Here is a 72,089-nt window from a genome sequence, read left to right as displayed (position 1 = left end):
GTACTTTTGAGTATATTGAAATTATAGGGTTTTGAAGTATGTATATAATATGTGGAATTTGGAATGAATGGTGTGACTGTATGATATGGTTGGAAATTTTGTAAACTGTGATTTGCATTATAATATGATTGTGATTTTTGAATGAGTTATAAAATTGGGAACATGATGCATTACGTGCCACGAGAGCAAAGCATGGTTACTTACATGCCACAAGAGCACAACCTGGTTATTTACGTGCCACAAGAGTACAACATGGTTAATTATGTGCCACAAGAGCACAACATGGTTACCTATGTGCCACAAGAGCACAACTTGAGCCACGACTCTATGTTAACGTGGATTACAAATACTTTATGTTATTAGAGCCACGACTAACGATACTCACATACGTATACATATATTGTGATGTGATCAGAATGTGTTGCATGTCTTATATATTGTAGTTTTACTAAATGTATTAGTTGCATGATTTAAGAAGTATTGAGTTTGGATGTGCCTAGATGTTCATATTATTCGGAGATTGGAATGTTATGTCTTGGTATAGCAGGCAGTTGTTATTTGTTCTTTAGTAAAGATGTGCTAGCATATTGGAGTCTCACTCTAGTGCTCGCATGATCACACTAACGCTCAAAGGCAATGAGTCTCAATGTATTCAACCGTAGTGTTACTGATAACTAGGAATGCAAATGTCCTTGTATAGCTAAGTTAAATGTCTTGTTTTAGTATTTCCAAAATGCATTAAGCCTCAATGTATTGGGAGGCAGGTGTTTCATTAACTTAAGGATGCTAGTGCTCTGTATAGATATGTCTCGAGCAGTAATGTACAGTTTGTTGGTATTTTTTATGCATGAGATGCTTGTGTTTCGATACAACAAACTAAATACCATTATTTAAGCCTAAGGGTTATGTGCATTCGAATGACCTTGCGTGTATGTAAACCTAAGCAAACAACCCACAAAGTAATATATTGTTGATGGGTTGATATGTAGAAGCTTCCAAGGTGGAATGATTGAAACTTCTATATATGTTCACAACTACATAATATGTTTTAAATATTTTCTATTAGTCGGTATTTGCTATATCAGCTATGTGGGTTTTTCAAACAAAAGTTTATAAAATTGATAGCTATTATAGTGCTCGTAAGACTATAAAGAAAAAGTTGGTTCTTTGCGAAAACTCAGTCAATTTAATATCACTGAGGTCTAAGTATTATGTACTGAGATGATGAACTCATTGTTTCACTTGTGCGGATGCAGCAACCTCCGCAACCGTACAGACTCTGATGCTATGACTGCAGGTACTCCTAAGCTAGATGATGACCTAGTGGCCTTATATTTTGGGTATTACGATTGAAGCCTATAGCGACAATCGTAATGTGTTGGACTACCGAGTTCTTTGTCTTTTGGTTATCTTTTACATATGGCTTGTGACGCATGTACTACGTATTTTTGTATAACCATTCTTTTGTAATTGTGGTATATGTTATAAGCCTTAAATATATAGACATAGGTTATTGGCTCTTTTGTATGGACCACAGACTACTCATAAATGTGCTTTCCGTTATGACTGATTGGTATTATGATATATTTTGCTATGTTAGATGTTACTTTGAATATCAAGTACAGGTTATGGAACGTGTACATTATGTTGGCTGAGCAACAAATAGTCGTGCCAATGTGAGGATTCATTTCATGCTTTATGCATGTTTTTTTAAAAAAAATAAATAAAAAAATTGGTCGTCACAGCAGATGGTATCAGAGTAGTTAGCTCTAGATTTGGTAAGGAAAAATGGAAAGCGGAAACTTAGGAGATGCTCTAGAGTATATGATTACAATGAGCCTTAAGAATTTAAAAGCTTTAACTCAGATAAGGAAAATGTTTAGGATTCTTGTGTGTGTGCATTGCATTGATATTGTGATGCATCTTGTCTTTCTTGTACAGTGTTGCTTATGTGGCATTTCCTTGTGCAGACAAGTATGCCACCTAGACGACCTAGAGTTGTACGCCGCATGAGGGATGTGGAATCAGTGCATGGTTGTGACGATGAAACGCCTCCACCTCCTCCACAATACATGCATGATTTTAGGCAGTTTGGGATGCCTTGTTTGCCGCTGCACCTAGGCCAGCTGAGCATGCTCCAGTGGTTGGATGTTCCTCCGTTCATTTCAGCAGGCATAATTCGTCTAATTTCTATAGGGAAGAGGGGCCAATTACAGCTGATGGTTGGCTTACCTCTCATGAGAATTTGACAGAGACATTGCACTATACCGATGCACAAAAGGTGGAGCATGCAAATATGAAGCTAAGAGGTGAGGCAAAGAACTAGTGGAAGTCCAGGAAATTACACCTCACTACAGAGTATGGGCAAGGTGTTTCTATTCCTTTGGAGCGCTTCAAAAGAGAGTTTAACGATCGTTTCTTCCCACGTGCACAGAGGCAGCAATGTACAAGAGATTTTCAAGATCTGAAACAGGGGTCCATGACAGTTAAGCAGTACTCGGCTGAATTCCAAAGGTTGTCAAGGTACACCTCAAACCTTAAACCAGATGAAGAATCAAAAGCTGAACGATTTCGTGATGGGTTAATTACGCGAATTCGTGAAATGATCATCCATGTCAGGGTGATTGACTACTCTGAGATGGTGCACATGACCACCATGACTGAAAAAGGGATTAAGGCTGTCCAAGTGTGTCACCATGGGGAGCGCTGATGTTGTTTGTGAAGAAGAATGATGAATCTATGCAGGTGTGTATAGACTACCGCAAGTTGAATAGGGTTACTATCAAAAATAAGTATCCCTTACCAAGGATTGATGATTTGTTCAATCAATTCAAGGGAGCTCCAGTATTCTTGAAGATAGACCCTCTTTCGGGGTGCCATCAGTTGAAAGTGAGAGAAGAAGATGTTCCAAGGATGCCGATTCGAATGAGGTATGGCCATTATGAATTTTTTATTATGCCTTTCGAGTTGACTAATTGTAATGTCCGGAGCATTATTTAATAATTAAAGTATAAAATTTAAGTAAATAATTAGTTAAGTTAATTTAGTGTTATTAAAAAATACAAGAGAATATTTTTAAAGTCTAAAGAAAATAAAATAGAAAAGAAATTAGAAATGAAAAATAAACATAAAAGAAATTAATTAATAAAATTAAATAAAGTAAAAAGAAAAGTGTGCCTTGTTTCAGAAAGGGCCATTCGACCTTCTATTTTTTTTTTCGAAGAGGCAGTATCCTTTGCATCTGTTTGTTCCAAAATATAATTTTTCTCATTTTCTCTGATCTACAAAAATCTAACCGTTCAAACTCAAATCCGACTTAGGTAATGTGATCTACGAAACCCGATCTACGTTTCTACCGATTGGTTTGAGGTATTTTCGCAAACTCTTGGTCTTTGAGATTTTAGATTAAATCTAAAGATATATGAGTTTGATTTTATGTGTACATAGGATTTGTTGTGAGAAGCTTGCTAAACACTCTCCAAGTGTTGGATTTACATTTGGTGGAATTTTTGGTATTTAATTTTAATTGAGTTTTTATGTGATTAACCCTTAGTAAAAGCTATTGGGTTAATAATATTGTGTTTGGGGTAGTGTTTTATAAATTATGATTTAAAGCTTAGAGATCCTAATTTGATAGGTTAAACTAATTTGGTGTTTTTAAATGATTAAAATCAAGATGAATAAATTATGCTAATAAGTTAGTAATTGTTGTAAAAAGATTAATGAACATAATATTAGAGGTAATGATATTGAGAAAATGTTAGTGATAAATTATTTAGAGATTAGTGAATATAATTTTAGGGCTAATATTATTTTAAGTGTTAGTGAAAATAATTGTATTCATGATGCAATCAAATAATTAACAAAAAGAAAAAGAAAAATGATATGGGCTATTTTGAGAAAGTCGTAATCTTCAATGGCTATTTCGAAGGAACAGTGACCTCCTAAGACACCAAAAAGATTCTCTATTTGTTAATATTCAGCATGATATTTTATTGATTAGGGTTACACTTATATAGAAGACGGCTAGCTCATAAGACATAACCATTAGGTCTAGCCGTCATTACATCATGCAGGAAACTAACTAGGAAGAAAATAAACTAATGGAAAATACATTTCTTATTAACTAAAACACTTAGGGAAATAATATATGGAGATTATACTCCTTATTCTCGGCCGACTCACTACAAAAATTTCAAGACAGTTTATTCTAGACGATTTTAAACCGTCCAAAAAAATGGGTCGGGAATTCGGATTCTGGACAGTTTGGGCCAAACCGTCTAGAATTTGTTATTTTTTTATAATATAATTATTATTTTAATATAATTTTTTTTTTTAGCGGTCATAGCTTCTATGTTCTGCCGAAAATCAGCTCCGGTTCTACAGGAAATCCATTGGAGAATCAGGTTTCTTCGGTTCTTCTTGGGTTTAACAGGTCATTGTTCTCCTTCGGGTTCCACCGGAAATCAACGGAAGATCCGGTCACTAGGTACATATCCCAGTTGTCAAAAAATTCTTCACAAATCAAATTCAAAAATTTCACAATCCGTGAATCATCACAATTCAAACACAAAAATCATCACAATCCGTGAATCATCACATGGAATACCCTTTTCAAAACCCCGTCTTTCAGCTGTGAATCATCACAATCCAAACCCAAAACAAACACAAAATGTAAATCAAGCCTAAGAATTTCACTTACCCAAAAAAACAAAAAACAAAGATCTGTCCGGTGGTTTGGAAGAGAGTGGTGACGAGGAGGCCAGAGGGGGGGAGAGAAAGAGAGAACCAACCAGAAATACACGTATTCCGGCTGGATCTCTCTCTATATACGGCTAGAGATCCGGCCTGGCGTGTGTTTCGACCAGGCGTGGGTTTCGGCTGGATCCGGCTGGAGATCCGACCTCAGCGACGTCACCGAATCTGTGTCCAGATTCGGTCGTCCCGTTCTCGTCGCACGTCTCAGTCGCCGGCGGGAGAGAGAAGAAGAAGAACACCGACTCCGTGTCCAGATCCGGTCGTCCCGTTCCCCTCGCACGTCTCAGTCGCCGGCGGGAGAGAGAGAGAGAGAGAGAGAGAGAGAGAGAGAGAGAGAGAGAGAGAGATGAGGTCAAGAGAGATCTTTTTTCTTTTGAAGGGAGAGAGATCTAGTTCTTTTTTTAAAAAAGAAGAAAACAGAAGAAAAAAAAATAAATAAAGAAAACAGAGGAAATAAAAAAATTCAGACGGTGGAATTTTTTTTTCCAGACGATTTAAGGAAAACCGTTTGGAAATTTCAGACGATTTTCAAAAAACCGTCAGTAAATTTTTTTTTATAGACGATTTTAAAAACCGTCTAAAATAAAACAGTCAATAAATAAGAGTTTTTTTGTAGTGACTTGGGCTTTAGGATTGCCACGTGTGCCGTCACATATATAAGCTCTAGAAATCTGAACGTATCAATTCATGCTACGGCGCTGTTGGTCATTCTGCTGACTTGGGCTTTAGGATTGCCACGTGTGCTGTCACATAAGCTCTGGAAATCTGAACGTATCAATTCATGCTATGGCGCGGACGATAATACAAAAAATGAAGCGCAACTCTTGACATATTTATGGCAGAGGAGGTTAGTAGGGATTTAGGTCAAATGCGACCATTCAAAGCATCAGGCTAGATGGTTTGCAGCCTGTTTTTATCAACAAAATCGGGCAATGGTAGGGGGAGGCATATAGACTAAAAGTGGGCTTGGCTACTTGATACGCTTCGTTCTCTATCATCATTTTTCTCTGAAAACCTCACAACCATAGCTCTTTTGGGCATAAGGAAGCTCTGTGCTTCCCTCCCCCTCTTCTCTCTTCTCTCCCTCTTATCCGTTACCAGTTTTTTTCGCCTCTTATGAGGTAATTAACCTCCTCACCTAATCATCTACTACATCAAAGGATTGGGAAGGGAAGCCTACAATCTGTCCCCCCTTTTTTGAATCTTCTGCCTCTTTTGAGTTGTCTATTCTGCTAAAGTTTTTTCTAGCAAACTTTATCTTTTTTCAGTACTTCTTTTTCTCAAAACAGCTGATACTGGTTTACTCCATCTTTCTCCACCGTGTTTTTGGTGATTTTTGGTTTGGTTGTTGGTTTGGTCTCTTTGGATCTAGATCTACGATCTTCCGTCAACTATTGCCAGACACGTGCCTTTTCAATGGGATCACCGGCTTCTTCTGTATCCACCGATGGCCGCCACGACCTTAGCCGACATCCACGTATTGGCGCGTGGCCTGCACACGCCAAGGAGTTTGTCTCCCTTTTCGGCGCATGATGGCCACGTTTTTCCTTCCATCCCTTCCCCATCCTGGTTTTAGGTGGTTTACGGTGATTTCTTGTGATTTTTGCTGGAGGAAGGCTTCCCCTCACTAGTGGCTCCCACTTCCCTCCATCATCCGGTTTTCTGTTGTTTTATTATCTGCTGTTTTTTTTTTTTTTTTTTTTTTTTTTTTTTTTTTTTATGTTATTTGGGTTTTTGTTTCTCTTTATGGAAATCTACTGTATTTGAATTTGTGTTGGTTACTCTCCTTACTGCAGTCCTATTTCTAGACTCTAATAGCGTTGTTACTATTCTAGCCATCTTTTGGTGGTTGTTGCAAGTTTCAAGTGGGAGTACAGTTGGGCTTGTCCTGATCTGTTTTCCTTTCACTTTTTTAACCGCCTTGAGCGGCCTCTTGAAAGGACCGGGTCATTTATTTGTCTCATTTCCTACTTTTTGTTTATAACTCTACGCTGTTTTAATTTGGTTTGGGTCTAATGTTAGGGAGCCCACCCCTTTTTCATTATTTGGATTAACCACTTTTTCTTTCGTTTGGATCAGAAATGGGACGGATCCTCCCTTAATTGTAACCCTTTCCCTTATTCAATTAGAAATATATATATATATATATATATATATGGAGAGAGAGAGAGAGAGAGAGAGTAAAAGTAGCAGCACACACATACTGGCCTGTAGGTCTTAGCATTACTATAAATCAATAGAATGCAAATTATGAATTCAAATACACTCCAAAACCTTAAAAAGATAATTTAACGATAATATTCTAACGTTAAATCATGACAATCATAATGTTATGAGAATTCATAACGGATTGGGTCACTCTTCTTTCAATAGGGAAAGAAGCTACAGGATCTAACTACTTATTGCTTCCTATTTTGCTGAAAAGAGATTAAAATTGTAGGATAATAGAGGATCCTAAGCTTCTGCCAAACACATGGTTTGAGGGATAAAAATTTGCATGCCTTTTTATTCACACATAAGAGATTACAAATAATTCCTACCCAATAACAAATTCTTGCATAAGAGATAGACTAAAACATAACAACCAAAACAAAGTATGGTAACAAAGACCATCTTTGGAATTAAAGATAAACTCCTTATTCCTTCAAAACTAACACCCATAGACTCTTTATTTAAGTGGTAATTTTGATATACTGAAAGATAAGACAGAATAGATGATACATAACTTCTCTTACTTCACCACGTCGTGTGCATCCCTTGAAATTCTTACTCCTGTAAACTCCTACATAGATATAACACAAAAAAGATGCTAAAAGTAGCCATCATCCACTCATAATATATAGGTGCAACACTTCTCCTATCAATTGGGAGAAGGTGCCGAAGCGGGAGAAGGTTCCACTATTATAATGAGCCTTTGGTTTCCAACCTGACAATGATTGGGAACACTACAAATGTACCATTTTATGCCTGGAGTTGCTAGGGTAATTACATCATTTCCACTAGTTAAGGGTTGAGTTCCAGCCGGTGCCACACATTTTTGGAAACTAGATCCATTGACTGCTAAAACATTGTGGACTCCCTTTGGATACTTGAAAACTGCACCAAGAAGATGATTCATCCATCATCAATTAATATATAAGACTAAAATGAAATATATTTAGCAGTTATTGTCTTCATAGACTATGGAGAATATTTTTGTAATTAAGTTGAAGACATAGCGGAGAGATACACAGAGTTAATTTACCTAGTTTGTCACCGACATGGAACTCCTTTCCGATGGCCCAATCTTGGTAATCAAAGTTAATGGTCCAACCCTTCTGATCACCAACCACGAATTCCTTGGCCAAAATTGAAGGGACAAGAATTGCTACGATGGCAAGGATGAAGAATTGGGAAGAGGCCATTACAATGATCAGAAGCTTTCTCTTTATGAGATTGATTCTGCATGTGATTGCATCGAAGACTACAACTTCTGCTTATTTATAACTTCAAAATCTTAACATATTTTGTCTATGGACAGCTTTGCCGAACGGCAGAATAATTTATCACTTTTATTTTTTCTAACCATGTCTAATCGAAGGATAAGATCCAGCTGGGGGCCGGTGGCTCAAACAGCTAGAGATGTTGGTAAATTGCTAGCTAATTCATTGAAGTTAACGTCTATTTTAATTTGTTATTTGTTTCGGCCTTTTCGCTAGTTCTCATGGTTTTCTGTTTTCCACTTCAGGTGAACCCTCTTCTTGGAATTTTTTTAAAAAAAATATTTAAAAAGTGTATAACGTAACAAAAAGGTGAAAAATGTTTTTCTATTTTTAGGAGTTTTGTGTAAAGATTGTTTGTTAATATTTTTTTTTTAAAAAAAAAAAAAAAATATAAAGACAAAAAAAAAAAATTTTAGCAAACTGAGCCAGTACTAGCTAGTATGCGTTTGTAACATAAATTTCCCATAACGTGTATAGTTTTTGACTTAGAATCCGATTGGCCTTGCGAAATCGTTTAGTTTTTGTACTTAATTAAAATTACAAATCCAAACAAACCCTTAATCCAACTAAGATGTTGATCAAGATATGTCGGTCTAGTCTTAAGCTGACCGGCCGGGCTTTCATTGTCAGAACTTTTTTCTCTTAAAATATCACTAGTGGTTCTACTTGGAGATTTATGATATATCATGCACTTTCATCCTTTTTTGATTGAGTATATCATCGTCCTGCTAGTTAGTGCTATATATTTTTAAACTTCTCTTAAATTTGTCTCGCTAATTCACTCTACATAGATCTATATCTTTTTGAGAATTTTACAGCTCAAATGTCTAATAATCAGATGATTTGTTTAAGGCTGCTGCTAGCTGTTTAGGACACTAACTTTAAAGAGTACTTGAGCATATTGTTAAAATTCAGAACACATTTCAGTGGCTCAGTTTTTAACATAGAGCTAAACGATTTTTCTAATCAATCAAGAAAGGCAATCAGTATTATGATCATATCACTACTGCAATTTATGAAGTGATCTTCGTAGTTTAAATAATTGTTGCTGCTGCCAACTAACATCCGAACAAAAAGTTGGCACTAATATCAGATCCAGTCTAAATGTGCAATACTAGAACTGCCTGAGTTTTAGGAGTGTGGTTTTGTAGGAGTGACAAGTTCATGTGTCGAGTTCGGGTCGTGTCAAAACTTAAGTCTAAGACTAGGTCCGTTTGGGTTTACGATTTCAAAACATGCGATTTAAAAATAGCGATTTTGTAACGTGTGATGTAAAAACGCAATTATTAAAAACACAGTTTAACTTTTAAAATGGTGCATTTCTTTAACAATGCACCTGCTTGTATAACGCCTTGCCTTTTTTAAAAAGGCGTTAAATGAAAATTTTTGAATTTTCGCATGACATTACGATCTCATCAGAGTTGTAATTTAGCAGCGGAATATGTATATATCCAACAGACTTGGAATTAAATAGCACTTCAGAACTTCTAACTGAAATACCTCAAAATAGATATTTAAAGTGTATCTGCATAATTATACATAGGATAACAGATATGCCACACAGGGCACACATAATTATACATGCCAAAATAACTAAACATTGTTTTTGAAAAATAAGCTAATGAACTACATCATAGTAGTTCTCAAAAAGGAGGCAGTCTGGCCTCAAATACTAGTATCAAGATCCATCTAAAGGTTTGGATAATCCTGATATTCTTTTTCTTCATAACCTGTATTAATACATAATACAGAGAGAAAACAACATACAATACAAAATACCTAAGTGAGTCAGTTGTTTCCCATAATAATATAAATGCTGATTTATTTAACAAACGCAACATAATGCAGGTGTGGCTTTATAATCGCATGTATACGCCATTTATGATCCATGGTAGCTAATCATAGTCATAGATTGAATATAAACATAACTATAAAGCAGTAATATGACAGTTTTAAATATGACAGTTTTAAGCATTGCCCTTTTTTCACTCCTTTGTTAGCCTAGGCGCGGTTAACGTCTTATTTGAAGCTTGGGCTTCCTCACATTTAACTTTTAATTATATTTTTTAGGAGCCTAGGCTCTTGGAAACCTGGGTCTTCCCTGGTGATCTAGATGCACCAGTTTTTATATTTATTATTCTCTTTTCGGGCACTTCCTCATTCACCGAGAACCTAGGAACTCCAGTGAAGCCTCATGTACCCACTATGGATCTAGATCCGCTAGCTTGTTATTAATCAGGTTATTAAAACAATAAAATATACAAAGTTTCATGCGCAAACAAGTAAATAAAGCAGTAGTCACAATATTATAGGAAAATCCACCAGCATCACCTTCAGTAAGTATAAAGATACTTACTGTTTCTGCTCCAAAAGTTATCCACAAAAGCTGCATAATTATATTTAAACATTAATACACTAACAAATAAAATCAAGTGAATTTACCTACTCTTTATCTTTATTTAAGAGATCATTTCTTATTTCAACAATTACCCCTAAAATATAATTGTTATAAATATAATCTTATTGTTATGTTTTGTACTAATTGGCAACATAACCATTTTTTAGCGTAACGGTATAAAATATTAATATTCCGTTCTTTTAATTAGGATATTGAATGCCATTAACTTAAAACATTTGGGTAGTGAAATGACACTACCATAAATATAATTAAAATAACTCTTTACATAAATATATAAATCATTAGTTCAAACTAATTTATATACATATATTTTAAAATAACTCACACACACACATGGTCTCCATGGCACACACTGTAATTTTTTTTTTTTTTTCAAATACTTTTCTTCACTTCTCACATACACATGTCCCTTATAGTGAAGCACACACCAAAAACACATATCCATAATACACACACACACCAACCCTCCATCCGAAGCAAACACAGCAAAACACACACACACACTTATATAAACTCATTTATTTCTTTGTAAGCACACACTGTTCAAACCACAAACCTTAACTATATATATATATATATATATATATATATATATATATATATATATATATATCATAAATCGGCAATTTCACACACTTCCATTTATACATCTTTTACAACCTTCATACCTACATATTGGTTTCTGGTTTTTTACTTGGAAATTTTCTGTTAGCAAACAAAAAGAGGTCCATAAATATATATATATATACACACACACACACACATATACATAAACGGTTGTTGCTTCTTCAAAGGAGGTGAAGAATAATCATGTCTTAAGAGAAGGAATTCAGTGTTTAGAGGAAGAAAATACTCACCTAAGCTACTCCAACGTAACCCAAAAGAAAGGGAGTGCTGCTGTCCAGAAAAGAAAGAGCACCAATATGCGATGAAGAAAATGATGCTCTATTTTTTTGGTCTTAAAACATGGATAGTTTATGTTTTAATTCCTACTGGTTTTGTGGTGAAAAGAGAGCAATTCAAGGCTTTAATTTAGCTCACTAGGTGTAGAAAAACATGGGGAAACAATGAGATTTTCATGCTTAAAGTTTTTGCACTAGAACAGGGAAGAAAACAGAAAGTTTACGAGAGAAAAAGTGTTTGCTGAAATTTTTGTTCCATGGTGCATGGATCGGTCAATCAAAAGCTCCATATATAGGAGACTTGTAAGGCTGGGATTAAAGTAGTACAAACTCTTCAATGGACGGATTTTTGATTGCTGGATAGAAAAGATCTTCATCAAGATTACAAAATATATTATGTAAGATTATATATTGTATCTAATGTAATAATTAATTTGTACAACCATATCTAGTTCTTTTAAAACTAAACTGAGCTAACTAGACTAACTAGATGGGTTTTAATCATTTGGGACTGTTCACACGAAATGGGTTCAAGAATTAAAGGAAGAAAAATCAATATCTGTGTTTTTACGTAATCTGCAACGCATTGTATAATAAAGTCGATCGACCGAGTTCGAGCTTTTATTTACACTGGAAAAACATCGCTTGATTGATTTCATTTACTCATCACTATTAAGTCGCTCGATCAATTATATAATCAATCGATCTATTTTATTCGCTATACATTCGCTCGATCGACTGCAAAGTCGCTCAATCGACATCGACTCCAAAATCGCTCGATCGACTTTGGGTGAAATGTCATGTCCAACTGACTTTTATATATATATATATATATATATATATATATATATATATATATATATATATATATATATATATATATATATAATTCTATTTAATCTATAAATAATTGAATCTTATACCTATGCACACATATGCATATATTTATATTTATGCATTATTAATCTAGGCATGTTATTGCCTGAGTGTTACAGTCTGCCTAAGGTTTGAAATCGCAGATTTTTCTCCGTTTTTAAATTGCACTTTTTTAAAAAGCATAGGGCTACAAATGAACCTGTCCGTTCGACACACACTCATTTAAACTCGATTTGAGCTCTATTTGTAACAGTAGAAACCCCCTCGATTATTAAATGACACATACTTGACTCACTCTCCCAACTCAATTAAGGCTCGCGAGCCTAGCTCGTATACACACATATGTTTATGTGTGTATAAACATATACTAATTTAGTATTAACTAGGGTGTACAAGTAGTTATAATTACCGGCTATTGCTTCTAAACCCTAACCGAATCGCGTTAGGTGGTTATTAGATTTTCGTAACCCTAACCGCACTACCTTAGGTGGTTAGCGGTTTTGAAATAACCATCGATCAGCGATTATTGAAACCTAAACAGCACTACGTAACCGCCTATCAGATATTGGCTCTTTGGACCTATTTTGGTGTTTTGAACCTTCTTTGGACCTCTTTTTAAAGTATATTTTAGATAGTTTTGTGACTATTTTGGGCCCGTTCTAGTTTTTTTATTATTATTATTATTATTATTTTTTATGCTTTAGTGCTTTAGATGAAAAAATAATCAATTAATAAATTTGTTATATTATATATATATACATATATACATATATTAAAAAAAATAATAATAATAAAATAAAAAATTAGCGGTATTCTATAGAGTATACCTACTTATTTTGAGAAATCCAAATAAGGCCCTCCTTGTGCAAAAATTAAAAATAAATAAAAAAGAGAAGAAAAAAGGTAGGGGCAGCTGAATGGTCACTCTATCCACCATAGGGATGACTGTTCAGCCATCATGACCACCACAATGGTGGCATCGCAACAACTCCAAACACATCCGAGTGGCAGTGCAGGAAGGACAAACTACATATAGAACAAGGGGAGCCATTGCCCCCCTTAATTTTCAAATTTTCTTTTAAATTTTTTTATTAAGATATATATATAGGATTAATTAAACAGTTGTTTTTTCATAATATTCCTACAATAAGAAAATTTAAAGAAGACAGAAAACAAAAATATTTTGTATTTTGAGTTATTGATTAATATATTTGCCTTGGGAATAAAAAACAGACATGGCCAAAGAGTTGAGGAAGAGAAGGAGGTGGATAAGATAGTTTGGGTTGAGGAGGATATAAAGGATGAAGATTTGGATTTCGAAACAATGGGTTCTGAAGGAGGCCAAAAAAAAATAAAGAGCACTTAAGCTCCACCTTCGCAGACGGGTAGGTTAACAAAAAAAATTGGACCTTTTTTCTTTGAATGTAATGGAAATGTTACAAGCATTCTAAAATAAAAATAAATAAAAAATTGATGAGATATGGATAGGAGAAAAAAAAAATCTATTTGCTAATGGTTCAATAACAAATTTACAAAATTGTAAGAAAAAAAAAAAAAAACAGAGAGAAACAAAGGTTATGAGAAGAAATATGCTCTTATATTATGCCTTGATACATAGTTTCACCTACTTACAAGCAGTTATTAATGAAGTGAACTAATACACAAAAGCAACAAAAATACTAATGTAACCAAGTTAATGTTCCAACTCATCATATAACTAATCTAGCAACAAAAATACTAATGTAACCAAGTTAATGTTCCAACTCATCATATAACTAATCTAACCAACTTAAGGCCATTTTGGTTCACGGAATAGACCTATGAAATGTAATGCTTATTTTGTAGGGATAGTTATTCTTTTATTTAGTAATGGACTATTCTTAGGAATAGCTATTCTCATGTGAATAACTATTCCCTTACGAAAATAAATAAATTACGTTTTGTAAAAAATAGAAAGTCACCCACCAATGGGTACATGGTCGGCCACCCACAGCAAAAGTCTGCGGTGGTTGCACCACCCTTGATGACTTTTGGGGTGGCTTGGCAACCTCCGATTGGCTTACGGGGACACCCTCAAATCCCATTGGGGGTGGTCGTGACCACCCCCATGCTTCTTCAGGTTCGTACCACCCACGGTGAATTTTGGGGTGTCTTGGCCACCTTCGATTGGCTTCTAGGGGGCACCCCTGAATCCCCTCTGGGGTGGTTGTGGCCACCCCCAAGCTTCATCAGGGTTGCACCACCCACAGCTCTCTTGTGAGTGGTCCACAGTACCACGCATTGTATTCACATTCCAGTTTTATTTTTTTATTTTTTTTTTGAATTAAAAAACAAATAATGTCGATATTTTAAGCATTTTTTAATCAATTCCAATTAGTGTTTAAGTCGAAATTGGGCATTGAGAAAACTTGTGAGATTGGATGCTGCTATAAGATCATTGCTTACAATTACTTGATGGAAAAACTTAGGTTCAAAATGGAATGGAACAGACAATCTAAAATGTCTATGAACAAAAGAAAGTTTATCATAAGAAATGAATGAAGAACGAGCATAAGGTAGACTTGATGTTGAGGAATCATTGTACTTAGGAATAAATGGGAGTGAGTGAGAATAAGCTTTCAGTTGACAATGAAAATCCTCCAAATAACCAAGCATACGTCTTATTCATGATAATCTTGGAAGAGGAATATAATATGACGTCCCACATCGTCTAGGTATGGAAATGGGAATGTACTTATATGTATATTTACACTATTCTTGACACAACGTGTTTAAATCCATGGTGGCGTGCTCATGCAAGAGTAGAACCAGGATAAGTGACCTTCTGAAAAATCAGGTTCAGAAGATCGAGCCAAAAGTGGACAATATTATGTCGTTGGGTGTGGGTCGTTAAAAATCGTATTAGAGTCATTGCCCAGTCTGAGATGGGGGGAGCATGCACAAGTGGAGTGCTGTTGCGAGCACCCAAAAATAAAAACCTTACTTCTAAAATATATGTAGTAGTGCAAGTAAGGGTCGATCCCACGAAGAGTAATTAGCCGAGTTTTATGCTACGTGAACAAGGATTGGGGGGGGTTTTTGAGTCTGAAAGTAATAACAAAGAAACAATTTAAAATATTAATCAAGTAAGGAAACATTGGTCTAAGTCAACTTTCACCATCGGAATTTTACAACTGATCATCGATGCAAAAATATATCAATTCATACTTGAATATTTACCGTTGGAACTATTTTCCTATCTCTTCTTAGTCGTAGTTAATTAGAAGACAAGCGCTCTAATTAACCCTAACTACTAAACAACCCAAGACAAGCGCTATAGGTTTAATCTAGTAGCAGCCTTAAGAATTAGAGAGATCGATGAAGCGAAACAACACAAGCACAAGCGGTTGCATTTAATTTCGTCAGATGTTCTTCCTAAGATTTAATAATCATTGAGAAGCAGCAAATCATTAAATCTTAGTTGCTTCATAGATTGTAGGGATCAAACAATTACGGATTTGATATCTAACCCAGCAATAGATTGCAACGAATAACAAACTAGTAGACTTCCTAGCATTTAATGATCGCCAGCGCGGAAACTCAGTCAAATCATTAAATAAACTAGTTGGCTACTAGTGGGCTTCCTAGGATTTAATGATCGCCAGCGCGGAAACTCAGTCATATCATTAAATCTTAGTCATTAAACGAGACAATCATAAAAATAAGTATAGAAGAACATTTGATACTCAAAGCATAAATCGAACAATGAAAACAAATTAGATCTCACAGTTTTATTGATTCCGAGGCTTCCGTTTCCTTCGACCAATTATGAAAGTTTAGCCACGCAGGGCCATGACTAAAACTTAGAGAAGAGGGGAGAAGATGGAAGATAGAAGATGGAAGAAGATGTGTCATGGTTCCCCCCTTTTATACACGTTCAGCCCATATGCTAGAAGCCTAGGAAATCTCCTAAAGAAAGATATTGTAAATACTATCCTAAAATAACAATACATAAATCTACTAATTAAGGAAAATATTAAACATAAAATAAAGGCTAGGATAACTAGAAAGGTGATGATTTCAATGGGGACTTTTGTTGCCATATGCTTTATCGATTCTTTCCTTGTTTAAGTCCCCACAAATCAGCCAAGTATGGAGAGAAAATCAATTTGCCTTGTCATGGAAAGAGATGCTCCTTTCATGTTGTCTTCTTCACGTGGTCCCCACAAATCTCTTCTTTATTTTCTTGATCCTCCACACATCTTTTCCTTCCTTTTCTTCCTTTTGCTTGACTTTGTATTTATTGCTTGTCTTGGCTGGAATTGATTGGATGATTATGAAAAAGGCTCCAAGTAAAGAAATTTCCATATCTGAAAACTTCCGCAATTAAACCGCATCAGATCCACATCAGAACGTCAACTTCAAGCCCGATTTCGACCTTGATTCATCCGGTATCTCTCAAAACGCAAAACATAAAAGTTGTAGATCTTTTTCTTGGTGTTCCACAGCATCTTGAATCATCTCAATCGGAGATTTTATGAGAGAGTTATGACCCGATTACGAATTGATATTGAAACTGTCCAAAATCGCCCAATTTGCTTTGTTTTGCATTTAATGCCTCAATTTGTATCCTAAATCAAAATATAAGAATAATGAGTACATTCAGGCATTAAATAAGTATAAGAGATTAAATATAAAGGGGAAAAATATAACATTTTACATTCTCATCAACAAGCCCATGAGGGTCACTAGCAGGGACGCTGGGTCTAAAGAGCGGGTGATTGTGACTTCCCACATCGCATGGGTATAGGAATGGGAATGTGCTTATATATATATATATATATATATATATATATATATATATATATATATATATATATTCACACCCTTCTTGACACAACGCGATTTAAAGTCGTGATGGCCATGCATGAACTTATCAACACTCTGCAGTTAATCGTGCTTATGCGAGAGTAGTAATAGGATGTGTGACCTTCTAAAAAATCTTGTTCAGGAGAGCCAAAAGTGGACAATATTATATCGTCGGGAGCGGATCGTTATATATGAGCCTTGTCATGACTTGATGGAGGGGGATCAACAATAGAATCATTGGTTGATGTTGTGGATGGAATATGGTCAGTATTATTAGAGTGAATAGGAACAAATTCAATATTAGAGAAATTAGAATGGTAGTGAAATAGAAGAAAAAGAAGATACAAAATTGATATCATCATAAACCAATTTAGGAAGAACAAATCAACCATCTAGAGTAGAATTAGTAAGCATGGATGCATATGGAAAAAATATCCCGGCCCCATGCAAAATTACATCTCAAGAAATAAAAACAGACTTAGTAGTAAGATCAAATAACTTGTATTCCATAAGGATATCCTATAAAGATAAAAGGCTTAGCATGATTGAGGGTCAAATTTTGTTTGATTTCTTGTGAGAGTAGATGCATAACATAAATATCAATCCAAATACATGAAGATGGGAATAGGTAGAAGTAATGGAAAATAGTGTTGCATAAATATATAGATTTGTTGGAAAGATTAGTGGTTGGAATATGATTCATGAGACGTACAGTACTAATAAGTATACAATCACGGTAGTAAGTAAAAGAAGATGAGCTTGAAATCTCATAGGCCGGTCTTGCCACATTCAAAAAATATTTTATGTTACGTTCAACACTAGAGAAAAATAAAAGCTAAAAGCTAATAAATAGTTATTAGTTGAGGTCTTTCAAGACAACTCTACTGATGAATTGCTCCTTTGGAGGAATAAAAATCAGCCATATTGAATTCAGCACCATTGTCAAATTGCAAACATTTTAATTTTAAGGTTGAACTGTGTTTTCGATGAAATGAAAGAAAGATTGAATGAGGGGGCAAGTTTGAGATTTATTTTGCATCAAATAGACCCAAATAAATCGATTATAATCATCAACACTAATAAGAAAGAAAAGAGAACCTTTAGTAGACCTCACAAAAGATTGTCCCTACATATCACAATGTATCAACTCAAAAGGCCAGACTAAGCAATATAAATGCTAATGGGAAAAGGCAATCGGTGTTGCCTAGCTAAAGGACAGATGAGGGTTCTGAACCATTTGCTTGGCCAAATGGGGCTGGTCGGGCCTTTTTTTTTTTGCTTTTGTTTTTGGATTTTTTATTTTATTTTAAAAAAAAAAAAAAAAAATTCTCTTTAACTATTTTTTATTTGTTTTACTGTTTCAACACTTTAAACAATAGGGGCATTTTGGAGACTTCATCCACCTCCTTAAGGGCATTTTAGGGACTTTATGCCTTAAAAACTCATGTGCGATGCACGTGGGTTATTTTCCGTTAAAGAATATGAAAAATGCCAACAGAGTAGTTAATCAAACTTACCAACGGTTGAAACTTCTAGAAGGAGGTTAATTTCCACTTCTTAAGCATTTGAGGGAAAATTTGAAAGGGGTCCAACTTCGAAGGGGTAAAATATATTTTCCCTTTAAACTTATTTATGTTATCACCACAAAACATTCACATGCTTTGTAATATGTATAGTAAGTAATACAATTCGAAACAACAATTATAAGGATGCACGGACTATATACATATATATATATATATATATATATATATATATATATATATATATATATATAGATATAGGATCCGGCTTCCATGCGGTAGTTCAAAACTACCGCATGGGTGCTGTAGTGGAAAACGGTACCGTTTTCCACAAAACGGTACCGTTTTCCACTTAAAAGAATTTGCAAAATTTTTAATAAATTTAAAAATAATAAAAATAATAATAATTAAAAACAAAAAATATAAAAACCTAAAAAAAATTAAGGGGTGGCCGGCCACCCCCTTGGGCAACGCCAGCCACCCCATTATTGGCCAAGGGGGTGGCCGGACCACCCCCTTGGCCGATCTGGGGTGGACGAACCACCCCAGTCGGATTTGGGGGTGGTCCGGCCACCCCCAAAAGGCCAAAAAAGAAAACAAAAAAAAAAAAAAGTTAGGGGTTTGGGGGGTGGCCGGACCACCCCCAAGGGCCTGGGGGTGGTTTCGACCACCCCATACGGCCGATATGGGGGTGGCTCGGCCTCCCCCAAGGCCTTTGGGGGTGATCCGGTCACCGGCCACCCCCAAAAACCCATTTTTTTGTTTTTGGGTTTTAGGCCTTTTAGGGGTGGCCGGACCACCCCCAAGGGCCTGGGGGTGGTTTCGACCACCCCATACGGCAGATCTGGGGGTGGCCAACCCACCCCCAAGGCCTTTGGGGGTGATCCGGCCACCCCCAAACCCCTACCCTTTTTTTGTTTTTTTTTGTTTTTTGGCTTTTTGGGGGTGGCCGGACCACCCCCAAAGCCGACTGGGGTGGACGATCCACCCCAGATCGGCCAAGGGGGTGGTCCGGCCACCCCCTTGGCCAATAATGGGGTGGCCGGCGTTGCCAAGGGGGTGGCCGGCCACCCCTTAATTTTTTTTAGGTTTTTATATTTTTTGTTTTTAATTATTATTATTTTTATAATTTTTAAATTTAAAAAAAAAATTTGCAAAATTTTTTTAATGTGCTGTAGTGGACCGGTACAGCACCATGCGGTAGTTTTGAACTACCGCATGGAAGCCGGATCCATATATATATATATATATATATATATATATATATATATATATATAACACATACCAAGAACACAAATACCAAGTCACTGGTGCATTTATTCACTATAATTTCAGTCAATCAAAAACTATCACATTGGCTTTAAGGGGAAGGGGAAAAAACACACCAAAAAAAAAAAAAAAAAAAACAACAGATTAACTCTCGTGATTAATTTGAGATCTCGACACGAACAAAAATTAAAAAGAGAGAGTAGCAAGTAGCAGTATTTTATTTTGCCTGTGTCTCGATCGTTGCATGTGTATCCACTATTTAAACCAACGACGGAGCATTGGCATGACAAAGAACTTCATCTGTCCATCACTGCAATGACTCCCTTCGTGCTGACCGCAAGCAAAGTAGTGAGGCTTCCTCTTTTGGATCACGAACTCGAAGCCCTCCCCGCCTCCTTGTGTCACGTTGGCCAACATCTGCGCCCCTGTTAAGTTGCACGTTAAGAAGCTCCGGTGGTTTGGTAGCAAGTAGACATCGTGAGGAATTGTGGCATTGTCGGTTGGTGGATCATACTTGAAAACTGCATGCAACAACATTGTCAGTACGTGTCATCGATCGTATAAATAGACGTTATATTTCCAAAGTATAAGAAGAAGCGTCAATTAACTCACCCAAAGTGTCATTTACGTAGAAGGGGCCATTTTTACGAGCCCAGTTAGTGTAGCTAAAGTCGAAGCGCCAGCCCTCCGACCCGCCAACGATGATCTTGTTAGGGCCTTGACTATATTTTGGGTGAGGGGCGTATTTGTTGGCCGAACAAACTGCCAAGGTGGAAGCAGCCACAATCAGGATGAGACTGACGTGTGCAAAAGTGAAACCACCCATATCTTCTATCAGAGTGCAACTAAAGGAAGAGTGAGGTTGATTCTAAAAGGATATAGATTGTAAAATCAGATGTTGGCATTCACAAAGATCGGTTATGAGGTATTTATAGAGCGGAGCACAGAGAGAAAGGATGGTGTAAAACGGCCACTTTTTTCTCGATTGGTAGGTAGAAGTTTGAAAATACAATATGAAGCTCATTTTTTTCAGTTCAATTTTCAACGGAGTTGCAAATCTGGAATGGGTTGGTAAAAACGGAAGTAAATTCTTCTTTCAACCAAAAGGTGGTCAGCAAAAAATGCGATAAATAGTCCATTGTCTTTCGGTCGGAGGTATGAAATTGACGAACACAGAGTCAACGCACCAAGGATATTTATTTAGAGACAGTGGAGCATTAACCGAATAAGCTTGACAAATTAACGAGGGCGAGGACTACGGTGTAGCTAAGAAGGGTTTATACTTTGGCTGAGGTAATGATGACAGTTTTCATTGCACAATATCATTTCTTTAGTAAAATTAAACAAATGTTATAAAACTAAATTATGTACATAATGCTTGAGAAACAATACTATTAAAAGGCAATTCATAAACCAGGTAAATTAAATAGTAACTATTACAAATTTACAAATCCAACATCTAACAGTTTCAAACACCGGCCAGATGAACAAAAAGAAGAATTGGTATTGATGAACTTCCCATATGCAGCAACTGAAATGGATTCTTAATTAAGAATCGAAATATCAATGCAGGAATCACCGGTACTTTACGTGAATGATTTCACAAATATGAAACAGGCCGGATATATAATTTGATAGGTTTTTAGGAAACTTAAACCCTTTAGATTCGTTAAAAGAAATAAATCTTTTCAAATACAAAATTTGAGATTAATTTTCTACATCCCTACTAATGTTATTGGTCATTGCTGAAAATTGCCCACATGAGACGACATATCAAGTTATCAGCAAGAAGAAAGACTTGCTAAAATACGGTCTACAACTGCTGGTTTTGGTTCTCATGCATACAATATACATAGCCACAGGATAAGATCCCTTGAATGTTGGTCCAATTCAACAACATAGCCATCAAGCACAAGCATTAATGAGCTTCTTTTCAATACATTTTCCATTGCACCCTGCCACATTGAGCAGTGTTCAGTTAAGTTCAAAATATCCAACGAACAACAGTGATGAGTAGTTTCGAAGATCGAATAGGACAAGTAACATGACTCAAAAGCTTGGAATTAGATCGTCAAAATAATTCCAGAAATGTTAAGGATGTGTGTGTGTTAGTTATGAGGTAAGACTTAAGGCTACGGAGAAAACGAAATAGCCTCTTCTTCCTCAAGTTTCTTCCCAAGCAAACCCTGGCGTAAAACAATGTTTTGTGAATAATATATGCTATAACAATAAAAAAAAACAATAGTTAAGTCATTATATATATATATATATATATTAATTGTGAAATTCAATACAAAGACCCAAAATAAAACCCTGTAACAGATTAAAATTCGTATTAATTACCACTCTTTTAATTCAACCTAAGTAGCTCTTCTGACACTCCCCTTCAATTAAGTGACAATCAACCTCAATACACAATGAAAGGACCAAGTATATTGAGGTTGATTGTCATTTTATCTCCATTGTGCATTTTATCTCGAATAAAATGACAATCAACCTTAATATACTTGGTCCTTCCATGAAAAATTGGGAAAAAAATGTTGTAATCACATTAGCTTACTGGTAGTATGAGCCATTGCCCTATATTATGCTTCCGTACTTGATTGTGCCACTACTGTCTGTTTCTTACTTTTCAAGTGATTAGATTACTGTCTAAGAATGTATAATATCTTGTAGTAGCTATCGTCTACTTGAGGGAGAACCTGCCCGACTTGCATCAGTAAAACCTTCTACCCATAGATGTATATCCGGTTTATATAATATATTTCTCAATTAAGACCAAGAAATCTTTTCAAATATCACATAATACAATTAAGTAACAACTTTCCATCTGATCTCACGGTACTGTTTGGGGACATTAATAGTTTTTAGAAGTTTAGAGAGGACATTAACATTAATTACTGGTAGTTTGGGGATGACATTGACAATGTAAGAAATGGTAGTTTGAAAGAAGTATGTGTATTTTTTTTCCAATTTATTTTTATGTCATCGTTCGCTAAAGGTATAAATAATTAATTTCTTAAGACATATTAGCCATGTCTCGTCCTTAATTAATACAATAAATATCAAATTAATATCTTGATACATATTAGCGACGACATGTTGTCATTATTGTTGATATGCTCTCTATTACTATACTAACGACAATGTCGTTGCTGATGGGCAAATGAATTTATATGAAATTGAAAAACAAATTCAAATTCACATCAGCGACCATGAGTTTTTCTTTTTTCTTTTTTTTTTTTTTTCTGAATTCACTCGTCGTTGATGAGTTAATATGAAATTGAAAAACAAATTAAAATTGACATCAATTTTTCTAAAATTCACATTAGCGACGACTCTGAGTTAATATGAAATTGAAAAAATAAAATAAAATTGACATCAGCGACAGCTATTCAGGAAAATGATAGGCAGAGGACACTCATCCGTCCCTTGTCCTACTTTTAATAATAAAATAATATGTTATATATTTTTTTCATTTATTCTTTCTGATTTTTTCACTTTTTGTTTATATAATATATTATTTTATTATTAAAAGTAGGACAGGGGACGGATGAGTGTCCCCAGCCTATCATTTCCCATAGTCTTTGCTAATGAGTTATTCTGAAATTCACATTAGCGACAACAAAATAAACACCGAAATGCACATTAGAGAAGAGTTTTTCTGTTCTAATTTAAACTGAGCGTATGTATTCAAAAACAAATCAAGTGGCACACTACAAAAATTCTTATAGTTCTGGACGGTTTTAAACCGTACAGAACAGGTGAAAAACCGTCAGGAATCAATTCCTGATGGTTTATTCTAGATAGTTTTGAAACCGTCTAAAAAAAGTTGTCTGGAAAATAAATTCTGGACAGTTTGGGCACAACCATCAAGAATTCTAAACGGTTTAAAAAAAACTGTCTAGAATTAACCATTAATTTTTATTTTTATTTTGTCCTGCGGTCCTAGCTTCTAGGTTCTACTAGAAATCCATCGAAAATCAGCATTTGATCTACTGGAAATCCAATTGGTCTATTATATGTACGCAATAGCCACCACACACCTCTCATAAATAAAGATTAAAATCACACTTTTTTTGTTTGCGAAATCTTACTATCAAACGGACTCATAGTCTCATTATTTTTATGCTCTCTTTGATATTGAGTTAAAAATAAATAAATTAATTAATTAAAGTGAGGCCATTCTTATATTTGAATATTAATTAAATTATAAAATAATTATTATATATCTTTTATTTAATATGTCAATTAGAGGACATTCTTCTATTTGTAAAATGTATTTTATATATATAACTTATTAAATGTAGAATGACTTATCACTTGATTCAAAGACATAAAATAATACAATCACTACAAGAAACTTGATCATTAGTGGCCACATTATTAGCGGCCAACGCATAGTGGCCGCTAATGATCATATTATTAGCGGCCACATTTAAAGGTGGCCGCTAATAATGTATTATTAGCGGCCAAACATAATTGGCAGCTAAAAGTCGCCGTTATTTGTAAATTATTAGCGGCCGCTTAATTGTGGCCACTAAAAATGGCAGCTAATAACTTGGCGGGGAGTTGAGAAAAATTCCGGGAAACTATTAGCGGCCAAAAAGTGGCCGCTAATAATCCATTATTAGCGGCCACTTATGTGGCCGAAGTGGCCGCTAATAATATTTAGTTTTTTTTTATGTTTTCAAAATAATATGTGGCCACTTTTTTCCTTTTTTTATTTTTTATGTTTTCAAAATTTTCATTCTTTGTTTTTGTTTTTATTTTAAATATATATTTTTCATTCTTAATTTTTTTTTTCTTTAATTTTTTTAATTTGTTTGTAAAAAATATTTTTTTAAAAAAAAAAATTGGTTTTTTAAAAATAATAAAAAGAAAAGTTAATTTTTGGTTTTTCTATCAACAAAAAAAAAAAGTTCTTTTTCTTTTCTTTTTTTTTTTTTAAAAAAAAAAAAAAAAGATTAATAGAAAACTAGTTTTTTTTTTCGTTTGTTTTTTTTTTTTTTAAAAAAAATGTGGCCGCTAATAATGGATTATTAGCGGCCAAAAAAGTGGCCGCTAATAGTTTTGGAAAACAATTTTTTTTTTTAATTTTTTTTTATTATGTTTTCAAAATTTTCAGTTTTTCTTTTTGTTTTTCTTTAATTTTTTTAATTTTTTTGTAAAAAATAATTTTTTTTTTTTTTTCTAAAAATTGGTTTTATTTTTTATTTTTAAAAAAAAAAGAAGTTAATTTTTGGTTTTTCTTTCAACAAAACAAAAAAAAAAAAAAAAATCGTTCTTTTTCCTTTTTTTTTTTTAAAAAAGAAAAAATAGAAAACTAGGTTTTTTAAAAAAAAAAAGAAAAATTGTTTTCATAATTAATGCACTATGGTCAATCAGATAGTTTATCAATCATATTAATCGATCAAACCTTCATTGTGTGAAGTTTGATCAGTCGAACTCTATCACGATCGATCAAATGATCTATCGATCCTATTGGTCTATTAAAATTGATCGAATGATCTATTGATCATATTGATCGATTGGATGATTTATTGGTCCTATTGATTGATCAAGATCGATCGGATGATCTATCGGTCCTATCTATCGATCTTATTAGTCTATCAAGATCGATCGAATGATCTATCGGTCCTATTGATCGATCACGATCGATCGGATGATCTATCGGTCCTATTGATCGATCACGATCGATCGGTCCTATTGATCGATCACGATCGATTGGATGATCTATCGGTCCTATTGATCGATCACGATCGATCGAATGATCTATCGGTCCTATTGATCAATCAAGATCGAATTGGTCTATCAAGATCGATAGGATGATCTATCGATCCTATGAATCGATCACAATCGATTTGATGATCTGTCGGTCTTATTGATCGATCACGATCGATCGGATGATCTATCGATCCTATTGATCGATTTTGATAGACCAATATGATCCATAGGACCGATAGATCATCCGATCGATCAATAGGACCGATAGATCATCCGATCGATCAATAGGACTGATAGATCATCCGATCGATCGTGATCGATCAATAGGACCGATAGATCATCCGATCGATCGTGATCGATCAATAGGACCGATAGATCATCCGATCGATCGTGATCGATCAATAGGACCGATAGATCATCCGATCGATCGTGATCGATCAATAGGACCGATAGATCATCCGATCGATCGTGATCGATCAATAGGACCGATAGATCATCCGATCGATCGTGATCGATCAATAGGACCGATAGATCATCCGATCGATCGTGATCGATCAATAGGACCGATAGATCATCCGATCGATCGTGATCGATCAATAGGACCGATAGATCATTCGATCGATCTTTATAGACCAATAGGATCAATAAATCATTTGATCGATCGTGATGGAGTTCGACTGATCAGACTTCACACAATGAAGGTTTGATCGATTAATTTGATTGATAAACCATTTGATCGACCATAGTGTATTAGTTATGAAAATAATTTTTTTTAAAAAAAAAAAAAAAGACGAAAAATAAAAAAGAGAAAATAGTTTTCTATTAATTTTTTTTTAAAAAAAAAAAAACGAAAAAAAGAACGATTTTTTTTTTGGTTGAAAGAAAAACCAAAAATTAACTTTTTTTAAAAAAAAAGAAAAACCAATTTTTCGAAAATATATATATATATTTGATACAAACAAATTAAAAAAAAAAATTAAAGAAAAACAAAAAAAAAAAAACAAAAAAAAAAAAAAGGTTTTTTTTTTAAAAAAAAAAAACTGAAGATTTTGAAAACATAAAAAAATAAAAAATAAAAAAAAAAGTAAAAATATTATTAGCGGCCACTAATAATCAATTATTAGCGGCCATATAAAAAAGTGGCCACTAATATGTAAAACACAGCGTTTTGATGCCAAAATTTAGGCGAATGGTCTTGGCGCTATGGGATTTTTTGGGACGAAATTTTTCCAGGCCAGTTTCTTCACTTCCATCTTCTCCCCTTTCTTCAACATTTTTAGAAGCCTCTCTCAAGCTCTATCTCTCGTCCACTCTCACCTCTCTCTCTCTCTCTCTCTCTCTCTCTCTCTCTCTCTCTCTCTCTCTCTCTCTCTCTCTCTCTCTCTCTCTCTCTCTCTTTCTCACTTCCCTGTCGAGTCTCTCTCTCACGCTCTCTCTTTTCCCCTCAACTGCCATACTACCCCTCACCTCCGATCTCTGGCGCAGTTTCCAGCTAGCTCCATCGACCGCTTCTCCGGCAACCTCCAGCCAACGCATTTGTCTAAGATTTGCACTTCAGCTGCACTGGTATCATCAATTTAAGTTTTTGGGTAAAGATTTTATTTTTCTTACTTTAATTTCTTACCATTTAGGGATTAGAGAAATTTCTCTCCATTGGGTGATTTGGGTTTGTGCTAAAATTGAATTGGATCATTGTGGGTTTCCATTTGTGTCCAGCTTGCAGTTTTGGCCCGTGAGTTTATTTGAATTAGAATTAGCCTTTTCTTACTGTACGAGGCTTCTTTTATTTTTCTAATTTTGATCAAGATAGACTAGGTTGTTATGCATTCTTCTGTCCTGTTCTAGGATGATATTAAAGAAACAAATAATTTCACAACCATGATATTTATGGAAACACGTTGAAAAAGGTATGCCTATAGTGCATTGTTTAGCCTTCTTCCCTTCGACATCCTTTGATCCATTTCTCAAGCAAACTTGACTTATTGCAGGCAATGAAAAAAGAAACATCTGGGCACTTTGGGTATGCCCTTTTGACTATCTTACAATGTGCTCACCATCCAGGAAAGTATTTTGCAAAGGTATTAATTCTGCATTTTTCCACACATTTTTGTCCAACAATTTCCTGATGTTTTCTCATGATGTAATGTAATAAATTAATTCTGAAATTTGATGGATGCTTTTCCGTTCTTTCTATTTTCTACATATCCTTGCTCTAAGGTTTATAGGATGGATATAAAAATTGTATACTTATAATATACTTAGAAGAGACGTAATGTATGGCAGATTTGGGGAATTTGTCTCTGTGATTGTGGTCAGCTTAGAGTTAAGAGAGTCATTAGGGGTCTAGGGTTTAGAATTTAGGATAATTTTTTTAAGTTTCATATCTGCAGGAGCTTATAAAAATATTCATAACCAAAGCAACGACTACACTAAAGACTATTTTAACCCAAGACTTAATGAGTTTACCTTCAAAATCATGTAAGATGCATCTCAATATGATGTTGTACATGAGCTCCACACATAGACAGATTTTCCCTAATCTGTCCTATATTATTTTGGTATTAGGACAGAATATCCTATTATAGAATCTTAGATTTTCTTCCTATTGGCATAATTACTCAAAAGAACTAGTTTCCAAATTCAAGGCTCTCATTGAAGATTAAAATGGTACAAAGAAAGATATGGGGCTGCCAAAAGACTTGAGAGAGGCTTCAGGTAGGATTTTGCTTATGTGGGATAGGAGGGTGGTGTAAAAATTAGAAGAGTGTGGGGGAGTTTATTGTTGCTTGTTATTTTAGAAATGGTGAAGATCAATTTACTTGGGCTTTTGCTGGTATATATGGTCCTAACTTTGATAGTGATAGGAGGTTTTTATGGGATGAATTTGCTGGTTTGCTCATTTGGTGGAACTTGGCATGGTGCATTGGGGAGACTTCAACGTCACTCATTTTCCTAGTGAGAGATCCAATGAAGTCCGTTATGGATATTTCTTTTATAGGTGGAACTTTTACATGGTCGAACAACTAGGATCCTCCCTCTAGGTCTAGAATAGGCAAGGTTCTAGTTTCTCCTTATTGGGAACTCCAGTTTCCTGAAGTGTACCAGAAGAAGTTGCAAAGTCTTTGCTTGGATCATTTACCCATTTTTCTTGATTACCTACTCTGAAATTTAAAAGGAATTGAGGAGATGGTTAAGTTAAAAAAATTAAATAACTAATTAAGAGTCAAAGGGCAATAATAATTCCAAGACATGCAGCCAAAAGAGAAGGTACATGATTGAAGCCAGACATTGATCATGCATAATAAGAAGGCAATAATAATCTTGTTTTCTTTTTCTTTTTCTTTTTCTTTTTTCTCCTTAAAAGAAAAAAAGGGGAATCATTTGTCTATATATATATATGGTATATATTTTGAATTTTGAATTTTGTTGGAAAGGGACTAGTCTAGTCAGACGGTCTTAGAATTATTTAGTGCCAAATCCCAACCAATATTCGTTGATTATGTTATCTGCATATATATTGAGAGAGAGAGAGAATGTTGATCTGCCTTTTGATATATATGCTAGACAAATCATTTATTTATTTATTGATTTATTTCTAATTGAATAAAGAAAGAGTTTTTTTTGTTTTTTTTTTAAAGGGAATAGAGAAAGAGTTATTGGGGAGGAGACACATGCATCATTATTTTGTTTATATTAGATGTGGCTGAGATATCTTTATTGGCTTCATTTGTTAATTTTTTTTCGCCTTATTTTTTTTTTTAAAAGCAAAAACAGTTTTAATTGTTATGAAAGTGTTTTATATTTTATGTTTTTTGCTAATTTTTTTAAAAATAAAATAAAATAAACAAACAAAACAAAAGAGAGCAAAAGAAGAAGAAGAAGAAGAAGAAATTCCAAACAAAATCAATTTGTTTTTGTACTCTTTTTGGAAGATTATTTGTCAGTGCCTATATATTAATGATGTATTCATTTATTGGTTACTTATTCATGCATAGAGCTGAAATTTTCACTTTTTTAGTTTCAGACCATAAAGAGTAGCCTGCGGGGAAGTTCAAGCCGTGTGAAATCTTTCATAGCAAGTTTGGTATGGTATCTGCTTCCCCCTCTTTTGGCTTCTTGAGAGTAAAGAATTGTTAAATTATGTTGATTGGAGTTCTGAAACTTTGCAGAATCTTGTGGACCTTGCTGGAAGTGAACGTGCCTCCCAAACAAATGCGGACGGTACAAGATTGAAGGAAGGCAGTCACATCAACCGTAGCTTGTTGACACTTACAACAGTGATCAGAAAATTAAGGTAAGCAAGTGCAAATGTCGAAGCACCACGGTTCAATACATTTGGAACTTCAGGTTCATGAGTTTGTTTTAGCGCTATATTATGGCATTCACGAAACAAACTGAAATATTGAGACCTCGATATAGTTTTGTTAGAAACAAAAAAAAAAAAAAAAAAAAAAAAAAAAAAAAAAAAAAAGGCCTTAGTTTTCGTTAATGCTAGCTGTATCAAGTTGCTTGCTATCGAGTGAAATCTGCTAACTTTATTAGAAACATAAAAGGCCTCCAGAAAAAAATAAAAAAATAAATAAAGTCTCTCAATTCTTGTTAACAGCTGTATCAAGGTGCTTGCTTTCAAGTGCAAACTATTAAAACACCAGTACCATAAACCTATAAAAAACAATTTTTAATTGAACTGGGATGATTATATGTATAATCATCCCTCAATTTTTATTGCCTTATCAAAAAAAGCCATTAGATAAACATAATGGGGATTTTATGGCTAATTGTGTGGGATACATGCATTGTTTAATTGTTTGGGGGAAACTGACATACTAAACAATGCATGTATCCCACACAATTAGCCATAAAATCCCCATTATGTTTATCTAATGGCTATTTTTGATAAGTCCCTCTTCTCTAATAATTGCTCCCCCCCCCCCCCCCCCCCCCCCCCCCCCCCCCTCTCCTCACTAGTTTGGTCACTGAATGCTGAACTAAATTGAAAAATAAAATAAAATAAGATAGATTTTTGCCATTTATATACATATTTATAATAAGAACAATACCTTTTGGATACCTCTCCAAGAGGGGCTGTCCTTCCTATGAGGTTTTGAGTAAACTACCTTAGAATGGTTAGACCATAAATCTTCTGGTTTCTGCAGATAATAATAATTTAAAAGGAAAAAAATTGTCATAATTGTAAGCCCAAAAGCTTTTCAGCAAATGTGTATCAAGGTGAGACTTTACCATATTGGCATCGGGAAGTTCTCTCACTGTGTAATCTGTTAATGATTCGGCACTGTGGTATACTGCATACCCTTTTTAGCAAAATAAACTTTCCTCTCACGTGAACTATCACATTAGCTTATAAGTGTAATAAGTACCACGTGGATTGTCATGTGGCACTTTGCATTTTAATAGCTAAAATGATAGTGTCACATATATAACTGTAATACCCCAGATTTTAAGACAGGACGCCTTAAATAGAATTTAAGACCTGAGTTGATCAACCGCTCGATCGACCAGTTTTGCCGATCGATCGACTTATTTCTCTATTGTCGCTCGATCGACAATATTTATCGCTCGATCGACTTGTCAATTGATAATCGCTCGATCGACTTTGAAATCGCTCGATCGACATTATTCTGATAATTGTATCTTATTTGCCATTTGTTCCAAAACCTAAATATTTGATAAGTTAATTAGAATAATAACATTCCTAATATTATTATATTTTGTAATAATATTATTGACATATAATATTATTTTGGCCTAACATTATTCAGTATAATAATGTTATTAGTTTAATGATGTTATTTAAAAATTAACATTATTTATGAAACGAACTGGACTCAAAACGGATTTAAAATTACGCCCTAGTGAGTCATTAATGAAAAGATTTTATAAAGATACTCATGATTATTAATGATTTGTTTTTATTAAAAAAGTAACTCTAGTTAATTTAACTAGATAAAAGTTAACCATAGGTTAACTAGATATTTTTAAGGTTAACTAAAGTTAGTCTAACTAAGGTAAAATTAACCATGAGTTAAATCCGATATTTTACTTTTAACTCGTGTTAATTTAACTGAGGTAAAAATTAACCATAGTTTATTACTTCTATAAATTAAACCCACTTCCCTTTCAACAAAATTTGCACCACTCAATTCATTGAGCTTTCCTTCTTTCCTCTCTTTATTTCTTCTTTCTTTCTCCTTACTCATTCCTTGTCTTCTCCATCCGAGTCTCCGAAGAGGAGATGATCGTTGGGGAGAAGGGAGGATCAGGTAGAGAAATGAAAGGCAGAAAATAGAGCCAAAGAGAAAAGAAACCCGATCCTTTTTATTGTTCTTCTTTTTTTTCCCCTTCTTTCTCCTTCTTTTCTGTTCTTCTTTCTTCTCCTTCCGTTCTGTTCTCTTCTAAAGACCGACTGAGGCAGAGAGATCAGAGAAGAGAGGGAGAGATCGTGAGAGAGGGAGAAGCCGACACAGAGAGAGAGAGAGAGAGAGAGAGAGAGAGAGAGAGAGAGAGAGAGAGAGAGAGAGGCCGGAGCTGAGAGTGAAACCGAGAAAAGCCCGGAGAAGACCCGACCGGAGGCCAACCTTCCGGTGGAGCCAGAACCGAAACCACCGAACCCAGCAGAAACCCAGCCCACCGACGAACCCAGACCCGATTTTCGGCAGGCAGAGGCGCGACTCCCGGTGGATCAACGGCCGGTTGAGCTAGGGGCGATTTCCGGCGGTTCTGTCCGAAATTCCGGCGACTTCCAGGGGCGATTTTCCGGTGAAATTTCCGGTGAAGTCAGGAGCTTTTCCGGTGAATTTCTCTAGCCTTAAAATCCTGATGATTTCTCATAATTCCTATTTGATTTATTGGGGTTTTCTGTTGTGTATTTGGATTAACCCGATTGTGTGTATTTTGGGTAAAACCCGTGTGTGTGTTTGATGATGATGGTTCTTATCATGGGAGTTTTGGTTGTTGTCCCTGTTCTGGCCAGTGGGTGTGCTTTTAGTGTGTGTGGATTCAATTGATTGATTAAGGATGTGAGTGTTGATTATTTTAGTTGGTTTTGAGAATGGAATTCATGGAAGTTGTAGTTATGGGTGATTTGGCAGATTCGGGTTCCTTGTACCCTTCCATGATCAACCATGTTTTATGAAGTTGTATGATTAATTATTAGTATTTCTGTTAGAAGTTTATATACTAAAAATATATGTTGGTACTTTGGGGTGTTGACAGTTTTATGGTGCTCTAACCGAATGGGGGCCTGTCCTTGAAGTCTTGATGTGTGTATACCTTTGCTATTAACCGAGTTCTTGTGGATCCTCTAAATGGATATGTTTGGTGTATACCGTTCATGTGTTTAATTGTGGAGATTATGAGTTGTGAATTAGGAGTTAGCTAAGTTGAGTTGTGGCCCTTATGAGTATCATATTTATGGTGGTTTGATGATTTTTAGCCAATTGCGTTAGATGAGGTTGGACCAATTTCTATATGCGTAGGTTTAACTATTAGGTGTTGTTTTAGTTGCTATTATGCTTTGATGTTGGGAGTGATTTGGTTAGGTCTAGAATCGGGTATTTTGGTAATTGTCTTATTAATATATATTATGTTAAGTGGTTTTCCTAACTAAAATGATTAAGTGTACCTAAGCGTATAATCACAAGTAACGATGTTAACACTTTGTATATAAATACATATTTATTGCAGAGAATAAGCTATTATGAGAACTGCACCAAAAGGCTGTAAGTATCTCTATACTTACTGGGGACGAAGCTGGTTGATTTTCCTATAATATTATGTTTACTGTTTTATTTACTTGTTTGCGCATGTGATTTTGCATATTTTATTATTTCTAATAACTTGTCTAATAACAAGCTGTTGGATCAAGATCCACGGTGGGTATGCGAGGCTTCACGTGAGTTCCAAGGTTCTCAGTGAATGAGGAGATACCTGAAAAGAATAATAAATACAAAAACTGGTGTACCAAGGTCACCAGGGAAACCAAGGTTTCCAGGAGCCAAGGCTCCCAAAGATTATAATTAAAAGTTAAGTGAGGAAACCAAGGTTTCAAATAACACGCTAAACGTGCCAAGGCCAACAGAGTAGTGGAAAAAGGGAAATACCTAAGACTCTACACTTAAAACTGTCATACCATTGCTTTATTATCATATTTATATTCACTTCATGACTGCAGAACATGAATTGCGTATACTTATGATCATGAAGCTATATTGCATTGTGTTGTATTCCATAAATAAACTAGCACTCATATTATTATTGGAAACAGTGGACTCACTTTTGTGTTTTATTTCTATGTATATATGTATACTGGTGCAGGTTTATAGACAAGGAATAAAGCTCAAGAGGTTTTAAAGCTAAGGACGCATAGTTTGCATTTGTTTGTAGTTTTCTATGTTTATAATGTTTTATGTTGACAAGATTGCTAATAATTTCCATGTATTTTCTTGTGTCACTGTTGACACATGTTTACATGTATTTGTCTAAACATTTTCTTTATGATCATCTAGAAGTATCATAGTTAGAAGCTCTGTCGTGTTATTTATTCCAAACCAGTTAGATACCTTTTTATTCCGCTGCCAAATCTTAACTCTGAAGAGGTTGTAGTAATGTCACGTGGAAATTCGAAAATTTCCACTTACGCCTTTTTGCAAAAGGCGGGGCGTTACAATAACCACAACCAATAGAGATGATTATACATATATAGGAACTTTAAGGACTAGAGGACCAAAAGTTTCAATATTTGGACAACAACTACAAAATAACTATATAACTTTAAGAGAACATATAACACGTGATTTGGTATATCAAATCATTAAGGACCATCTTTTTAGGTTCAACGTTTGCCTCTCTGTTATTTATAGGATCTTTTTAACAAGTAATTAAATAAAAATAAGATGGATAAATATGTGGTGAGTAATGCTTAAAAATGATACTGAGTGCTTGTTTAAAAAAAAATCTAAGTGTTGATTTGAATATAACTACTATATATTATATAATCACTATTCTATATGGAATTAATTGGCTGATTTAAATGGTAAAAAGTTGGTTGGTCTGGATCCAAGTCCATTTTTTTATTTCTTTTTTTATTATTATTCTTATTATTGTTTTTTTTTTTTTATTATTTACAATATGGAGTAGTAATTCTTAATTTCTTTTTCTATTGAGTGCGCGTGGTAGCTATTCTATTATGCTTTTAGTTATCTAGTATATAACATCATAGACTATGATTTATGCTTTGTTGTCTACTTCCCTTTTTTTTTTTTTTTTTTAATGAAATCATCGATTGTTTCTAAGTTATTTGGGAATGTATAATAGTATTTATGGAAACAACTTTCTCGTGGTATATTAGCTTGTGATGTGCTGGGGTATATTTGTAGTCTAGGGGCTATGAACGTTGTCGAGATGACCAAATAGTAATGTTGTCACTCATTTTCATTATCTCTTTAATGATATTGACATAAGTTGTCATTCTCTCTCTCTTTTTCATTCTCCTAAACCATTTCTTGTTGGTATTCTTGTGACTTGGGTGTTAATGTAGGCAAAGAGTAAATAGTTATAGAGACATCAAGATGGATCGGAGTTGGATGCAAGAACCTACTAGATGTTCGGATAGATATCAGGCTGGTGTTGAAGAATTCATAAGAATGGCGGGTAATTGTGTGGGAGTAGATGGTGAGACAAAGTGTCCATGTCGTAAATGTGGAAACAAAAATTTTCATCATATTGACTTGGTAGAGCATCACTTGTATGTACATGGAATTGACACTAACTACACTCGATGGATATTCCACGGGGAAGAAGATCCGTGTAGGGTAAATGTTATTGGCAACTCGCAATCTATGGGTGTGAATGAAATGATAGATGAGATTGATGAGGTTGAAGAATTGTTAGGTGATGTGCGTATGGGGACATTCTACGATGCTAACATAGGCGAGTCCTCTGCTGCTCAAGGTTCCACAACCGACGATCAATTGCCGAGAACATCTTTTGACCGACTATGTGTAGATGGCCTGAGAGAACTTTATCCAGGCTGTAAGAAAATTTCAAAAATCTCTTTCATTTTGAAGATGCTTCATATAAAGGCGATTTGCAACATGACAAACAAGGCATTCGATATGATGATTGATTTGATAAAGGGGGCCCATCCAGATGGAGAGACCTTGCCACAATCATACAGAGAAGCAACAAGGTGGACCCGAGACTTGGGTATTGGTTATGAGTTGATACATGCATGCAAGAATGACTGTGTACTATTCTGGAAGGAGCATGCTGATAAAGATAAATGCCCAAAATGCAACACTTCAAGATGGAGTATTGTCAAAGGTAGTGGTAAGAAAATTCCTCAAAAAGTCTTGCGGTATTTTCCAATAAAACCGAGGTTGCAACGGTTGTTCACATCAAAAGATATAGCCAAACAAATGAGGTGGCACAAAGATGGACGAGAAGATGACGGCAACACTTTCAGACACCCGACCGATTCCATTGCATGGAAAGAGTTTGATAAGGAACATGACTGGTTTGCTAGTGATTCCCACAACGTGCGACTTGGTTTGGCAAGTGATGGTTTCAACCCATTTGGTAATATGAGTACATCATACAGTATGTGGCCAGTAGTATTAGCACCGTACAATTTACCTCCGTGGATGTGTATGAAGGCTCCAAATTTGATATTGGCATTACTTATCCCTGGACCCATGGCCCCCGGAAACGAGATTGATGTTTATTTGCGGCCGTTGATTGATGATTTGCATGAATTGTGGGATGAAGGCATAAGCACTTACGATGCATCGACGAAAGAGACATTTAAATTACATGCAGCATTATTGTGGACAATAAATGACTTTCCTGCGTATGGAAACTTGTCTGGGTGGTCTACCAAGGGAAGGCTTGCATGTCCGGTGTGTAACAAGAATACAACATTCAAGAGATTGAAGTATGGGAATAAGACGTGTTACATGGGTCATCGTAGGTGGCTTCCTAGAGGTCATATATGGCGCCGAAAAGGAGAATTGTTCGATGGTACTGAGGAGCATAGATTAGCACCTAAAGAATTGTCAAAAGATGAGCTGTTGCGGCAACTCGATCGCGTTACAGGTGTGAAGCTTGGAAAAGGAAGTGGGACAAAGAGAAAGCGCCCAAATGATGAGTTGAATTGGACGAAGAAGAGTATTTTCTTTGAGTTACCTTATTGGTCAACATTAAAACTAAGACACAATTTAGATGTAATGCATATCGAGAAGAACATATGCGACAGTGTATTAGGTACATTGATGAATATTGATGGGAAGACAAAGGACACATACAAGTCACGATTAGATTTGCATGAGATGGGTATTCGTAAGGAATTGCATTTGTAGGGAAATGGTGCAAAGGCGAAAATGCCACTTGCAAAGTATACTTTGACAAGAGATCAAAAGAAAAGGTTGTGTGATTGGTTGAAGGGAGTTAAGTTTCCAGACGGGTATGCATCTAACATCGGTCGGTGTGTGAACAAGCTGCCCGGAAAGCTTTCGGGAATGAAAAGTCACGATTCTCATGTCTTCTTACAACGCTTACTTCCTGTTGCAATCTGTGGGTATGTAAAGCCTGAAATACAAACAACGTTTACTGAGTCGAGTACTTTTTTTAAGCAGTTGTGTGCACGGACATTGAAAGTAGATGTCTTGAAGCAAATGAAGGACAACATTGTCATAATCTTGTGCAAGTTGGAACAAATATTTCCACCTGCGTTTTTTGATATTATGGTCCATGTAGCAATTCATTTACCTCGAGAGGCTGAGCTTGCGGGACCAGTGCAATACCGTTGGATGTATCCAATTGAAAGGACACTTGGTAGATATAAGAGGTATGTACGGAACAAAGCGTGACCTGAGGGTTCAATTGCCGAGTGCTACGTCGCTAATGAGTGTTTGACCTTTTGCTCAATGTATCTTCATGATATTGAGACAAGATGGAATCGTGCCGAGAGAAGTGCTGATTTTGGCCGAGAAGAAAAGGAAGAAGAGTTGGATGTGTTCAGTCAACGAGTCTGACCGTTGGGTGCAGCAAAATTGGTAACACTTGATGAGAATCTTTTTGCAAGGGCTAAATGGTATGTGCTTAGCAATTGTAAGGACACTGATTCATACTTGGAGTAAGTGTAGTGATAGAGATTTCTTATCATTACTTTAAGTTTACTCACGTCACAAGATGATGGCTAACATTTTATTTTGGATATATATGCAGTGAACACTATCAGTTGATTGAACGAGATGGCTGCCATGACATTCAGAAGAAGCATGAGACTAATTTCGAGCGTTGGTTTAGAGATAATATATACCGTGGTGCGTGCAATGCAGGAAATGTCCCAAAACCATTATATGATCTAGCATGCGGGCCTGACCGTCAAGTTAGATCTTATAGAGGTTGTATTGTGAATGGGGTTAGGTTCCACACAAAAGAATGTGCACAAAATCGTACTACCCAGAACAGTGGAGTTGTTGTTCGAGGTGAGCACAACAAATCGATCATTGAGTTCTATGGTGAGCTGAGGAACATTTTTGAGTTACGTTATCCTGGCACAAATCGGGTGTTCCTGTTTGAGTGTGATTGGTGGGACACTGGGAGTACGAGGGGAATGAAAATGGACAACGGCTTTACGATTGTGAATACTTCTCGTAAATGGTACGAATCTGACCCGTTCATTTTAGCAACTCAAGCTGCGCAAGTGTTTTACCTGAATGATCCCAAATTAGGTGATAGTTGGAAAGTGGTGCAGAAGTTGACCAATAGAAACATATACGAGGTTCCAGCAATAGTGGAGAGAGATGATGACCAAGGTATGAACGTTGATGTATACCAGGAGCGTGTATGTGATGGGGGCAATATTGCCATTGTTGAAGACTCCGCTATATTATGTAGAGATGATCCAACAATACCTATTGATGAATTATATGTGCACCTTGATCCAAAGTTGTTCGTTGGCAATAACCCGCTGATTGAAGAATACGACACAAACTCAGAAGAGGAGGAGGAGTTATCTAGCAACAATGATACGGACTCTGAACATGTAGACGATTCTGATTACGAAGATTCATCTTCAAGCGACAGTGATGCAGAACATGATGATGACATGTGTTAATATAATGTATTACACTTCTCTTTTCTTATCATTAAGGTGTAAAATGCGTTAACCATCTTCGTCAAACCAAACACTTCTATTAAAATATAATTTTTCTCATTTTCTCTGATCTACAAAAATCTAACCGTTCAAACTCAAATCCGACTTAGGTAACGTGATCTACGAAACCCGATCTACGTTTCTACTGATTGGTTTGAGGTATTTTCGCAAACTCTTGGTCTTTAAGATTTTAGATTAAATCTAAAGATATATGAGTTTGATTTTATGTGTACATAGGATTTGTTGTGAGAAGCTTGCTAAACACTCTCCAAGTGTTGGATTTACATTTGGTGGAATTTTTGGTATTTAATTTTAATTGAGTTTTTATGTGATTAACCCTTAGTAAAAGCTATTGGGTTAAAAATATTGTGTTTGGGGTAGTGTTTTATAAATTATGATTTAAAGCTTAGAGATCCTAATTTGATAGGTTAAACTAATTTGGGGTTTTTAAATGATTAAAATCTAGATGAATAAATTATGCTAATAAGTTAGTAATTGTTGTAAAAAGATTAATGAACATAATATTAGAGGTAATGATATTGAGAAAATGTTAGTGATAAATTATTTAGAGATTAATGAATATAATTTTAGGGCTAATATTATTTTAAGTGTTAGTGAAAATAATTGTATTCATGATGCAATCAAATAATTAACAAAAAGAAAAAGAAAAATGATATGGGCTATTTTGAGAAAGTCGTAATCTTCAATGGCTATTTCGAAGGAGCAGTGACCTCCTAAGACACCAAAAAGATTCTCCATTTGTTAATATTCAGCATGATATTTTATCGATTAGGGTTACACTTATATAGAAGACGGCTAGGTCATAAGACATAACCATTAGGTCTAGCCGTCATTACATCATGCAGGAAACTAACTAGGAAGAAAATAAACTAATGGAAAATACATTTCTTATTGGCTAAAACACTTAGGGAAATAATATATGGAGATTATACTCCTTATTCTCGGCCGACTCACTACAAAAATTTCAAGACAGTTTATTCTAGACGATTTTAAACCGTCCAAAAAAATGGGTCGGGAATTCGGATTCTGGACAGTTTGGGCCAAACCGTCTAGAATTTGTTATTTTTTTATAATAATAATTATTATTTTAATATAATTTTTTTTTAAGCGGTCATAGCTTCTATGTTCTGCCGAAAATCAGCTCTGGTTCTACAGGAAATCCATTGGAGAATCAGGCTTCTTCCGTTCTTCTTGGGTTTAACAGGTCATTGTTCTCCTTCGGGTTCAACCGGAAATCAACGGAAGATCCGGTCACTAGGTACATATCCCAGTTGTCAAAAAATTCTTCACAAATCAAACTCAAATTTCACAATCCGTGAATCATCACAATTCAAACACAAAAATCATCACAATCCGTGAATCATCACATGGAATACCCTTTTCAAAACCCCGTCTTTCAGCTGTGAATCATCACAATCCAAACCCAAAACAAACACAAAATGTAAATCAAGCCTAAGAATTTCACTTACCCAAAAAAACAAAAAACAAAGATCTGTCCGGTGGTTTGGAAGAGAGTGGTGACGAGGAGGCCAGAGGGGGGGAGAGAAAGAGAGAGGAAGAGAGAACCAACCGGAAATAAACGTATTCCGGCTGGATCTCTCTCTATATTCGGCTAGAGATCCGGCCTGGCGTGGGTTTCGACCAGGCGTGGGTTTCGGCTGGATCCGGCCAGAGATCCGACCTCAACGACGTCACCGAATCCGTGTCCAGATCCGGTCGTCCCGTTCCCGTCGCACGTCTCAGTCGCCCGCGGGAGAGAGAAGAAGAAGAACACCGACTCCGTGTCCAGATCCGGTCGTCCCGTTCCCCTCGCACGTCTCAGTCGCCGGCGGGAGAGAGAAGAAGAAGAACGAAAGAGAGATAGAGAGATAGAGAGAGAGAGAGAGAGAGAGAGAGAGAGAGAGAGAGAGAGAGAGAGAGAGAGAGAGAGAGAGATGAGGTCAAGAGAGATCTTTTTTCTTTTGAAGGGAGAGAGATCTAGTTCTTTTTTAAAAAAAGAAGAAAACATAAGAAAAAATAAATAAATAAAGAAAACAGAGGAAATAAAAAAATTCAGACGGTGGAATTTTTTTTTCCAGACGATTTAAGGAAAACCGTTTGGAAATTTCAGACGATTTTCAAAAAACCGTCAGTAAAATTTTTTTTATAGACGATTTTAAAAACCGTCTAAAATAAAACAGTCAATAAATAAGAGTTTTTTTGTAGTGACTTGGGCTTTAGGATTGCCACGTGTGCCGTCACATATATAAGCTCTAGAAATCTGAACGTATCAATTCATGCTACGGCGCTGTTGGTCATTCCGCTGACTTGGGCTTTAGGATTGCCACGTGTGTTGTCACATAAGCTCTGGAAATCTGAACGTATCAATTCATGCTACAGCGCGGACGATCATCCCAAAAATGAAGCGCAACTCTTGACATATTTATGGCAGAGGAGGTTAGTAGGGATTTAGGTCAAATGCGACCATTCAAAGCATCAGGCTAGATGGTTTGCAGCCTGTTTTTATTAACAAAATCGGGCAATGGTAGGGGGAGGCATATAGACTAAAAGTGGGCTTGGCTACTTGATACGCTTCGTTTTCTATCATCATTTTTCTCTGAAAACCTCACAACCATAGCTCTTTTGGGCAGAGGGAAGCTTTGAGCTTCCCTCCCCCTCTTCTCTCTTCTCTCCCTCTTATCTGTTACCAGTTTTTTCCGCCTCTTATGAGGTAATTAACCTCCTCACCTAATCATCTACTACATCAAAGGATTGGGAAGGGAAGCCTACAAATTCTCTGTCCCCCCTTTTTTGAATCTTCTGCCTCTTTTGAGTTGTCTATTCTGCTAAAGTTTTTCTAGCAAACTTTATCTTTTTTCAGTACTTCTTTTTCTCAAAACAGCTGATACTGGTTTGCTCCATCTTTCTCCACCGTGTTTTTGGTGATTTTTGGTTTGGTTGTTGGTTTGGTCTCTTTGGATCTAGATCTACGATCTTCCGTCAACTATTGCCAGACACGTGCCTTTTCAATGGGATCACCGGCTTCTTCTGTATCCACCGATGGCCGCCACGACCTTAGCCGACATCCACGTATTGGCGCGTGGCCTGCACACGCCAAGGAGTTTGTCTCCCTTTTCGGCGCATGATGGCCACGTTTTTCCTTCCATCCCTTCCCCATCCTGGTTTTAGGTGGTTTACGGTGATTTCTTGTGATTTTTGCTGGAGAGAGGCTTCCCCTCACTAGTGGCTCCCACTTCCCTCCATCATCCGGTTTTCTATTGTTTTATTATCTGCTGTTTTTTTTTTTTTTTTCTTTTTTTTTTTTTTCTGTTATTTGGGTTTTTGTTTCTCTTTATGGAAATCTACTGTATTTGAATTTGTGTTGGTTACTCTCTTTACTGCAGTCCTATTTCTAGACTCTAATAGCGTTGTTACTATTCTAGCCATCTTTTGGTGGTTGTTGCAGGTTTCAAGTGGGAGTACAGTTGGGCTTGTCCTGATCTGTTTTCCTTTCACTTTTTTAACCGCCTTGAGCGGCCTCTTGAAAGGACCGGGTCATTTATTTGTCTCATTTCCTACTTTTTGTTTATAACTCTACGCTGTTTTAATTTGGTTTGGGTCTAATGTTAGGGAGCCCACCCCTTTTTCATTATTTGGATTAACCACTTTTTCTTTCGTGTGGATCAGAAATGGGACGGATCCTCCCTTAATTGTAACACTTTCCCTTATTCAATTAGAAATATATATATATATATATATATATATGGAGAGAGAGAGAGAGAGAGAGAGAGAGAGAGAGTAAAAGTAGCAGCACACACATACTGGCCTGTAGGTGTTAGCATTACTATAAATCAATAGAATGCAAATTATGAATTCAAATACACTCCAAAACCTTAAAAGATAATTTAACGATAATATTCTAACGTTAAATCATGACAATCATAATGTTATGAGAATTCATAACGGATTGGGTCACTCTCCTTTCAATAAGGAAAGAAGCTACAGGATCTAACTACTTATTGCTTCCTATTTTGCTGAAAAGAGATTAAAATTGTAGGATAATAGAGGATCCTAAGCTTCTGCCAAACACATGGTTTGAGGGATAAAAATGTGCATGCCTTTTTATTCACACATAAGAGATTACAAATAATTCCTACCCAACAACAATTACTTGCATAAGAGATAGACTAAAACATAACAACCAAAACAAAGTATGGTAACAAAGACCATCTTTGGAATTAAAGATAAACTCCTTATTCCTTCAAAACTAACACCCATAGACTCTTTATTTAAGTGGTAATTTTGATATACTGAAAGATGAGACAGAATAGATGATTCATAACTTCTCTTACTTCACCACGTCGTGTGCATCCCTTGAAATTCTTACTCCTGTAAACTCCTACATAGATATAACACAAAAAAGATGCTAAAAGTAGCCATCATCCACTCATAATATATAGGTGCAACACTTCTCCTATCAATTGGGAGAAGGTGCCGAAGCGGGAGAAGGTTCCACTATTATATATAATGAGCCTTTGGTTTCCAACCTGACAATGATCGGGAACACTACAAATGTACCATTTTATGCCTGGAGTTGCTAGGGTAATTACATCATTTCCACTAGTTAAGGGTTGAGTTCCAGCCGGTGCCACACATTTTTGGAAACTAGTTCCATTGACTGCTAAAACATTGTGGACTCCTTTTGGATACTTGAAAACTGCACCAAGAAGATGATTCATACATCATCAATTAATATATAAGACTAAAATGAAATATATTTAGCAGTTATTGTCTTCATAGACTATGGAGAATATTTTTGTAATTAAGTTGAAGACATAGCGGAGAGATACACAGAGTTAATTTACCTAGTTTGTCACCGACATGGAACTCCTTTCCGATGGCCCAATCTTGGTAATCAAAGTTAATGGTCCAACCCTTCTGATCACCAACCACGAATTCCTTGGCCAAAATTGAAGGGACAAGAATTGCTACGATGGCAAGGATGAAGAATTGGGAAGAGGCCATTACAATGATCAGAAGCTTTCTCTTTATGAGATTGATTCTGCATGTGATTGCCTCGAAGACTACAACTTCTGCTTATTTATAACTTCAAAATCTTAACATATTTTGTCTATGGACAGCTTTGCCGAACGGCAGAATAATTTATCACTTTTATTTTTTCTAAGCATGTCTAATCGAAGGATAAGATCCAGCTGGGGGTGGCTCAAACAGCTAGAGATGTTGGTAAATTGCTAGCTAATTCATTGAAGTTAAAGTCTATTTTAATTTGTTATTTGTTTCGGCCTTTTTGCTAGTTCTCATGGTTTTCTGTTTTCCACTTCAGGTGAACCCTCTTCTCGGAATTTTTTTTTAAAAAATATTTAAAAAGTGTATAACGTAACAAAAAGGTGAAAAATGTTTTTCTATTTTTAGGAGTTTCGTGTAAAGCTAGAGATTGTTTGTTAATATTTTTGTTTTTTTTTAAAAAAAAAAATATAAAGACAAAAAATAAAATTTTAGCAAATTGAGCCAGTACTAGCTAGTATGCGTTTGTAACATAAATTTCCCATAACGTTATAGTTTTTGACTTAGGGTGCGTTTGGGATTGCGATTTCGTAAATAATAAGTGCGATTTTAAATCAAATTGCAGAACATAAATCGTTTGGGAACTGCGTTTTTAAAAATTGCGATTTGAAAACGCAAAAAATTTGCTTTTTCAAATCGCAGGTAAGATGATGCTTTTTTGAAAACGCATAATTTTAAAGGCTAATTTGCGATTTTAAATGTTAAACTGCGATTTTGCCAAACGTTTAACTACGTTTTTAAAAATCACTTTTTTCAAATCGCACATTCTAAAATCGTAATTTTAAATCGCACTTTTTGAAATCGCAAACACAAACGGACCCTTAGAATCCGATTGGCCTTGCGAAATCGTTTAGTTTTTGTACTTAATAAAAATTACACGTTTTAAAATTACAAATCCAAACAAACCCTTAATCCAACTAAGATGTTGATCAAGATATGTCGGTCTAGTCTTAAGCTGACCGGCCGGGCTTTCATTGTCAGAACTTTTTTTCTTTTAAAATATCACTAGTGGTTCTACTTGGAGATTTATGATATATCATGCACTTTCATCTTTTTTTGATTGAGTATATCATCGTCCTGCTAGTTAGTGCTATATATTTTTAAACTTCTCTTAAATTTGTCTCGCTAATTCACTCTACATAGATCTATATCTTTTTGAGAATTTTACAGCTCAAATGTTTAATAATCAGATGATTTGTTTAAGGCTGCTGCTAGCTGTTTAGGACACTAACTTTGAAGATCGAGTACTTGAGCATATTGTTAAAATTCAGAACACATTTCAGTGGCTCAGTTTTTAACATAGAGCTAAACGATTTTTCTAATCCATCAAGAAAGGGAGTCAGTATTATGATCATATCACTACTGCAATTTATGAAGTGATCTTCGTAGTTTAAATAATTGTTGCTGCTGCCAACTAACATCCGAACAAAAAGTTGGCACTAATATCAGATCCAGTCTAAATGTGCAATACTAGAACTGCCTGAGTTTTAGGAGTGTGGTTTTGTAGGAGTGACAATTCATGTTCTTGTGTTGAGTTCAAGTCATGTCAAAACTTAAGTCTAAGACTAGATCCGTTTGGGTTTACAATTTTAAAACATGCGATTTAAAAATAGCGATTTTGTAACGTGTGATGTAAAAACGCAATTATTAAAAACACAGTTTAACTTTTAAAATGGTGCATTTCTTTAACAATGCACATGCTTGTATAACGCCTTGCCTTTTATAAAAAGGCGTTAAATGAAAATTTTTGAATTTTTGCATAACATTACGATCTCATCAGAGTTGTAATTTAGCAGCGGAATATGTATATATCCAACAGACTTGGAATTAAATAGCACTTCAGATCTTCTAACTGAAATACCTCAAAATAGATATTTAAAGTGTATCTGCATAATTATACATTGGATAACAGATATGCCACACAGGGCACACATAATTATACATGCCAAAATAACTAAACATTGTTTTTGAAAAATAAGCTAATGAACTACATCATAGTAGTTCGCAAAAAGGAGGCAGTCTGGCCTCAAATACTAGTATCAGGATCCATCTAAGGGTCTGGATAATTCTGATATTCTTTTTCTTCATAACCTGTATTAATACATAATACAGAGAGAAAACAACATACAATACAAAATACCTAAGTTAGTCTGTTGTTTCCCATAATAATATAAATGCTGATTTATTTAACAAACGCAACATAATGCAGGTGTGGCTTTATAATCGCATGTATACGCCACTTATGATCCATGGTAGCTAATCATAGTCATATATTGAATATAAACATAACTATAAAGCAGTAATATGACAGTTTTAAGCATTGCCCTTTTTCCACTCCTCTGTTAGTCTATGCACGGTTAACGTCTTATTTGAAGCTTGGGCTTCCTCATATTTAACTTTTAATTATATTTTTTAGGAGCCTAGGCTCTTGGAAACCTGGGTCTTCCCTGGTGATCTAGATGCACCAGTTTTTGTATTTATTATTTTCTTTTCGGGCATTCCTTATTCACCGAGAACCTAGGAACTCCAGTAAAGCCTCATGTACCCACTCACTACAAAAAACACTGAAAATCGCCGCGTGTCTACAATACCGGTTACTGTAGACACGCGGCCAGATGGCAGCGTGTTTTCCTGGCCACGTGGCCATATGCGTCGTACAAACAATTGGCCGCGTGTATAAATTTCACGCGGCCAATTGGCCGCGTGTATAAATTACACGTGGCATTCTGTTGGACACGTGTATAAAAATACACGTGGCCAACTGGTGTTTTTTGAAAAAATATTTTTGGAATTCTTTTTTTTTTTAAAAAAAAAAAAAAAAAAAAACAAACAAATAGTATGTACATGATAATATTACTATGTACCCTATACCAAATTAGAGTTTATAAACTAATTAGTTTTGTACAGTACTTGTATTTAAATTTTTTTTAATTTATTTATATAAAAAAGTCTTATTATATACCCCAACAATAAATTTATGCTATATTTAGTATGTATTGTACTTATGGTTATGTTTTAGGGTTTACATGCAGGTTGAGTTTTTTGAATATGGTTTATGCGTTAGGACTTAATTTATTGTATGTGTAGTACATACTCTCAGGGTTAGGGTTCATAGAACATCCATCTGAATGTGTTGGCCTTGTGGTCCCGATCATTATAGCATACCTTACACAAGTATAAAATTGCATGCCTCTATCATTTGATCCAGTTCAATGTTCAAAACTTGGTCGAACTATCATTTGATCCTAGAGTTAGGGTTTATAACTATATATATAGTATATATATTTAGGGTTAGGGTTTATAACTATATATAGTACATACACTTAAGATTAGGGTTAAGATTATGGGTTTTAGGGTTCAATTTTATGGTCAGGGTTTAGTATAGTATATATATATATACTTAGGGTTAGGATTTAGTTTTAATTTATAGTTTACGGTTTAGTTTTATGGCTTAGGGTTTAGCAATTTGTACAGTACATACACTTAGGGTTGCATGTGTTTGTGTTTGTATTTGTATTTGTATTTGTATTTCAAAACTATCTTATCATATTTGTATATACATATATATAATATATGCATGCATGCATGCATGTAAACGGCGTGCCAAAACTATATACATTTATAGTTACTTGTATATACCTTAACATTGGGGTTTATGGCTATATATATAGTATACTTATATAGCTATATACAGTATAGCTATATATAGTATATACACTTAGGATTAGGGTTTATAGATATATATAATAGGTATATACACTTAGTGTTAAGGTTTATGTTTATATAGAGTACTAAATGCATAATTAAACCAAATTTGTGCTATATATATATGCATAATTATACGGCGAGGAACAAAAAAAAAATATGCAACATAACAAAGTACATACACTTAGGGTTAGGGTTTATGGCTATATATAGTATATAGACATAGGGTTAGGGGTTATGGACTACGTGCAATATGTTTATAGTATATTTACGTTTTACGTGTTGAGTACTTTACATATATATGGTATACTTATAAGTAAACCCTAACTCTAATTAGGATTTACGTTAATGGAATACTAATCTAATAAAACCCTAACCCTATATATATATAGGACCTATATATATATATGAACCTTAACACAAACTTAGGGTTTAAGAATTAGTTTTAGGGTTATCGTTTAGGGTTTAGTTTTATAGGTTAGAGTTTACGTAAACCTTAACACTATATATATTACATACACTTAGGGTCGGATTAGGGTTTGTGTTTGTGTTTGTGTTTACAAATATAAATATATATTTATATATATATAATTTTTCATTTTTCAAAAAAAAAAAAAAACAGATAGAGACATGTATTAGTATACACGTCTCTAATTGGCCGCGTGGCATTACGCCACACGGCCAATTTTTGGCCAGGTGACCTGCGCAGTACAATTCCCGCGCGCCACCTGGCCTATTTTTTAAATAAAAAAAATTTAATAAAAAAAAAAAGGGTAGCTTCCAGAGGAAGCTACCCTTCTCGATCCACTCATCTCTCTCACTTAGCTCTCTCTCTCTCTCTCTCTCCCTCTCCGTCTCCGTCGATCACGGACGTCCGCACCGACCACCGCCCTCCGCTGTCTTCTCCGGCCAGCTCCCTCTCCGACCGTCACTGCACCACGCGTGCACCAACCTATAGGTGCATGCTCTCTCTCTCTCTCTCTCTCTCTCTCTATCTCTCTGTCTCTCTCTCTAGCTCTCTCTCTCTCTCTCTCTCTCTCTCTCTCTCTCTCTAACCGAACCAGGAACCCTAACCCTAGGTCCGGACCTCTCTCTCTCTACATCCGTCTCTCTGTCTCTATCTCTCTCTACATCTCCCTCTCTCTCTGTGTCTCTCTCTATCTCTCTGTCTCTCTCTCTAGCTCTCTCTCTCTATCTCTCTCTCTCTCTCTCTCTCTCTCTCTCTCTCTCTAACCGAACCACAGTAGGAACCCTAACCCTAGGTCCGGACCTCTCTCTCTCTACATCCATCTCTCTGTCTCTATCTCTCTCTACATCTCTCTCTCTCTCTCTGAAACCTCTCCCGGTCTGTCTGTCTCTCTCTCTCTCTCTCTCTCTCTCTCTCTGCCTTGTGCGTGATTGCTATTTTGGGACTTGTTTTGGGATATTATTTTGGGACTAATATGTTTTAATGCAGGTACATTTTGGCTAAGGAGCATAAAATACACCCAAAAAAAATATTTGTGAGTAATTTTAGCATTGATTTTTTTTCTTTATTTTTGGCTATAATAAAACTTGGTGCATTTAAATTAATTTGTTTAAAATCTGTTTCTAATTGTTTTAATAGTTTCATATAATAATTGTGGATTTAGCAATTAATAATGGTCTATGCAATGCTGTTAATTTTGTTGGGTTTGAATATCTATTGTTGTGTAATTTTATGTGTTTTGATGTGGTTGGTCGTTATGCATGGAAAATATTCGTACAGTTGTGTTATTTTTCTTTTTTGTAATATGTTTTACTGTACTACGAATTGGTGTGTGGATTATTATTTGTGGCAATTTATGCTAAAACATTTGAATAGATTAAACAATCTCACCATTATTTTATTAACTTCATCATAAAATCAATGATGCAAACCAATAAAATATAAATAAGTATGCGGTACTATTTCAACAATTTTTGGGTTTTTTAAGAACAAAAAAAAAAAGTTTAATTGTTCATTTTTAGGTAATTTTTTTACAAAAAAAAAAAAAAAAAAAAAAAAAAAAATTTCAAAGTAAACTTGCCATCATTTTATAATAAAATGATCGTATCCAACAATTATTGGATAGATACAGAAAATTAAATTTGGCCACCGTCTACCATTTATAATAATTTCTTTTATTATTCAATTTATAACAAAGGTCTAAACAATAAACCCTAAACCCTAAATCAAAACCAATATAAAAATCCCTATACTCTAATCTCAAAACCAAACCCCTAAACTTTATACTCTAAAAAACAAGCAAAAACCATAAACCCTAAACCCTAACCCAAAATACCGTACACCCTAAAAACCCTAAACCCTACAAAGAGTGAGATTTTTTTATTTTTTTTATTACTTTTTTATTTTAGTTAAACCCTAAACCCTAACCTTAAAACCCTAACCCTAAAAACTAAACCTTAAAAACCTAAACTCTAACCTTAAAACCCTAAACCCTAAATCCTAACCTTAAAACCCTAACCCTAAAAACTAAACCGTAAAAACTAAACCCTAAAAACCTAAACCCTAACCTTAAAACCCTAAAACCTAAACCCTAACCTTAAAACCCTAAAACCTAAACCCTAAACCCTAAACCCTAACCTTAAAACCCTAACCCTAAAAACCTAAACCCTAACCTTTTTAACCCTAACCCTAAAAACTAAACCTTCAAAACCTAAACCCTAACCTTTTTAACCCTAACCCTAAAAACTAAACCCTAACAACCTAAACCCTAACCTTAAAACCATAACCCTAAAAACTAAACCTTAAAAACCTAAACCTTAACATTAAAACCCTAAACCCTAAAAATAGAAAGAATAATATTAAAAAACATAAAAGAAAAAAGAGACAGATCTTTTTTTTTTTTTATAACTTTTTTATGGTGAGGTAAACCCTAAATCCTAACCTTAAAACCCTAACCTTAAAAACTAAACCCTATCAACCTAAACCCTAACCTTAAAACCCTAACATTAAAAACTAAACCCTATCAACCTAAACCCTAACCTTAAAACCCTAACCCTAAAAACTATACACTTAGGTTTATTTTTAATTTGTTCTCATTACTTGTTTAAATTTGCATATAATATTATATAGGTTAATTATTTTTATTACTTGCAGGTAATGCGACAACGATTGGTCCGGTGTCGCCTGTTGGACAATTGCTGAGCCAACAATCCCCTCTCGGGACTCCATCGCCCGTTACACCATCTCTTGCGGGACAATCGCCGGTTGGCGAGTTCACGCCCGGGACTGCACCTCGTGATCCGTAGCGACGTCCTCCAGATTTGTAGATATTTTGTGTATTTTTTTTTTGTTAGTAACGAATAACTTTATTAGATCAAGATTTTCAAATTTGTTAATATTGTTGTGTAAGTATTTGTTGTTAGTAACGAATACATTTATTAGTACATGGTATTCAAATTTTTAAATATTGTTGTTTTGATTAATTTGTGTAATTTGATTTTGTGATATTTTTAGATAAAATAATTTTGGAGAATTTTAGTCAAAAAAAATATATATATATTTTAAATAAAAAGAAATTAAAAAACAGCATTAAATATTAAGAAAAAAATCGGCCAATTGGCCACGTGTATAATAATACACGCGGCCAATTGGTCGTGTGTATTTTAATACACGCGGCCAATTGTGCAATTAGTGTCACCCAGATTCACCACGTGTATTTACGTGGCGACTTGCACGTGGCTAACAGTTCGCCACGTGTACAGTGACCGTACACGTGGCGAATTGCAAGTGGCAAAAAACATTTTTTTTTTGTAGTGACTATGGATCTAGATCCACTAGCTTGTTATCGATCAGGTTATTAAAACAATAAAATATACAAAGTCTCATGCGCAAACAAGTAAATAAAGCAGTAGTCACAATATTATAGGAAGATCCACTAGCATCACCTTCAGTAAGTATAGAGATACTTACTGTTTCTGCTTCAAAAGTTATCCACAAAAGCTGCATAATTATATTTAAACATTAATACACTAACAAATAAAATTAAGTGAATTTACCTACTCTTTATCTTTATTTAAGAGATCATTTCTTATTTCAACAATTACCCCTAAAATATAATTGTTATAAATATAATCTTATTGTTATGTTTTGTGCTAATTGGCAACATAACCATTTTTTAGCATAACGGTATAAAATATTAATATTCCGTTCTTTTAATTAGGATATTGAATGCCATTAACTTAAAACATTTGGGTAGTGAAATGACACTACCATAAATATAATTAAAATAACTCTTTACATAAATATATAAATCATTAGTTCAAACTAATTTATATACATATATTTTAAAATAACTCACACACACACACATGGTCTCCACAACACACACACTGTAATTTTTTATTTTTTTTTTCAAATACTTTTCTTCACTTCTCACATACACATGTCCCTTATAGTGAAGCACACACCAAAAACACATATCCATAACACACACACACCAACCCTCCATCCGAAGCAAACACAGCAAAACACACACACACACTTATATAAACTCATTTATTTCTTTGTAAGCACACACTGTTCAAACCACAAACCTTAACTATATATATATATATATCATAAATCAGCAATTCCATACACTTCCATTTATACATCTTTTATAACCTTCATACTTACATATTGATTTCTGGTTTTTGACTTGGAAATTTTCTGTTAGCAAACAAAAAGAGGTCCATAAATATATATATATATATATATATATTATAGACACACATACACATATACATAAACGGTTGTTGCTTCTTCAAAGGAGGTGAAGAATAATCATGTCTTAAGAGAAGGAATTCAGTGTTTAGAGGAAGAAAATACTCACCTAAGCTACTCCAACATAACCCAAAAGAAAGGGAGTGTTGCTGTCCAGAAAAGAAAGAGCACCAATATGCGATGAAGAAAATGATGCTCTATTTTTTTGGTCTTAAAACAAGGATAGTTTATGTTTTAATTCCTACTGGTTTTGTGGTGAAAAGAGAGCAATTCAAGGCTTTAATTTAGCTCACTAGGTGCAGAAAAACATGGGGAAACAATGAGATTTTCATGCTTAAAGTTTTTGCACTAGAACAGGGAAGACAACAAAAAGTTTACGTGAGAGAAAGTGTTTGCGGAAATTTTTGTTCCATGGTGCATGGATCGGTCGATCAAAAGCTCCATATATAGGAGACTTGTAAGGCTGGGATTAAAGCAGTACAAACTCTTCGATGGCCGGATTTTCGATTGCTGGATAGAAAAGATCTTCATCAAGATTACAAAATAAATTATGTAAGATTATATATTGTATCTAATGTAATAATTAATTTGTACAACCATATCTAGTTCTTTTAGAACTAAACTGAGCTAACTAGACTAATTAGATGGGTTTTAATCATTTGGGACTGTTCACACGAAATGGGTTCAAGAATTAAAGGAAGAAAAATCAATATTTGTGATTTTACGTAATCTGTAACGCATTGTATAATAAAGTCGATCGACCGAGTTCGAGCTTTTATTTACACTGTAAAAACATCCCTCGATTGATTTCATTTACTCATCACTATTAAGTCACTAGATCAATTATAAAATCGATCGATCTATTTTATTCGCTATACATTCGTTCGATCGACTGCAAAGTCGCTCAATCGACATCGACTCCAAAATCGCTCGATCGACTTTGGGTGAAATGTCATGTCCAACCGACTTATATATATATATATATATAATTCTATTTAATCTATAAATAATTAAATCTTATACCTATGCACACATATGCGTATATTTATATTTATGCATTATTAATCTAGGCATGTTATTTCCTGAGTGTTACAGCCTGCCTAAGATTTGAAATCGCAGATTTTTCTCCATTTTTAAATTGCACTTTTTTAAAAAGCATAGGGCTACAAATGAACCTGTCCATTCGACACACTCATTTAAACTCGATTTGAACTCTATTTGTAACAGTAGAAACCCCATCGATTATTAAGTGACACATACTTGACTCACTCTCCCAACTCAATTAAGGCTCGCGAGCCTAGCTCGTATACACACATGTTTATGTGTGTATAAACATATACTAATTTAGTATTAACTAGGGTGTACAAGTAGTTATAATTACCGGCTATTGCTTCTAAACCCTAACCGGATCGCGTTAGGTGGTTATTAGATTTTCGTAACCCTAACCGCACTACCTTAGGTGGTTAGCGGTTTTGAAATAACCATCAATCAGCGATTATTGAAACCCAAACAGCACTACGTAACCGCCTATCAGATATTGGCTCTTTGGACCTATTTCGGTGTTTTGAGCCTTCTTTGGACCTCTTTTTAAAGTATATTTTAGATAGTTTTGTGACTATTTTGGGCCCGTTCTAGTTTTTATTATTATTATTATTATTTTTTATGCTTTAGTGCTTTAGATGAAAAAATAATCAATTAATAAATTTGTTATATTATATATATATATATTAAAAAATAAAAAATAAAAATTAGCGGTATTCTATGGAGTATACCTACTTATTTTGAGAAATCCAAATAAGGCCCTCCTTGTGCAAAAATTAAAAATAAATAAAAAAGAGAAGAAAAAAGGTAGGGGCAGCTGCATGGTCACTCTATCCACCATAGGGGTGACTGTTCAGCCATCATGACCATCACAATGGTGGCATCGCAACAACTCCAAACACATCCGGGTGGTAGTGCAGGAAGGACAAAGTACATATAGAACAAGGGGAGCCATTGCACCCCTTAATTTTCAAATTTTCTTTTAAATTTTTTTATTAAGATATATATATATATATATATATATATAGGCTTAATTAAACAGTTGTTTTTTCAAAATATTCCTACAATAAGAAAATTTAAAGAAGACAGAAAACAAAAGTATTTTGTATTTTGAGTTATTGATTAATATATTTGCCTTGGGAATAAAAAAACAAACATGGCCAAAGAGTTGAGGAAGAGAAGGAGGTGGATAAGATAGTTTGGGTTGAGGAGGATATAAAGGATGAAGATTTGGGTTTCGAAAAAATGGGTTCTGAAGGAGGCCAAAAAAAAAAAAAAAGAGCACTTAAGCTCCACCTTCGCGGACGGATAGGTTAACAAAAAAAATTGGACCTTTTTTCTTTGAATGTAATGGAAATGTTACAAGCATTCTAAAATAAAAATAAATAAAAAATTGATGAGATATGGATAGGAGAAAAAAAAAATCTATTTGCTAATGGTTCAATAACAAATTTACAAAATTGTAAGAAAAAAAAAAAAAAAAAACAAAGAGAAACAAAGGTTATGAGAAGAAATATGCTCTTATATTATGCCTTGATACATAGTTTCACCTATTTACAAGCAGTTATTAATGAAGTGAATTAATACACAAAAGCAACAAAAATACTAATGTAACCAAGTTAATGTTCCAACTCATCATATAACTAATCTAACCAACTTAGGGCCCTTTTGGTTCGCGGAATAGACCTATGAAATGTAATGCTTATTTTGTAGGAATAGTTATTCTTTTATTTAGTAATGGACTATTCTTAGGAATAGCTATTCTCATGTGAATAACTATTCCCTTACGAAAATAAATAAATTACGTTTTGTAAAAAATAAAAAGTCACCACCAATGGGTGCATGGTCCGCCACCCACAGCAAAAGTCTGCGGTGGTTGCACCACCCTCGATGACTTTTAGGGTGGCTTGGCAACCTCCGATTGGCTTACGGGGACACCCTCGAATCCCATTGGGGGTGGTCGTGACCACCCCCATGCTTCATCAGGTTCATACCACCCAAGGTGAATTTTGGGGTGTCTTGGCCACCTTGGCCACCTTTGATTGGCTTCTAGGGGGCACCCCTGAATCCCCTCGGGGGTGGTTGTGGCCACCCCCAAGCTTCATCAGGGTTGCACCACCCACAGCTCTCCTGTGAGTGGTCCACAATACCACGCATTGTATTCACATTCCAGTTTTTTTTTTTTTTTTTTTTGAATTAAAAAACAAATAATGTCGGTATTTTAAGCATTTTTTAATCAATTCCAATTAGTGTTTAAGTCGAAATTGGGCATTGAGAAAACTCATGAGATTGGATACTGCTATAGGATCATTGCTTACAATTACTTGATGGAAAATCTTAGGTTCAAAATGGGATGGAACAGACAATCTAAAATGTCTATGAACAAAAGAAAGTTTATCATAAGAAATGAATGAAGAACGAGCATAAGGTAGACTTGATGTTGAGGAATCATTGTACTTAGGAATAGATGGGAGTGAGTGAGAATAAGCTTTCAGTTGACAATGAAAATCCTCCGAATAACCAAGCATACGTCTTATTCATGATAATCTTGGAAGAGGAATATAATATGATGTTCCACATCGTCTAGGTATGAAAATGGGAATGTACTTATATGTATATTTACACTATTCTTGACACAACGTGTTTAAATCCGTGGTGGCCATGAACCTATTAAAACTCTGTAGTTAAGCGTGTTCATGCGAGAGTAGAACCAGGATGAGTGACCTTATGAGAAATCAAGTTTAGAAGATCGAGCCAAAAGCGGACAATATTATGTCGTTGGGTGTGGGTTATTAAAAATCGTATTAGAGTCATTGCCCAGTCTGAGATGGGGGGAGCATGCACAAGCCCATGAGGGTCACTAGCAGGGACACTAGGTCTAAAGAGCGGGTGATTGTGACTTCCAACATCGCATGGGTATAGGAATGGGAATGTGTTTATATATATATATATTCACACCCTTCTTGGCACAACGCGATTTAAAGTTGTGATGGCCATGCATGAACTTATCAACACTCTGCAGTTAATCGTGCTTATGCGAGAGTAGTAATAGGATGTGTGACCTTCTAAAAAATCTTATTCAGAAGAGCCAAAAGTGGACAATATTATATCGTCGGAGCGGATCGTTATATATGAGCCTTGTCATGACTTGATGGAGGGGGATCAACAATAGAATCATTGGTTGATGTTGTGGATGGAATATGGTCAGTATTATTAGAGTGAATAGGAACAAATTCAATATTAGAGAAATTAAAATGGTAGTGAAATAGAAGAAAAAGAAGATACAAAATTGATATCATCATAAACCAATTTAGGAAGAACAAATCAACTATCTAGAGTAGAATTAGTAAGCATGGATGCATATGGAAAAAATATCCCCATGCAAAATTACATCTCGAGAAATAAAAACAGACTTAGTAATAAGATCAAATAACTTGTATTCCATAAGGATATCCTATAAAGATACAAGGCTTAGCACGAGGGTCAAATTTTGTTCGATTTCTTGTAAGAGTAGATGCATAACATAAATATCGATCCAAATACATGGATATGGGAATAGGTGGAAGTAATGGAAAATAGTGTTCCATAAATATATAGATTTGTTGGAAAGATTAGAGGTTGGAATATGATTCATGAGACGTACAGTAATAAGTATACAATCACCCTAATAAGTAAAAGAAGATGAGCTTGAAATCTCAAAGGTCTTGCCACATTCAAAAAATATTTTGTGTTTACGTTCAACACTAGTGAAAAATAAAAGCCAAAAGCTAATAAATAGTTATTGGTTGAGGTGTTTCAAGACAACTCTGCTGATGAATTGCTCCTTTGGAGGAATAAAAATCATCGATATGAATACAGCACCATTGTTAAATCGTAAACATTTTAATTTTAAGGTTGAATTGAACTATGTTTTCGATGAAATGAAAGAAAGATTGGATGAGGGGGCAAGTTTGAGATTTATTTTGCATCAAATAGACCCAAATAAATTGATTATAATCATCAACAATAGTAAGAAAGAAAAAAGAACCTTTAGTAGACCTCACAAAAGATTGTCCCCACATATTACAATGTATCAACTCAAAAGGCCAGACTTAGCAATATAAATGCTAATGGTAAAAGGCAATCGATGTTGCCTAGCTAAAGGACATATGAGGGTTCTGAACCATCTGCTTGACCAAATGGGGGTGGTCGGGCCTTTTTTTTTTTTGTTTTTTTTTTTGCTTTTGTTTTGGGTTTTTTTTTTTTTTTTTTAAAAAAAAAAAAAAAAAAATCTCTTTAACTATTTTTTATTTGTTTTACTGTTTCAACACTTTAAACAATAGGGGCATTTTGGAGACTTCATCCACCTCCTTAAGGGCATTTTAGGGACTTTATGCCTTAAAAACTCATGTGCAATGCACGTGAGTTATTTTCCGTTAAAGAATATGAAAAATGCCAACAGAGTAGTTAATCAAACTTACCAATGGTTGAAACTTCTAGAAGGAGGTTAATTTCCACTTCTTAAGCATTTGAGGGAAAATTTGAAAGGGGTCCAACTTCGAAGGGGTAAAATATATTTTCCCTTTAAACTTATTTATGTTATCACCACAAAACATTCACATGCTTTGTAATATGTATAGTAAGTAATACAATACGAAACAACAATTATAAGGATGCACGGACTATATATATATAACACATACTGTTAAGGGATTTTCCTCCCCACCTTAGAAAATGTCCACGTGGAGCCTTGAGCTTGACAAGGATAAAACGGACATTTTGCATGTATGAGTATAAAAGGGAGTATCAAAATTATTAAAGGTAGATCTACTATCATTGGGAGATCTTCTCTCCCTCTCTCCTCTTCTTTAGACATTGGACTGACTTGATCGTCGGAGGAGGCTTCGCCGACCAACCCCCGGCAGGTCTTTCTTGTTTTGCAGGCCAGCAAATAGAAGAGGGGACGTCTCTGATCCTGCCACGTCACCAGCTCAAAAATATCTTCAACACATACCAAGAACACAAATACCAAGTCACTGGTGCATTTATTCACTATAATTTCAATCAATCAAAAACTATCACATTGTCTTTAAGGGGAAGGGGAAAAAACACACCAAAAAAAAAAAAAAAAAACAACAACAGATTAACTCTCGTGATTAATTTGAGATCTCGACACGAACAAAAATTAAAAAGAGAGAGTAGCAAGTAGCAGTATTTTATTTTTCCTGTGTCTCGATCGTTGCATGTGTATCCACTATTTAAACCAACGACGGAGCATTGGCATGACAAAGAACTTCATCTGTCCATCACTGCAATGACTCCCTTCGTGCTGACCGCAAGCAAAGTAGTGAGGCTTCCTCTTTTGGATCACGAGCTCGAAGCCCTCCCCGCCTCCTTGTGTCACGTTGGCCAACATCTGCGCCCCTGTTAAGTTGCACGTTAAGAAGCTCCGGTGGTTTGGTAGCAAGTAGACATCGTGAGGAATTGTGGCATTGTCGGTTGGTGGATCATACTTGAAAACTGCATGCAACAACATTGTCAGTACGTGTCATCGATCGTATAAATAGACGTTATATTTCCAAAGTATAAGAAGAAGCGTCAATTAACTCACCCAAAGTGTCATTTACGTAGAAGGGGCCATTTTTACGAGCCCAGTTAGTGTAGCTAAAGTCGAAGCGCCAGCCCTCCGACCCGCCAACGATGATCTTGTTAGGGCCTTGACTATATTTTGGGTGAGGGGCGTATTTGTTGGCCGAACAAACTGCCAAGGTGGAAGCAGCCACAATCAGGATGAGACTGACGTGTGCAAAAGTGAAACCACCCATATCTTCTATCAGAGTGCAACTAAAGGAAGAGTGAGGTTGATTCTAAAAGGATATAGATTGTAAAATCAGATGTTGGCATTCACAAAGATCGGTTATGAGGTATTTATAGAGCGGAGCACAGAGAGAAAGGATGGTGTAAAACGGCCACTTTTTTCACGATTGGTAGGTAGAAGTTTGAAAATACAATATGAAGCTCATTTTTTTCAGTTCAATTTTCAACGGCGTTGCAAATCTGGAATGGGTTGGTAAAAACGGAAGTAAATTCTTCTTTCAACCAAAAGGTGGTCAGCAAAAAATGCGATAAATAGTCCATTGTCTTTCGGTCGGAGGTATGAAATTGACGAACACAGAGTCAACGCACCAAGGATATTTATTTAGAGACAGTGGAGCATTAACCGAATAAGCTTGACAAATTAACGAGGGCGAGGACTACGGTGTAGCTAAGAAGGGTTTATACTTTGGCTGAGGTAATGATGACAGTTTTCATTGCACAATATCATTTCTTTAGTAAAATTAAACAAATGTTATAAAACTAAATTATGTACATAATGCTTGAGAAACAATACTATTAAAAGGCAATTCATAAACCAGGTAAATTAAATAGTAACTATTACAAATTTACAAATCCAACATCTAACAGTTTCAAACACCGGCCAGATGAACAAAAAGAAGAATTGGTATTGATGAACTTCCCATATGCAGCAACTGAAATGGATTCTTAATTAAGAATCGAAATATCAATGCAGGAATCACCGGTACTTTACGTGAATGATTTCACAAATATGAAACAGGCCGGATATATAATTTGATAGGTTTTTAGGAAACTTAAACCCTTTAGATTCGTTAAAAGAAATAAATCTTTTCAAATACAAAATTTGAGATTAATTTTCTACATCCCTAATAATGTTATTGGTCATTGCTGAAAATTGCCCACATGAGACGACATATCAAGTTATCAGCAAGAAGAAAGACTTGCTAAAATACGGTCTACAACTGCTGGTTTTGGTTCTCATGCATACAATATACATAGCCACAGGATAAGATCCCTTGAATGTTGGTCCAATTCAACAACATAGCCGTCAAGCACAAGCATTAATGAGCTTCTTTTCAATACATTTTCCATTGCACCCTGCCACATTGAGCAGGGTTCAGTTAAGTTCAAAATATCCAATGAACAACAGAGTAGTTTCGAAGATCGAATAGGACAAGTAACATGACTCAAAAGCTTGGAATTATGTTAGAAATAATGCAGAAGTTAGTGTTAGTGTTCCTATTTCTTAACTAATTATGTGAGTCATGTATATATTGAGCATTATCGTTTGTTATAGTTTATCTTACTGCACGTTGAGTCCTTAAGTTTAGGAGTTCTAGTTACATAATGGTCCATATGTTGTTATTAGTTGTGGTCTAGTGGGTCCTAGTTTGTAGGGTTGTTTGTTTCTTAGTTGGAGTTTATTTAAATGTGTTTCTCAATGAATTATTCATATCAGTTTTTAATCCATACTATCCCATTTGTTGTTACCTCTTTTCAACCTCACAGTTGTATAGAGAAGACTATTGCTTATTCATCTTTCATCCTAATATCTAACATTTGGTATCAGAGCTAGGTTGATGGCTAGCAACGATGTTAACCCCTCGCAACCATCACTCCCACTCTTTCAAGGAGCTGGGTATGACATTTGGAGCACAAAGATGAAGACTCTCTTTATTTCCCAAGACTTGTGGGATTTGGTGGAGAAATGCTTATTCTGAAACTGGCGTTTCAGCAGACACTTTCAGAGATCTTCGGAAGAGAGATGCCAAGGCTCTGTTTTTCATTCAACAAGCTGTGGATGAATCCATCTATCCTCGAATTGCTGCTGCAACAAAATCAAAGGATGCTTGGGATGCATTACAGAATGGGTATCAAGGTAATGCTAAGGTATTGACAATCAAACTTCAAACTCTTCGCATAAATTTTGGAAGTTCGATGATGAAAGAAGGGGATTCCATGCATGATTATTTCTCTAATACACTGGATATTGTGAATCAAATAATAAAATTTGGTGAAAATTTATCTGATCGAGCAGAAAGTTGTTGAAAAAATTCTGAGAAGTATGCCTATGAAGTATGACCATGTTGTGGCTGCCATAGAAGAATCTAAGGATTTAAGTCTGCTAACAGTTGATGAATTATTTGGTTCCCTGCAATCTCATAAAAACAAGATGAAAAGATATAAAGAAAATTCTATAGAAAATGCATTCCATACTAAATTGCAGTTTTCCAAAGGCAAAACAAGTGGTAGCACTAGTGAGTCTACCGGCAAGGGTTCAACCACAAGAGGGCGTGGAGGCCATTTTTTTCTTGGCAAAAGAGGTGGTCGAGGTGGTGGTCGTTCAAGTAGCAACTACCAATATCACAATGGAGGTGGTGACAAAGGTGAAAATTCTTACCGAAAGCCTCAATATTATTACTGTAAGAAGTATGGCCATATAGAGAGGTATTGTAGGCTCAAAGAAAAACAAGCAAACTTTGCTGAAGAGAAAGAGAAAGATGAAACAGAAAGTTTGTTTCTTGCTTGTTATTCTTCTAAAAAATGTGTTCCAGATGTTTGGTACATGGATAGTGGGTGCAGTAATCACATGACAGCTTAGAAGCCTTCACTAGCTTGGATAAAATTGTGACCAGCAGAGTGAAGATGGGTGATGGAACCATACGTGCAACACAAGGCAAAGGTAACATAAAGCTGAATTCATGTGGAATGGACAGCATATACAATGTTTTGTATGTTCCTGATTTGGATACAAATTTGTTAAGTGTTGGGCAATTTTTAGAAGAAGGTTATTCTCTTGTTTTTGAAGATTTATCATGTTACGTGTATAAAGACAAAACCAAGCAGCAGTTGTTAGTCCATGTCCCTATTGGCTAAAAACAAAATCTTTCCTCTAAATCTTGCTGGGCAAGCACTTAAGGCTTCATTTTTAGATGAAAATTGGTTGTGGCATTATAGATATGGACATCTGAATTTTAGAAGCTTGAAACTTTTGGGTGAAAATAATTTGGTGGATGGTTTGCCTTCAATTCAGCATGTTGATAATTTATGTGAGAGTTGTGTATTTTGAAAGCATCATCGCAATGTTTTTACAAAGGGGGAAGCAAGAAGGGCCTCAAAACAAATTGAATTGGTGCATACAGACATTTGCGGGCCTATGCAAACTCCCTCACTTAACAATAGAAAGTATTTTATTGTCTTTGTGGATGATTATAGCAGGATGACTTGGGTTTATTTCGTCAAGGAAAAATCTGAAGCTTTTCTAATTTTCAATAAGTTCAAGAACCAAGTGGAGAAACAAAGTGGTAACTCTTTGAAGATTTTGCGGACTAATCGTGGTGGTGAGTTTCTCTCCAAGGAGTTTGACAGTATTTGTGCAAATTTTGGCATTTTAAGGCAATTGACAGCCAGCTACACCCCTCAACAAAATGGGGTGGCGGAGAGGAAAAATAGAAGCATTGTGGAAATGGCTAAATGCATGCTTAAAGCCAAAGGACTTCCAAAAATCTTTTGGGCTGAAGCTGTTCATACAGCTGCCTACCTACTTAACCGGAGTCCTACATCAGCATTGCAACACCGAACTCCTTTTGAAGCTTGGCATGGATGGAAGCCCAAGGTAACTTATTTTAAGATTTTTGGTTGCATTGCTTATGCTCACGTTCCTTCTCAAAAGAGGCACAAACTGGAAGATAATAGTGTGAAATGCATATTTATGGGTTATAGTATGGAGACCAAAGGATATAGGTATTATGATCCTCTTACAAAAAAACTGATTGTTAGTCGTGATGTTTTGTTTGATGAGAAAAATGCTTGGAATTGAAATTTAACAATCCAAGAGAATGATGCCTTGGTGGATGAGCCAATGGAGCAAGAAGGTGGAAGCAACTCATCAAATCCATCAAGTCCTTTCACACCTAGAAACAGCCCATCTCATTCCTCAAGCTCTTCATCTTTCTCTTCTCCTGAACCACCACCAAGAAAGGTGAAGGACTTGACAGAGATATATGAGAGGTGTGAAAGATGTCAATTCACTCAAGTTAATGAGCCAAAAAACTTCCAAGAAGCTGTCCAAGACAAAGAATGGTGTGTTGCCAGCGATGAAAAAATCAAGTCTTTGGAGAAAAACAAGACATGGGAACTGATAGATGTGCCAAATGGAAGAGAAGTTGTCGGGTTGAAGTGGATCTACAAGATTATATACAAATCAGATGGCACAATTCAAAAGTACAAGGCTCGAATAGTTGCAAAAGGATACATGCAACATGAAGGTATTGATTTCGACAAAACTTTTGCTCCGGTAGCTAGATTTGACACCATTAGAACTGTTTTAGCTATAGCAGCTCATAAAAAATGGAATATTTATCAATTTGATGTCAAATCAGCCTTTTTAAATGGTGTTTTGTATGAGGAAGTGTTTGTGCATCAACCACAAGGTTATGAAGTGGAAGGTGAGGAAATGAAAGTGTACAGGTTAGCTAAGGCCCTTTATGGCTTAAAGCAAGCACCAAGGGCTTGGTATGATCGGATTAATGGGCATTTTGAGCGACATGGGTACCAAAGAAGTAAAAGTGAGCCAACCTTGTATGTCAAAACAAGAAAGGACAATGAGGTACTTATTGTATGTCTTTATGTGGATCTTATATACACCGCAATTGTGTTGTTTTGTTGGAAGAATTCAAAAGCATTATGATCAATGAATTGAAATGACTGATCTTGGCTTGATGAGTTATTTTCTTGGGCTGGAAGTGAAGCAATGTGATGAAGGAATTTATATGTCTCAAATGAAGTATGCAAGTGAACTTCTTGAAAGGCTTGGGATGCATGACTGCAACCCAATGAAGACTCCTATGAACACAAATCAGAAATTCAGTTTGAATGATGGAGAAGAAAAAGTTGATGCTGGTATTTATCGAAGTTTGGTTGGAAGTTTGTTGTATTTAACAAATAGCAGGCTTGATATAATGCAAGCTACAAGTCTCTTGTCAAGATTCATGCAAAGTCCAAGCAAGCTTCATTATGGTGCTGCCAAAAGGGTGCTGAGATATGTGAAGGGGATCGACATGCTCCTATGGTCTTTGGTATACTAATACTACTAGTTTTGAACTATGTGGTTTTTCTGATAGTGATTGGGCAGGTTCATTGGATGATCGTAGAAGTACAACAGGGTACGTCTTTAACATTGGTTCAGCAGCAATTGCTTGGAGCTCAAAGAAGCAACCATCTACTGTATTGTCATCTTCTGAAGCTGAGTATATTACTGTAACTTCAACAGCTTGTCAAGCTGTTTGGCTAAGGAGAATTTTGGAAGACATGAAGCAGCATAAACAGGAAGCTACAATTATCCATTGTGACAATCAGTCCACCATTGCAATGACAAAGAACCCGATGTCTCCCAGCCGCACAAGACATATAGAGACAAGACATCATTTTATTAGAGAATTGGTTGACAAAGGAAGCATCAAAATGTCCTACTGTGGTACCGATGATCAACTTGCAGATATATTCACAAAGCCCGTTCCTTCGGATAAATTCATTCGTTTTAGAGACATGTTAGGAGTTGTAAACTTTCTGCATTAAGGGGGAGTGTTAGAAATAATGCAGAAGTTAGTGTTCCTATTTCTTAGCTAATTATGTGAGTCATGTATTAAGCATTATCGTTTGTTATATATAGTTTATCTTACTGTACATTGAGTCCTTTAGTTTAATTAGGAGTTCTAGTTACATAATGGTCCATGTTGTTATTAGTTGTGGTCTAGTGGGTCCTAGTTTGTAGGGTTGTTTGTTTCTTAGTTGGAGTCTATTTAAATGTGTTTCTCAATGAATTATTCAGATCAGTTTTTAATCCATACTATCTCATTTGTTGTTACCTCTTTTCAACCTCACAGCTGCATAGAGAAGACTATTGCTTATTCATCTTTCATCCTAATATCTAACAATTAGATCGTCAAAATAATTCTAGAAATGTTAAGGATGTGTATGTGTTAGTTATGAGGTAAGACTTAAGGCTACGTAGAAAACAAAATAGCCTCTTCTTCCTCAAGTTTCTTCCCAAGCAAACCCTGGCGTAAAACAATGTTTTGTGCATAATATATGCTATAACAATAAAATATATATATATATATATATATATATATATATATATATATATATATATATATATATATATATATATATATATATATATATATTAATTGTGAAATTCAATACAAAGACCAAAATAAAACCCTGTAACAGATTAAAATTCGTATTAATTACCACTCTTTTAACCTAAGTAGCTCTTCTAACAGTCCCCTTCAATTAAGTAACAATCAACCTCAATACACAATGAAAGGACCAAGTATATTGAGGTTGATTGTCATTTTATCTCTATTGTGTATTTTATCTCCAATAAAATGACAATCAACCTTAATATACTTGGTCCTTCCATGAAAAGCTGGGAAAAAAATGTTGTAATCACATTAGCTCACTGGTAGTATGAGCCATTGCCCTATATTATGCTTCGGTACTTGATTGTGCCACTATTGTCTATTTCTTACTTTTCAAGTGATCAGATTACTGTCTAAGAACGTATAATATCTTGTAGTAGCTATCGTCTACTTGAGGGAGAACCTGCCCAATTTGCATCAATAAAACCTTCTACCCATATATAGATGTATATCCGGTTTATATAATATATTTCTCGAGATCAAGAAATCTTTTCAAATATCACATAATACAATTAAGTAACAACTTTCCATGTAATCTCACGGTGTTTGGGGACATTAATAGTTTTTGGAAGTTTAGAGAGGGCATTGACATTAATTACTGGTAGTTTATGGATGACATTGACAATGCAAGAAATTGTAGTTTGAAAGAGGTATGTGTATTTTTTTTCCAATTTATTTTTATGTCATCGTTCGCTAAAGGTATAAATAATTATTTTCTTAAGACATATTAGCCATGTCTCGTCCTTAATACAATGAATATCAAATTAATATCTTGATACATGCATATTAGCGACGACATGTTGTCATTATTGTTGATATGCTCTCTATTACTATACTAACGACAATGTCGTTGCTGATGGGCAAATGAATTTATATGAAATTGAAAAAACAAATTCAAATTCACATCAGCGACCATGAGTTTTTCTGAATTCACTCGTCGTTGATGAGTTAATATGAAATTGAAAAACAAATTAAAATTGACATCAATTTTAATAAAATTCACATTAGCGACGACTCTGAGTTAATATGAAATTGAAAAAAGAAATTAAAATTGACATCAGCGACAGCTATAGTCTTTGCTAATGAGTTATTCTGAAATTCACATTAGCGACAACAAAATAAACACCGAAATGCACATTAGAGAAGAGTTTTTCTGTTCTAATCTAAACTGAGCGTATGTATTGAAAAACAAATCAAGTGGCACACTGCAAAAATTCTTTTAGTCTGGACGGTTTTAAACAAAATCGTCCAAAACAGGTGAAAAACCGTCAGTTTATTCTAGATAGTTTTGAAACCGTCTAAAAAAAAAAGCGTCTAGAAAATAAATTCTGGAAAGTTTGGGCACAAGCGTCAAGAATTCTATACGATTTTTCCTAAACCAATTCTAGACGGTTTTGTCCAAACTGCATGTTCAGAATCATTAATTTTTTTTTTTTAATCATGCCTGAGTTTGAATATGAAGTTCTTAAATTTATTTTATTATTTTTTTTTTTTTTTGTTCTGCGGTCATAGCTTCTAGGTTCTACTGGAAATCCACCTTAAATCAGCATTTGATCTACCGAAAATTCAACTGGTCTATTATATGTACGTAATAGCCACCACACACCTCTCAAAAATAAAGTTTAAAATCGCACTTTTTTATTTGCGAAATCTTATTATCAAACGGACTCATAGTCTCATTATTTTTCTGCTCTCTTTGATATTTTAGGGCTTAAGAATTAGAGTTAAAATAAATAATTTAGTGAGGCCATTTCTTATATTTGAATATTAATTAAATTATAAAATAATTATTATATATCTTTTTGTTTAATATGTCAATTAGAGCACTTTCTTCTATTTGTAAAATGTGTGTGTGTGTGTATATATATGTATAACTTATTAGATATAGAATATCTTATCACTTGATTCAAAACACATGAAATAATACGATTTAAAGAAAAATAAAGAGAAAAATGAAAATAAGTTGTATAACGATTGATTTGTAATAAAACATAATGCGGAAAAAATTGTTGGACATCAAAGACTTATCAATTGTGTAATTATATCTATTATGCACAACGCAAACAATGAAAATTTATCCACTTTGAAAACTTTTCATATTTTTCTAAACATTCAATTCAAATAAACGTTAGAGAATGCACATTAAACTAATTTCATGAATGTAAAAATGAGGTTTTTAAAAAAGAGTAAAAAAGTATGACTTTCCAAGAATTTATGGATTTTTTTTTTAGACTTTCAATTTGTAATTACTTTTGCCATGATTGAGGGCATTAATTATTAAATTTTTACCATATTAGAGTATTAAAATTTGTTTTGGAAATAATCGTTATTGTACAATTATTAAGTGTGGGCCTTAATTAAAGAGTATTTTATTAACTTTTTACCATATTAGAGCCTTAAAATGTTTTTCCGAGCCTTAATTTTTTAATTTTTTTATATGTATAAATGTTATTATATAATTATTAGTTTGAGCCTTATTCAATTGTGGCGCCCTTAGACGACCGCCTAACTTGCAAGTCTAAGCCCGAGCCGCCCACACTTCTATGAGAGCTAGTATAAAATTTGAATATATTGGAGCTGTGGATTTTTGGGTTTTAAGTATTGTTTTTCTTTACAATTATCTTTGGCATGAATTTCTGTTTTATCGTTTTCATCCATAAACGTGCCTCAAACTGTACTCTAGGAAAATCATGTAAATTCTTGTGTTTTCGGGTGTACGTGGCTGTTGTGTTATTGGTTGTGATTCCTGATGTATTGCACAGCAGAAAGATGTCAGTTAATTTCTATTGTTAGCATAAATTAAGTGGAAAACACCCACATATGTATTCCAAGAAAAACATGGTTTTATGGATGGGACTTCACATTCAATGGTGTTGATGGATCCTAAGACCCGTGAAGCACTCTCCCTCTCCTTTTTTTCTCATTTTCAGTCTGTCTCACCATAATTAGTGTCCTGAAAACTTTGCTCATAATGAGTTTTTCTGAAATTGATATTAATAGAGAAGAACATTAGCCCGATTGACGGAATCGGATCCTTTTCATTTTATTTGAAATGAATATTATCTATTTTACGGTTAGAATTTAAAGTTAATTCATCTAATGGTGTACATGATTTCACATTATTTAAATTTTTAAAAAACGTGTCAATATTGACTTCTTATACACCATTAGATACATCAATTTTTTTTTTCATTTGAAATGGATAGTATCAATTTCATTAAATGAAATGAATACTATCTATTTTAAATGAAAGATCAAGATTTAAAATTGGTGCATCTAACCATTTAATGGTATATATGAAGTCAAATGGAATAGAATCCTATCTATTTCAAATAAAAGGTCAAGACTTAAAGTGATGTATCTAATGGTGTATATGAAGTCAATATTTACAAGTCTTTTAAAAAATTTAAATAATGTAAAATCATGTATACCATTAAATGCATCGACTTTAAATCCTAACCATAAAATAGATAGTATTAATTTTATTTGAAATTGAGAGGATCCTATTCCCCGTTTGACAACCCCTTTCTTCTATATTTGAGGTGAATTTTTTTTTTTAGTGATAGTAAGAAGTTATTGATGTAATATAAAATAGAAAGAATTTGTATGAGAAAGTGGGAAAAAAAATGTATTATAATGAGTTTTTTTCTTATTTGAATAGTAATAAAAAATTGTTAATGCGAATATATATATATATAAAGTTGGTTTTAATTTTTAGAATAAGTGAAAATAAAGAAAGGGATTTAAAGGAGGATAGAGGGTTGTCAAACGGAGCCATTAGACCTAGATTAGACAAGTGCACGAGAAATGAGGAGATGATCAATGGTTGACGTGTGAGTGACTTGATCACTAGAATAGTGTAAAAAGAATAGTCCAACTGTTGAGCAGTATTGGAAAATATTCTCAATAATTAATAAATGGGCTTATTTAATTCATACAAGCTTATTTATTAACATTAATCCATCAAGCTACATTAGAAGATTAAGATTAAGGCCCGTGATCAAGAAGTAAAGGCTAAGGCTAATCAATAATTTCACTAGAAGTCAGAAATATCTCGAGAGCATCAAATCCTAAGATAATCGGACTGTCCGGATCCCAAGGAATTCAGGAAGAAATTTCGGAGTCAGAGAATCAGTTCCCAATTTATCCGGATTAAACAGTTGAAGTCCCACCTATAAATAAATACACACCACTAGGTATTCTTCAGGTGAATTATTAATTATGAAGACTTTATGATCTAAATTCTCTCTAAAGATTGACATAAGCATCGAAGTGGGACCAACTGACACCTCGACGAACTCTTTTTCTAATATTTATTACTTTACATGAACGAAGAAATGACTTTATCAAGGCTTGTGCCACTAGCATACCGAAACTGCCTTAACAAAAAGTTTGTAAATATTAATCTGAACATCCCATCTTCCATGTGTGTAGTACTTCGTTAAAACATTATGTGGATCGGAATTCTTTTTGTTTTGTTTTGTTTTGTTTTATTCTTTTTTATGCATATTAATAAGTGTGATTTAGATAATTGATAAAAATGAAATAAAAAAATATATTAAAACAGTAACTGGTAAAAAAAGAAAGAAAAAAATATTTGGCACTATTTTTTTTTAATAAAAAAAAAAATTATTTATCACTAGCGAGGATAATATCGTCTGTGATAAACATATAATTAGCGAAGAGAGTGTTGTCGTTGTTGGGAGTATCATCATTAGCGGCCACATTTTGAGTTGTCACTAATATAATCAATATCAACGACACTCGACCGTCAACATGATAATAGTGACGACAAGTCGTCTCATGATAGATATTTTTATTGACTGTTGGAGTGTGGGTTGGTCAGTACTTTCGGAAAATAATGTAATGGCAGCTACATTAATTAATTTGATTCAACAAATAAATTGAGTTAAAGAAAAGAATAGACTTTATAGCACTTATTAGATGATCAATTCCGCAATACTCCAAGCGTCTTTGGAAGAACAAGCTAGCTAAGACACTATAACCATGAAGACTTTGGTGCCTTACGATCGATCCTTCAAAAGATCGAAGAGAACAACGTACCTTAATTTAGTCCTTAATTAGTTACCCCTTTTGACAAATTAATCACAATTAATTTCACTAAGATCAATGTTTCAGGTTGTTCTAAAGAATCAAGATAAGAGAACAACCTTAAACATTCTTCTCCGTCCACATATATAGCCAACAAAACAATACAATAATTAAGGAACGTAACAACAAGGATAATGCAGAACTATATATATATAGAACAGCTCCGTATGTATATATATATATATATATATAACATCCAAACCAAGTCACAGCAGGTACATTTAATTTATTCACTATCATCTCAATATTCAGAAGGAAGGATTAACTCTTATTTAATACCAGGAAAAAAAAAAAAAAAAAAAAGATGAGCAAAGTAATATTTATAGGTTTCCCTTGTGACTTAATTTCTGTATTAATTATCTAAACCAACGGGGCATTGGAATCACAAAGAACTTCATCTGTCCAACATCGCAATGAATCCCATTGCGCTCACCACAAGCAAAGTAGTGAGGCTTCCACTCTTTCAGCACGAACGCGAAGCCATCCCCGCCACCTTGTGTCTCGTTGGCCAAAATCTGGGCTCCTGTAAGATTGCACGCTAAGAAGCTCCAGTGGTTTGGTAGCAAGTATACATTGTGAGGAATTTTGGTATTGTCTGTTGGCGGATCATACTTGAAAACTGCAACCACCATATATATATATATATTGTCATCGATCATATGGCCTGGAAACTTATATATATTTCTCATACACAATATAATAATTAAGAAGAACGAGTGATATTATTTAGTGAACTGCTATATGAGAGTTGTATAATTAGAATGACATCAACAAATAATCGATTTTTACTATCACGTCATCTCAGTTGTATAAATACCATTTCTCTAATAAGAATATATATAGACTACAAAATACAAGAAGGAATGTGAACTCACCCAAAGTATCGTTTAGGTAAAAGGGGCCATTTTTGAGAGCCCAATTGGTGTAGCTAAAGTTGAAGCGCCAGCCTTCGGAGCCCCCGACAATGATCTTGTTTGGGGCTTGTCTGTATTTTGGATGATGGTGGCGACCTTTGTAAGGCCAATTGTTGTTAAAGCCGAACTGCCAACCCTTGTTGGCCGTACTAACTGCCAACATGGAAGCAGTTACAATCAGGATGAGGAGGCCCTGTGCAAAAGTGAAGCCACCCATTCTTGTGTGGGAGAGCGCGCAACTTAAGGATGAAGGAAAGTAAGTTAATTAATTACCAGATGTTGGCATTAACAGGGTGAATTAAGGGGTATTTAAAGAGAGGGGAGGAAGAGAGAGAACAGAGAGAGAGGGAGTGGAAAACTGCCAAATTCACCTTTTTTATATTTAATTGGTAGGTAAAAAATTGAAAATTCAACGTGAAATGCTCCTTTATTGAATTCAGTTTTCATCGAGTATCCTCCACTTGGATTTTTCTTTTTCTT

At 34.9% G+C, this 72,089-nt stretch overlaps 7 protein-coding genes and 1 pseudogene across 7 annotated transcripts; 3 read left to right on the top strand and 5 right to left on the bottom strand.

The window, feature by feature from the left end:
* Nucleotides 1-7,618: 7,618 nt before the first annotated feature.
* Nucleotides 7,619-8,162, bottom strand: LOC133881068 (blue copper protein-like). Its single transcript, XM_062320031.1, has 2 exons — nt 8,003-8,162; nt 7,619-7,854 (listed from the first exon to the last, which is right to left on the bottom strand). Exons 1-2 carry the CDS (start codon nt 8,160-8,162, stop codon nt 7,619-7,621), a joined length of 396 nt encoding a protein of 131 aa, XP_062176015.1.
* Nucleotides 8,163-20,096: 11,934 nt separating this feature from the next.
* On the bottom strand, nt 20,097-20,975 carry LOC133882345 (blue copper protein 1a-like). The gene is made up of 2 exons (XM_062321489.1): nt 20,691-20,975; nt 20,097-20,599 (listed from the first exon to the last, which is right to left on the bottom strand). Exons 1-2 carry the CDS (start codon nt 20,902-20,904, stop codon nt 20,334-20,336), a joined length of 480 nt encoding a protein of 159 aa, XP_062177473.1. The 5' UTR covers nt 20,905-20,975; the 3' UTR covers nt 20,097-20,333.
* A 7,630-nt stretch (nt 20,976-28,605) lies between these two features.
* LOC133881067 (uncharacterized) lies at nt 28,606-37,180 on the top strand. The gene is made up of 4 exons (XM_062320030.1): nt 28,606-28,638; nt 29,824-29,889; nt 29,975-30,099; nt 35,362-37,180. Exons 1-4 carry the CDS (start codon nt 28,606-28,608, stop codon nt 37,178-37,180), a joined length of 2,043 nt encoding a protein of 680 aa, XP_062176014.1.
* Nucleotides 37,181-37,201: 21 nt separating this feature from the next.
* Nucleotides 37,202-38,943, top strand: LOC133881065 (uncharacterized). The gene is made up of 3 exons (XM_062320029.1): nt 37,202-37,668; nt 37,906-37,956; nt 38,049-38,943. The coding sequence occupies exons 1-3, from the start codon at nt 37,202-37,204 to the stop codon at nt 38,941-38,943; spliced, it is 1,413 nt and encodes a 470-aa protein (XP_062176013.1).
* Nucleotides 38,944-43,459: 4,516 nt separating this feature from the next.
* LOC133881064 (blue copper protein-like) lies at nt 43,460-44,007 on the bottom strand (annotated as a pseudogene).
* Nucleotides 44,008-58,539: 14,532 nt separating this feature from the next.
* LOC133882439 (blue copper protein 1a-like) lies at nt 58,540-59,417 on the bottom strand. The gene is made up of 2 exons (XM_062321620.1): nt 59,133-59,417; nt 58,540-59,041 (listed from the first exon to the last, which is right to left on the bottom strand). The coding sequence occupies exons 1-2, from the start codon at nt 59,344-59,346 to the stop codon at nt 58,776-58,778; spliced, it is 480 nt and encodes a 159-aa protein (XP_062177604.1). The 5' UTR covers nt 59,347-59,417; the 3' UTR covers nt 58,540-58,775.
* Nucleotides 59,418-60,970: 1,553 nt separating this feature from the next.
* LOC133881063 (uncharacterized) lies at nt 60,971-61,979 on the top strand. The gene is made up of 3 exons (XM_062320028.1): nt 60,971-61,016; nt 61,113-61,267; nt 61,416-61,979. The coding sequence occupies exons 1-3, from the start codon at nt 60,971-60,973 to the stop codon at nt 61,977-61,979; spliced, it is 765 nt and encodes a 254-aa protein (XP_062176012.1).
* Nucleotides 61,980-70,879: 8,900 nt separating this feature from the next.
* LOC133882916 (blue copper protein 1b-like) lies at nt 70,880-71,874 on the bottom strand. The gene is made up of 2 exons (XM_062322153.1): nt 71,571-71,874; nt 70,880-71,314 (listed from the first exon to the last, which is right to left on the bottom strand). Exons 1-2 carry the CDS (start codon nt 71,824-71,826, stop codon nt 71,052-71,054), a joined length of 519 nt encoding a protein of 172 aa, XP_062178137.1. The 5' UTR covers nt 71,827-71,874; the 3' UTR covers nt 70,880-71,051.
* Between the last annotated feature and the right edge of the window lie 215 nt (nt 71,875-72,089).

This window comes from Alnus glutinosa, chromosome 11 (assembly GCF_958979055.1).
Source record: "Alnus glutinosa chromosome 11, dhAlnGlut1.1, whole genome shotgun sequence".
NCBI lineage: Eukaryota > Viridiplantae > Streptophyta > Magnoliopsida > Fagales > Betulaceae > Alnus > Alnus glutinosa.
The sequence above is the reverse complement of the archived record's forward strand: the minus strand, read 5'-3'. Positions and strand labels throughout refer to the sequence as shown.

Excerpts from the sequence above, each read along its gene's own strand:
- LOC133881068 (XM_062320031.1), bottom strand. The coding sequence starts at position 8,162 with ATGGCCTCTTCCCAATTCTTCATCCTTGCCATCGTAGCAATTCTTGTC. Across the intron at positions 7,855-8,002 it reads CCATGTCGGTGACAAACTAG|TTTTCAAGTATCCAAAGGGA; the intron begins GTAAATTAACTC and ends TTCTTGGTGCAG.
- LOC133881065 (XM_062320029.1), top strand. The coding sequence starts at position 37,202 with ATGCCACTTGCAAAGTATACTTTGACAAGAGATCAAAAGAAAAGGTTG. Across the intron at positions 37,669-37,905 it reads ACACTTGGTAGATATAAGAG|GGCTAAATGGTATGTGCTTA; the intron begins GTATGTACGGAA and ends TCTTTTTGCAAG. Across the intron at positions 37,957-38,048 it reads GACACTGATTCATACTTGGA|TGAACACTATCAGTTGATTG; the intron begins GTAAGTGTAGTG and ends ATATATATGCAG.
- LOC133882916 (XM_062322153.1), bottom strand. The coding sequence starts at position 71,826 with ATGGGTGGCTTCACTTTTGCACAGGGCCTCCTCATCCTGATTGTAACT. Across the intron at positions 71,315-71,570 it reads TTACCTAAACGATACTTTGG|TTTTCAAGTATGATCCGCCA; the intron begins GTGAGTTCACAT and ends TGGTGGTTGCAG.
- LOC133881063 (XM_062320028.1), top strand. The coding sequence starts at position 60,971 with ATGTTAACCCCTCGCAACCATCACTCCCACTCTTTCAAGGAGCTGG. Across the intron at positions 61,017-61,112 it reads CCACTCTTTCAAGGAGCTGG|CAGACACTTTCAGAGATCTT; the intron begins GTATGACATTTG and ends CTGGCGTTTCAG. Across the intron at positions 61,268-61,415 it reads GGTATCAAGGTAATGCTAAG|AAAGTTGTTGAAAAAATTCT; the intron begins GTATTGACAATC and ends CTGATCGAGCAG.
- LOC133882439 (XM_062321620.1), bottom strand. The coding sequence starts at position 59,346 with ATGGGTGGTTTCACTTTTGCACACGTCAGTCTCATCCTGATTGTGGCT. Across the intron at positions 59,042-59,132 it reads CTACGTAAATGACACTTTGG|TTTTCAAGTATGATCCACCA; the intron begins GTGAGTTAATTG and ends TGTTGCATGCAG.
- LOC133881067 (XM_062320030.1), top strand. The coding sequence starts at position 28,606 with ATGGTGAAGATCAATTTACTTGGGCTTTTGCTG. Across the intron at positions 29,890-29,974 it reads AATCTTTCATAGCAAGTTTG|AATCTTGTGGACCTTGCTGG; the intron begins GTATGGTATCTG and ends GAAACTTTGCAG. Across the intron at positions 30,100-35,361 it reads ACAGTGATCAGAAAATTAAG|GCAAAGAGTAAATAGTTATA; the intron begins GTAAGCAAGTGC and ends GTGTTAATGTAG.
- LOC133882345 (XM_062321489.1), bottom strand. The coding sequence starts at position 20,904 with ATGGGTGGTTTCACTTTTGCACACGTCAGTCTCATCCTGATTGTGGCT. Across the intron at positions 20,600-20,690 it reads CTACGTAAATGACACTTTGG|TTTTCAAGTATGATCCACCA; the intron begins GTGAGTTAATTG and ends TGTTGCATGCAG.